Source organism: Corvus hawaiiensis, chromosome 8 (assembly GCF_020740725.1).
Source record: "Corvus hawaiiensis isolate bCorHaw1 chromosome 8, bCorHaw1.pri.cur, whole genome shotgun sequence".
Classification (NCBI taxonomy): domain Eukaryota; kingdom Metazoa; phylum Chordata; class Aves; order Passeriformes; family Corvidae; genus Corvus; species Corvus hawaiiensis.
Window position 1 is genome coordinate 35693991 of NC_063220.1, and position 72089 is coordinate 35766079.

Consider the following 72089-nt stretch of genomic DNA (forward strand, 5'->3'; position numbering starts at 1 on the left):
CATTTCAAACAGCATTTACCACTTTGTTTGCATGCTTCGTTTTACTGCTAGTTGGGATGAGGAGCTGCATTCAGCCCCCAAAAGCAAACTCCTGTTTGTGGCTTGATGGTTTGTACTGCGAAGGGAGCAGAGGAGAACTAATCCTTCAATGTTCCAGTGACAACTGAGGCAACAAGGCCTCTGGAAGAGTAATTGTCCTTTCTCTGTCACTAGATAGGTCTAAAATTCTCTTTTCCCTTCTTTTTCTGGTCTGCTCCCTCCAACAAGCACGTCTCAGCTCTCCTCCCCAGAATCTGTATGCTAAGCATGCCCTGAAAGCACTCTGAGCTCTGCTCAGCACTTCCCTGCTGCTCTGGAAGGCTGGAGTGCTAACTTTTTATTTTTTATTAAGGAGAAGACAACACAGAAAATATATTTAAGCTCTCTCATGTCAAAGTACAGGACTGTGGTCCTGGCAGAAGGTGGAAATGCTCTTGCAGCAGGTGGCCATTCAAAGGAAAATGGCACAGAAATCACACATGCAAAAGTGAGCAGAGTGACACAAAAACAGTCAATACCAGGCACTATTGCTACTCACTCTTAATGAAGCTTGTGGCTGGTTGTTATTTGTAGACTGTGGATGTTTTTAAGTTGGCAATTTAACCACCGTTCACAGCAAATGGCTGCATGGTCTGATTGCTACTATCAGGGAATTTCCCAAACTTTCTCAGTTCTTGGAGCACTCCATGGCCTGCCATTTTCTTTAGCCATGTTTGAAAGAATAATTCTGATAAAACTGCCCCTAATATTGTCTTCAGTATCACAGTATTTCTGTCTGACTCCTGGTCTTGTGGGACTAACCACTAATTCCTGAAATATATTTAAAATTAGTGAAGCTGTCAAATATGCACCATTCCCTTCCACTAAATTGCTCATGTTCTTTGGCTGCCAGCTCTTCAGGATCTATATGTGTGTATTTATACATACAGTAATTCTGAATAAAGCTTGACGTTTATTCAGACGGATGAAAAATTCATTCAGAAGGATGAAAATGTGGTTGTTCAACTCACTTATTTAAACATTGATCCTGCTCACTGACGCAGTTGGAAATCTGCACCTTCTCTGTTCTCCAGCAGTGCTGTAAGTCTGTGCAGTCTCAGTGGGATGGCACTGGATATATGGTTATAATCTATAGGTACTGCTCTCTGAATAAGATTACCCATAAAGCTCTTGCTTTTGTGCTGTGCTCTGATGGGTTTTGCCAAAACACATATTTTTTAAATATGAAGCCCCCAAATAGCAGCTAAGATAGAAGGTGTCTTGGGGTGACTTTATGATGTGTATCCCATATCACTGCCTATGCCCAGAAATTAATTTCTGTGCCTTTCTATGCCTCTAAACTGACCCTGAGAGGGAGAAGGAAAAAACTGAGCAAAACTTTTTCAAAGCAGTTTGCAGCTTGTGCAAGGTCACACACAGATGGCAATTTGTTTCCCAGCTGTGGCAGGGGAGGGAGGAAGTACCCAGCTGGCTGCTTCCAGGACAGGTTTTTTTTGGCCAGTGGTTCAGCTGCTTTGCTCTCTGGAGAGAGGCTGAGAGTTGAATTTTTTCCTTCCCTGGAATTTCAGATTTTCTCCCTTTGCTACTGGACTGCTTGATTGCTTTAACATCAGAGCACATCGGGAAGACTTTCCACCGGGCACAGAGGGCCTGGCCCTGGGCCAAGCCCCAGCTCCGAGGAGACCAGAGGGAGGACTCTAACACTTTTCCCAGGTTTTTCCTCCACAGCAAAAGATTTTATTATTTAGCATTATTTTCCTTTCCCGTGTGTTTGTTAAATAAATAGTTCTATCTCCTTCACTTTCCTTCGAGGAAAATTTATTTTTCCCGAACCTGGTGGGGGAGGGGTGGTTGTGCCTTCTCTCAGAGGATATATTTCTAAATTTGGCCAAATCGGAACAGAAGGCTTGGTAACTGCTGACTTCAAATTAAGTATTCCAGAGTTTCCATGCTTGAGCTGTCATGCTTGATAGTTTCTATTAAAGCAGCCAAGATATACTGCTAAATACGTGAGAAAACACAAATATTTGGATTTCCATAGCAAAGTGCAGCAGAGAGAGGGCAGAGAGTGCACCAGGTTTATTACTCAGGGAGCCCTATGATTGACTAAAACACATGGTGTGGTGGGGAAGGAGAGGAAAGTGACAGTGCCTCTGAGATGGAATTGAAGCAGAAATACCTGTGTGAGAGGCAGGACACAGCGCAAGCCTTTTGGGCTTTGTGAGCAGGTGCTGAGCATGGACACACCTGTCTATTATTTATGTGTCTCAGCAAGGGATTAATTGTCTCCAGTTACAATAGTTTGTTGCTTGGGTTTTCTTAAGCTTTTTTTAAAATTCTGTCTTTTTAACTGTGTTCTTGTAGTTGACACAGCCAAGCCTGCATAGGCAAGAATTTAAGTGTATTGGTACCTCCCTTTTGGCGCAGGCTAACATACTGATCCAGAAGAGCCTCAACCTCAAGAACCAAACATGATATTGCAATAACTAGTCAGACTCAAACCTTTATTTCCCATCAACCTCCATGGAGTGTTCTTGTGGGCAGACAGCCTAGGCAGCCATTCCAAGCATCCTCTAAGAAATGAGGAGATCACACTGTGATGGTATAGAAGTGCCTTTTGGAAAAAGTCTTATGGGCTGATCAGCAGAGATCTAAAGGGTGTGCTGACTGTGAGAGTCAAATCTGTGTCTCCCCACTTGGGGCGAAAGGCAAAGCTTTGCCAGCTCTGCTTTCCAGGGTTGACCCTATAACAACAATGTCTGGGCTACTGCAGGAGTTTTATGGACCTACTGTGGCACCTAAAAAAAGCAGTAACTGTTCCCTATAGAAAATGTTCCCTACAGAGATAGAGGAGATTGACTTACCTGTTGCATCTCTATGAAAATATTTCAATCCTACATATAAACTGCACCAGAGTAGGGAAAGATGGGAAGCCTGCAAAAAAAACTCCAGGGCAGGTGGACTCTGGTCATTTTGTTCAGTGTAGTAGTATAAATGCTATTTACAGTATTCCTCCATGCAGCAAATACTGTAAGTGCTATAAATCCAAGGAAAAAATGCTATGACTTTTTTCTGTTTGGAAATCTGTCTGGAACTGTTATTCTTTAGCATATTGCATAGGAAATTCTGTGGAATACTGTTGAAAAAGTTCGAGGACTGCGGCGGGGGGAGACATTGCAGACCAGCCAATATGGTTGAGAAAAGCAAGCTCCCTTTTTGTTCTCAGGCTTGGTTCTCACACAGGCACTTCTCATGGAGGGTTTTTCTCATGCAGGCCTTTTGCTTGCAGGCTTTTGCTTGTACAGTTCTTTTATTGATCCCATAATTCTATCAATGACCCATGCCCCTGATCCTCTAATCATTTTGCAACAGAATACTTCTCTGAGTCTCTTGAGAAGAGAACGCTAAGCTATACTTCAGTAAAGAATTAGCTCAGGTGCAGAAAGAAGTGTTTAGCTATGATTTTCTAACCTTCTGTGCTATCACAAATAATTTTGGGCAGAAACAGTTTACCTGGTTTTCTCAAGGTACGTATCCACGGGGACTCTGAGTTCTGCCTCTTTAACCACAGCAGAAATGCAGAAGTAACTGTCATTTGTGTTTCTGAAGCACCAAAAGCCCTTGGGTTCACACATGCACATATTCAGGGGCAGGATGTCCTTCCCTAAATGGACTAATATGGGAAGGAAACCACATTTTTTCGGCCTGCTCAAGTATAATTCTATCAGTAATGAATATGAAACACTGAATTTCTTAACACCAGAAAATAAAATGCAAGACTAGAAACAGGTGCACTGTGCTGCATCGCAGGGTGAATACACAAGAAAGAAAGGGGCCCATTTTGCTTTATTTTCTATGTAAGGCAGAGGGAAAAATTGCAGATAAAGAGAGTAGCAGAAGCTGATCTGTGTTTGGAACGCAGAATTTGGCTGTGTAGCATTTTGCTAATATGCTAGACCTATTAAAAATCAATTTACAAGTATGTGATTGTCTCATTTTCCAGCTTGCAGTGTACAAAATGCCTTTTCAGGAGATACTCTACCATTTGCTTGAGGTGTTGCAAAGAGTTTTGCTGTGCCGGGCCCCAGCTGTTGTGTGAAATGTTTGTGCCTCCTGGATGTGGCAGCCTTGCAAAACTGCCTTTTTTTGCTGCTGACTGGCAAGCATTAATCAGCTTTAATTATCACTACTGGATATACTAACAGCTTACAAAAGTTGCCCTCTCCATTCTGCTGTAAATGGAGCCTCAAACAGTTGCAGTTGCCTATGGCTGTGTGCTGGAAAACCTGTTTTGTTCTGTGGCTCACGCTCTCACCCTTTAATCAGAACTTGTTCTGAAAATGGCAGTGCCATGTCTCTGAAGGTGATCTCATTTTTGAGGGTAGTAGCCAAGGGGGATATTGTCATCTGTTTCAACCTGCTCAGAGAATGAGACTGTGAAAAACACACTTCAAACTTCAAGAAAAGGCATTATTCTGGTTTTCAGGCAGTTCATCTGGGAGTCTGAACAGAGAAGTTCTGGGTTTTGCTGATGCTGTTCTGCTTCTCAGGGATGTGTCAGGACCTCTCTCCTCACTGACTCTAGGGATTCACCCCAGGGAAGACCACAGATGTCACAATAAGTGCCTGCTTGGGAGTCAAGCGTCTCAGCTGCCATTAGAGAGAGCAGATCCATAAAGCAGGTGGGCTCATCCTAAAACAGGTGCTGAAGGGGGGATTTGGTTGTGTCAGCACAGCTGTCTGGTGCTGTCTGGGACGCCCTGCAGGATCCACAATGTCTGCACACACCTGGCAGGTGTGGGGCATTCAGGGAGGATCTGTGTCTTTTTAGACCTTCAGCTGAAGGCCACTCTGACAGACTTGTCATATTTATATGGTCTCTGACCAGACTGACTGGGGGTTACAGCAAGACTCTAAAGACACAGGGTGCACGTGAACACCTAAGTTCAAGTGTCTTTACCTGAAACTAAGCCTTAGGCCCAGTCTGACTTCATAAGGCTCTGTAACTTGTTAGAGTTTAAATTAGTTTTGTACTTAAGAGCAGAGACAGATCATATTGAGTGCATGTACTGGAAGAGTAAATTATGTATCTAAAAATCATAACCACAAAGTAAAAGTGCAATGATACCATTCTGCCATATTTTCAGTTAACTTACAGAGTTTAGCTGTGTTGTGATGAGGAGAAGGGAGGGAGGGAGGGGAACAGTGTGTTGTCACTGGAGAGGGACTGCACTTCAGTTGCTTACCTATATTCCCTCCCAGTAAATACGCACCAGGTAAAAAAGTCTGTGTATTCATGATATTCAGAATCAATTTGAGCCTTGAATGCACATATGATTGTGGCATTTATTTATCAGAAGCAGTCCTAGAATCAGTCAGCTCTGTATACCTTTTACTAGATTTTTGATCAGTGTTATTTCCCAGTGTGCTGGGAAAATTTTTCTATCATTACAAGACTTAAAATATAAATGTGGTTTTTATTTACTTTTATTGCCCTTGCAAATTGACCCTAACTATGTTTTTTATCCATTTTGAAGATAATTAAAATGTCATCAAAGAACATATATTGTTTTATTTGAACTCCAAGGTGGAATGCTAAGTCAGTTTGAATCAGCAAGGTTCAAAAAATGTATTGTTTTTGGTAAATGCTTCAAGTATATTCACTGTCTAGGAGCTTTTATTTGATACAGTGCATATTCGGTAGTAAATATCACTTTGGATAGGCAGCACTGAGATGCTTCCCAAAATGCATTGAGTTTACTTTGATAAATCTGATACAAGACATAATCTCTTCCCATTAGCGTATGGATTTCATTATGTAGGGAAATACTGCATTCCATTTTGATTTAGTTTGCGTTTGACAGAAGCCGACCACTTTAATTCACAGTGAGCTTTATTATATCTTTTTGCAGGCAGAATTGCATCACATTCTAAATGTCAAGGCGCTGTCAGCCAGCCTGGTGAGAGGCACTGCAGGCACGAGGAAGGTGCAAAGGAAAGTGTGGCACTTCCTAGCACACCCAGAGCTGCAGGTGTGGTGCTGTGCTCACTGGGAAAGCTGTCTGAGAGGAAACATAGTGCTGCAGGGCATGGGGAGCTGCTGCCAGTGCCTGCCCACAGACAGAATAATGGCATTAAATGCCATGGACTGGAGTGGCAGCATTGCAGTGCAGGTACTGAGGGCTGCGCGGGACTGGAACTGGCTGATGAGAAAGGAAGAGGAGAAACTGTCCATCAGGGTGAAGGTCAGATGGTCAGGACATGTGGCCAAAGCCAACAGTTATTTTCAGGCACAAATCACCGGGGCATCATCAAAGTCCTAATTAAATATGCAAATAAAACTGCTGAATTAATCTTGTTTTGTTGAATACTGGCAAATATTTATGAACTGCTCAATTCAAAGAGGGGTTTGGCAGTAGTTTGGACACATGCTGACAACAGTAGAAATCCTGTGATAGGAAGTCTCACTGGAGTAGCCCTTCCTATATTGGCAAACTTCTATTTAGAGCAAAATATTTTACCTGGGGCTGCAGCACTGCCCATTTCAATTGGGAGTTACCCATTTGTATATGAAAATGTAGCTGCATTTCACCCAAAAATGAGTGGCACAGATCGTTCTTCTGTGCAGCTGGGATTTCTTGTTGTGTTGAAGGTTTATAGGATGAAATCTATAACATAAATATAACAATACTATTACTTCCCACACTAAAAAGGTATGGCAAAACATCTTTACCTGCCTTTGGTTCAGCCATGCCTGGGTGCAGCAAGGGGTGCTGAAGGCCAGTCCCAGAGAGGGGTGGAGCCGAGCAGGAAAGCTGAAAACCATGCTGCCACTGGAATTCTTCATTTTGCCACCCTGATGCTGAAATAGCTCCCTTTCAACAAAAACAAGAAAACAAATTTTCAAAGAAAAATGAGAGGTCCATGTCAGAAACGACCATTTTCCTGAAAATGCTGGAAAAAGGGATTTTAGCTGATACCTTGTGGCATTCTTGAGGCTGGGCTGATAATACAATCTCTCAGCCAGGAACTACTGTTCTCCTATTTTTGTTGTGCATCTAAGTGTGTATTGATGAACACTGCTTTCATCAATCGCTCTCAGGTCTGGAGTCTTTTCTTCATCCTCCTCCCTCCCATGGAATTTACGTGAAAGTGACTGTTGTCACCTCTCATTTCGTTGCTAAAATCACTCAAAAACTCCTTCAAACCAACGTAGCATTAAGAAGCAGACATTCTTTGTTACAGTGCTGGATGAACAAGGGGATACCTCCACCAAAATTGTGCATCATGAGTACAGGAAAGCTCGTCTCGATTTCTGGAGGCAAAATTTTTGGAGGAAGCGCTCTGGAATGAGGCCTCCCCTTTTCCTCCGCCAATGAGACAAATTGGTAACAGCAAGTGAAAGTGGGAAAAAACCCAAACTGTTTATTAACACAAAACAGGGTAGAACAGGAAAAAAAACCAAAACTCAAAATACAACAAATGCCCGGAGAGGGAACAGACACACTGCTCAGACCAGCCGGGGCCACCCTGCGGGCCCGCTGGGGCCACCCCACAGGCTCCCCGGACTGGAGGGAAGGGACGCAATGAGGCAAGGGGGAGGCAAGGGAAAAAACCAAAAAAAAAAACCCAACACAACCTTTTTCCAGCTAGCTGGAATAAAAAAAAACAAAGAGTAACCCAGCACTCCCAGCGCACTCCCTGCCGAACAGTGCCGAGACCCTTGGAACCCCGAGCTGTTGGGCCTTGCCGTTCAACCAACCTGCACCCGGGTCCTGTGGCTCCGGCCCCAGCCCCCGGGTCCATCTCAAAGACACAGCCTCTCTGGGGATTAAGCAGATGGTTAAGGAATAAACAAACCCAAAAACCTTATAGCGTTATCCCAGGACACTCCTGCTTGTATACTGTACATATTCCTTGATTTCCCTGGAGTAAACATTTGTATGATAATCCTTTCCCTGAATCATTAACACAGGTTCCTTCCCCTTTGCACATTCTTCTGTTCCAGGGGTCCCTCTGGTACTCCTAGATTCCAGAGCTGCCACTGGATTAACTGGTGTTACCTCCCAAATACAGAGAAGAGTTAGCACACCCAGGCTGGGTCATGATTTTGTGCATCTTCCTGGTTAATATTTAATGATCCTAGAGAATAAGCTTTGTGGGGTTCCACAGACCAGTGTTTCTGCAAGATAACAATTGTATTTCCCCATCAGCTGGGCAAATAGTTTTTCATCTGGCAATAATATCAGCCCAGACCTACAACTGGTCTGTGATGAACAGGAGGAATTAGCCCTCCTTTTAGCAGACCATTTATTAATATCAAATATTATGGCCTTAATCAGAGCTTTACCAGGAGGGATCTGCTGTGCCCTGAGGCCCTTCTCTCAGGTTCCCAATAATAATTCACAGGTGTCTTGTGGAGCATGGAGTTTAAAAATTAGGAACCTAAAAGCTATTGAATCCTGCCAGTTAAATTTCATCTTGTCTTGGGGTGACTTTATGATGTGTATCCCCTATCGCCACTCTATGCCCAGAACTTAATTTTTTGCCTTTTCTGTGCCTTTAAACTGAGCCTGAGGGGGAGAAGAGGAAAAAAACTGAGTAAAACTTTTCAAACTCCTGCGTTCTTCTGCTGCAGCGAGAGAGCGGAGAAGCAGCCTGCTTGCTTTTTTTTTTCAGCCAGTTTTTCAGTTTTCTTTCCCTCTGGAGAGTTAAACTTTGTTTTCCTGGGACTCCGATTTTTCCCTTCTTCTTTTCTGGACTGTTTCAACATCAGAAAACATTGGGAGGATTTTTTTCATCAAGGCCCCAGAGGACTGCCCACCCTGTCCCAGCTCCGAGGAGGAGGGGAGAGGCTACCTACAGAAGAACTCTGAAATTTTCCCAGGTTTTCTCTCCACAGCGAGAGGTTTTATTATTTAAAATTATTATCCTTTTCCCGTGTGTTTGTTAAATAAATAGTTTTTATCTCTTTCACTTTCCTCCAAGGAAAAATTCTCTTTTCCCTGAACCTGGTGAGGGAGGAGTGGTTGTAACCTGCCTTCTATCAGAGGATATTTTTCCTCCAAATTTGTCCAAACCAGCACACATCTCATGTAAGGATTGGCATTTAATGCCACCACTAAAGAAGTGCTCCCTTCTTTCAGGAATTTTGAAGTAGGTTTTCTTCCCTGTTCACAGCTTTGTCTGCTAGAAATGACTCACTATAAAGTTGCAATATTCCTCTCCCCTTTGATATAAAAACCTATTGTATCATATAAAATACAGAGTTTTAATTTGAGACATTTTTAAGTCTGTGGAAGAGCTGTCATTAGAAGAACAACATTACCCTTTCCAGCATCCCAGGCCAAGATAGTCACAGGTGGAAGAGAGTTAGTGTCTGTTATAAGGAATAAAAAGTTGTGGCAGTGGTCATTATCAGAGCTTTCCACTTATATTTGTATCATATCTGCGCTTCGCTGTGCTTCACATCAGCCGTTTCTTCTGTTAGTGGGAACCTCATTTGCTGCAGTGTGTCATCAGCTGTGGTATTTTTGTACCAGGCTGAGTTTTGGTGTCCCTGGTTTGGTTACTCCAGCCTTCCTCTGTTTGCACTCATTTCTCTGAGAGCACAAAGGTGAGAAATCCATCTAGAAAAAGAAGGAAGTTGTAATTCTTAGGAAAACCAGATAAATGGCATTTTTCAGATAATCTCCATCACAGATTAACTACAGTTTAAGTCAGAAGGGATCACAGCAGCAGTAGAATCTCTCACCAGTGTTGTTTCTTGAGCCAAGAAGATTCTCTTTTGTCTTAAAAGAGGAGATATGAGCCAGAGGGAGTTAACAGCTCCTACCCTGGTGCCCGTGTGTGCATGTGTGTCATAATATTTTGGTACAAAAGACTTTGAAACCAACTATATTCATAGGGAAGATGATGATGATGATGATGATGATGATGATGACTTCACCTCTCTTTAAAGTGGATCTGAGAAGATCCAGTTTTCTGCTGTTGCTCAAAAGAAAGGCAGTGATATCTTTATGGGTGTCACTTTGATATTTCAAAAATTCAATTGCTTAATCCATTCAATCTGCCTGCAATGAGCAGGGTTGCCTCATTTTGCAGCACAGAAGTGATTATTGGCTTCTGATAGGGCAGCTGGGGTTAGGAATGGGCAGACAGGACCTACCCCAAAAGCCTCCAGTAGTACAGGTGTGGATTTTCTTTTTCTCTAATCCCACTTTCTCTCTTTGCACACACTTGAAGACAATGTGTATGACTGACTTAGTATTAGTTTCAATAGTTGAGGCTGGGATCTTGTTGTTGGAAAAAGGCAGAAAGTTAGGAAAGGAGAGAAACTGCCCTGACAAATGTTCCAGGGGAAGTGCGATGTCTCCCATCTGTTCCCTCCTCAGTTCTTGGGGTCGGGTGCCATGTAACAGTATTTAGCTTTCAGACACGTAATTTTTATTGCCACTGGTGGTGTCCCTTAATTCAAGATACTTCAGTTCTTATACTCTGGCATCCCATTAGTAATGTACCACCTGCTTGAAGGGTTTTTGCTTCTCTTGATCCTTCCTGGAAGAGATCCCTCTGAAGGAGTGTGCAGAGCCAACAGAGAAGTCAGAACCCTTCTGCTCATCCTTGACCTCCAGGCCCATCTCCTGCCCTAGGTTCCTGGCAGCCCAGGAACACTGCTGTGCTGGAGGGTGTGTCCACATCAGCCATGGCCCAGCATTCAGTGCCAACTGCCCTGGTCAAGGATGGCAGCACATGCAGTGTCCTTTTGTCGTATTCCTGTTGGATTCCTGCAAGGGAGGGATGTTGCTGCAGGAAAGGAATGAAGTGTGAGCATCAACCAGAAGGAAACATTTAGTTAGAAAGAATCTTTTAAAAGGACTACATGGATTGCTCAATTTTCATAATGTTTTTAATTTTTGGGTGTTGCTCTGTTCCTTATCTTCATCTCAGTAACAAGAACGATCACTGTTTCTTGTCCTGGGAAGGATAAAATGGGGCTCTTGCTGCTGGAGACATATTCACTGGTGTGCACCTCACTGTACAGCCAGAAGTGTTCTGGACATGTGCAATGCACAAGAAGTCTGTGCAGAAATACAAAGTTAAAAGCAGCACCGATAAAGTCAGCCAAGGCTTTTTCCAATGAGTTTTCTTTGAGTGCTTGGAAGAAACATGTGAGAGAACTTCATGGCCTGGATACCTCGGTGACATCTTTCTTTAGGCTCTATATTTCTGTGTCCTGAGGCAGGAGAGAGTGGAAAACAGCTTATTCAACATTATACTTATCACCATTTTCTCTGGCATTGTCATTAGTTTTTATCAATTCTCTTTTTATCTGTTACCTATGTGAGAAATTTTCACTTCTAAAAGCTTTTTGCTCTTTTTTGTGAGACAGTTTAAGCAACTGTGATTCAAAATGACTGTAATGCACCAGTAACAGGAGTTTTTTGTGAAGTGTGCTTTTGATTTCCGAAAGAGAGTTAACTCTTGGCCTTGAGTTTGCTGATATATGTGCCAGGCATTAGAAAGCATTTTTACTAGTTGGAACAACACAACTTGCTTGGGAAAAGAGAGCTTCATGCCAGGGGAAGTGCCATGGAAGGATTTGGGGCTTGAGAATGGGTTGAAAAATCCAATGGATTTGTGCATTAAATTACTGGACACAATGTGCACCTGTGCTCTGGGCCCTGATAGAGACTGGGCTGTCAGGCTGTGGTTGTTCATTGATGTCACATTTGCCTTTCTCCTGTGCTGGCCTGGTTTAGATCTGTCTGTGGTGTTTGGCGACACAGAATCACACACAGAATGAACTTGGCTGGAAAAGACCTTTGAGATCAAGTCCAACCTATGACCTAACACTTCCTCATCAATTAAACCATGGCACTGAGTGCCACGTCCAGTCTTTTTTTAAACACGTCCACGGATGGTGACTCCACCACCTCCCTGGGCAGATTCCAGTGCCCAATCACTCTTTCAGTGAAAAATTTTTTCCTGATGTCCAACCTAAACTTCCCCTGGAGCAGCTTAAGGCTGTGTCCTCTCATTCTGTCAGTCATTACCTGGGAGAAGAGCCCAATCCCCACCTGGCTACAACCTCCTTTCAGGCAGTTGTAGAGAGTGACAAGGTCTTCCCTGAACCTCCTTTTTTCCAGGCTAAACAACCCCAGCTCCCTCAGTTGTTCCTCACAGGACTTGTGTTCCATGCCCTTCACCAGCCCTCTTGCCTTCCTCTGGACGCGTTCAGGCATCTCCACATCCTTCCTGAGCTGAGGGGCCCAGAAATGGACACAGCACTCGAGGTGTGGCCTCACCAGTGCTGAGTACAGGGGAAGAGTGACTTCCCTGGTCCTGCTGGCCACGCTGTTCCTGATACAGGCCAGGTGCCATTGGCCTTCTGGGCCACTTGGGCACACTGCTGGCTCATGTTCAGTCGGCTGTCGACCAGCACCCCCAGATCCCTTTCTGCCTGGCCACTGTCCAGCCACTCTGTCCCCAGCCTGTAGCACTGCAGGGGTTGTTGTGGCCAAAGTGCAGGACTTGGCACTTGGACTTGTTAAACTTCATGTTGTTGGACTTGGCCCCTGGATCCAGCTGCTCCAGGTCCCTCTGCAGAGCCCTCCTACCCTCCAGAAGATTGACATATGCTCCCAGCCTGGTATCATCTGTAAATTTACTGATGGTGGACTCAATCCCCTCATCCAGATCATCAATGAAGATATTAAACAGGACTGGCTCCAGCACTGATCCCTAGGGGACACCACTAGTGACCACTGGAGGTTGCAGCCACTGCAGCTCCTGAGCCCACCCTGATATCCATGGGCACAGTGAGGTGCTGCCACAGCTGCTCCAGTGCTGGACTGACCACTTGCAAAAAGATGCTCTGTAAAGCTCCCTTACTTCTGCAATTCTTGTCGGATTCTGAGGCAGCCAGTCAACTGTATGTCTGATAATGTCCTTCCTGAAGGCTGCACCAATTGCCATTGGCTGCACCCATAGCCATCCTTTGCTCCTTCCTCTCTGCTTTTCTAGTCTTTGGCTGTGCCAGAGAAGTTGTGGAAAGGAGTTGCTGGGTTTTGCCTATACATATTTCTGTTTGAAAATCTGGGTAGTCTGGAAATAAATTTGGTATATATTCAACTTTGTAGCAAATGAGGGCACGGACACTCTTGCTTCTTCTTGCAAAGAGAATTGTTTATTACCATCATGCAAGGCCTTATATACTGTACGACTATGCTAGGCTTTTACACTGTGCTAAAAATACTCTGGCTAAAATTATACTTGTTAGCATTCTTGTTAACTAAACAAATACAGACTGGCTGCATGCCATATCTTCTGTGTTGCTGTCCATGTGCTCCTTTGACCAATTAGCACTTTGATCAGGCATTGCCCACACGAACCTTACGTAACTTGTTCTTGTCTTCATGTCGGCTATACATTTCCCAAAGTACTTTTTGTGAATCAGTGAACAAAAGTGAACAAAGACCCTTTATTTATTCTAAAAGACTTTTCTCGTCTCCCACACAACTTGGATTTATTCATCCAGGTCTCTGCCACTGCAGTGGAGCAATATCGGTCTGAGGAAGGAGCAGTGGGATATATGACAGCTAAGTGCCATATGACATGGCCATAATCCATGCTGAAATATGGGTCATTTCTTAAGAAACAGAGAATTGAGTGCAATTAGTTATGGTGTTAGTGAAGCCAAATATATTGAGTTCATCCATTCATTCTGATTTAAATTTTAACTTGCTTGTAAAAGTCTTCAAAGTGGTACATGACTTTTGGTGGCAACATGATGTCACTCTGTTTGCAGCCTTTCCTTCATTGTGAAGAAAGGTACATACCCAGCACAGGCTGCTGTGAAACTGCTGCAGCTCCAGCTTTGTACGGAGAAGAAGAACAGGGAGCAGAAGCTATACCTGAGTTGTCAGCAATATAAAGCAAAGTCAAAATTCTGTCTGTGTCCCAGGTTGCCATGACCCTAGTGTGTCTAGCTGATATGAATAAACATGTTCAGATTCTCTACTGGTCGTGGATCAGAATTAAAAGCATCCCCAAATGACCTTAATAATGAAACCTCTAGTAAATATCTGTAATCTCACCTGGGAAATTGTGTGCAAATAGATGTGGAGGCACACACCATTTTACTGACCTGCTGCACCAAAACACCTCTGTCTCCAGTGTGATTAAACAGGTCAGTGAATTCACCTTGCAGCAGATGCTGGGCCTTCTCCAGCTTCAATGACTTTAGCAAAGCTTTCAGAAAGAAAAGGAGAAAATATGTTTTGTGTGTCTGGCTGCACTGGGAAGTGCTAAAAGATGATGAGTAGTCTCTTTGTATGAGTGTGCATTTGTATGACTGTTAAGCTGAGAAGTGTCTAATGTAATAGTCATGAAGATGAGGAATGTGTGATGGTGTTCTGGGCATGGCTGAGTGTGAGGACTTTGTGTGTAGATCTCAATTCATAGTCCAATATGTATGTGTGTAAGTGCTTTCCCAGACACACTCTGTCTTTATTGCTCTTTCTCGTGAGGACAGGCAAAGGTGAAGAGTAGACTACATAATATGGGAAGTATGTGTTGTTTCTTCCCTGGTGCATCAGCCTGATGAAATTGTTCAGCCATGTTTGTGGCGTTATCCCTTTTTCTGCTGTGTCGATTTGGGCTGTTCTGTCTTCAGGGATGGAACAGCCCAAGGGCTTCCAGCAGATACTGCCAGATAAAAGATCCTGAGGCCATTTCAGCCTTCACTAGGATATTGAATGGGCATCAAATGCTGCAGGAAGAGGACATGCAAGTTAGCTTGGTGTAGTGGGTTGCCCCTGGCTGGATGCCAGGCACCCACCAAAGCCTCTCTGTCTTTCCCCTCCACAGCTGGACTGGGGAAACAAAATACAGCAAAGGGTTCATGCGTTAAGGACTGGGAGAGATCACTCAGCAAATACAATATGGGCAAAACAGGCTGGAATTAGAGATATTAATTGAATTTATTACCAGCAAAATCAGAGCAGGATAGTGAGAAGTAAAATAAGACCTTAAAAACACCTTCCCCCTACCCCTCCCTCCTTTCCAGCTCCACCTCCTACCCCAGTGTTGCAGGGAGTTATGGTCAGTTCATCACGTTATTTCAACTGCTGCTCAGGGAGGAGAGTTGGAGTCGTTCCCCTGCTCCAGCTTGTGGTCCCTCCCACAGGAGACAGTCCTCCATGAACTTCTCCAGCCTGAGTCCAACCATGAACTGCTGCAGCATGGGTCACTCTTTCACAGGGTCAGTCCTTCAGGCACAGGATGCTCCGGCCTGGGTCACAAGTCTTTCCAGTAAACCTGCTCCAGGGTGGGGTCCTCTCTCCATGGGTCCACAGGGACCGGACCCTGTTCCAGTGTGGGTCTCCCAAGGGGTCACAGCCCCCTTTGGGCACCGCCTCACTCTGGCATGGGCTCCTCCAGGGGCTGCAGATGGATCTCTGCACTCCCGTGCCCTCCATGGGCTGCAGGGGCACAGCTGCCTCACCATGGCAGCTAAACATGGGCTTGCCCATGGAATCTCAGGGCAATCCCAGCTCTGGCACCTGGAGCAGCTCCCGCCCTTCCTCCTGCCCTGCACTGGGTATCTGCAGAGCTGTTCTCTCATATATCCTCACCCTGCTCTGCCTTGGACCCAATTACAACTGTGCAATAACTTTTTTTCTTCTTAAATCTGTTATCCCTGAGGTGTCACCACCATTCCTGATTGGCCCAGCCTTGGCCAGCGACAGCTCCATCCTGGCTTTACTGGACATGGAGGAAGCAGAAGCCACCCCTGTAGCCCCCCCATACCAAAGCCTGGCCACACAAACCCAATACACTTGAAGAGCAGTGTTTCTCTACAACTTTCACCAAGACTGCTGGTTTCATGTTGTTCTTCTAATGTGCAACAACAGCAGGGTTTTCATGCTTCTGCCTGAGTATCTCAACACCTGAGAGTATGGATTGATGTCTGGAACATATTCATAGCACTTGTCTGTCATGGAAGGAACAGGCAACTCCCCAACCCGCAGTTGCACGTATGGCAAATATACTTAATTATGTTTTTGAGTGATCATTTACTGGTTCAATCTAAGTTGGAACAGTTGCTATTCACTGGGCCATACTGAGCATCAGCAAACACTAACTCTTCCTTCTCTCTTTTTCAAATGCTGCATCAGAATTAAAGAGATGATAGTAAACTCCATAAATGTATGGTATGAAGTACTGCTATGGCTAGTTGGAGTTAGGCCTTCACAGCCACAGAAGTTTAGTTTAGTTAGCAGACGCTGAACAGCAATAGCCCTCACAACTTGGTAATTGATCCCTTATCACTAAAGTGCAGCTGTTGATTCAGTCCTTGTTGCTCTGTTTTCCAGCAGTAATTTAGTATGTCAAGATATGGGAAAACCCTGATAAAGAAGTAAAAGCCATGATAAACATTTTTGCACAGTAAATGTTGTTTGTGAATCAATAAAACTGAGTTAGAGTTTGGATGTTCTTCATCTTTACAATTGTTCTTTGGGAGCCAATGAGCTGCTCCAACACACACCAGAAATGGTGTAAAGGCTCCCACTGATTTCCAAACAGACTTTGGATCAACTCCAGATGCCTGTTTTGAACTCCTACAGAGAGGATCCTGATCCAAAATCAAAATGGAAGCAGATGTTTGTTCCTAGTGCCATCCTGGCTCTGAAATGCTGCAGAAGGAGAATACTTTATTTTTTTTTTAAGGAAAAATATTTTCTTTAATTCTCCCTGGTCTGTCACATCTGGTAGGGCTAGAACTGTTACACTTTGGGTTGTTTTTGTCATATTAAGACTGAATTTTCTTCACCTCCAGTATCCATGCACCAAAATCATTCCATGTATCAGAGAAGTTTAAGTGAAAAGGTAGGTGTTGTGTAGTAGAAGCAAGAGCAGCAGTGAAATCAAATGTGCATTCCTAAATTTCCCAGAAAGCAGCAGGATTCATGTGATATTGCCTGGAACAACGTTGCTGATGTTCATGTTTGGGGTTGAAACATGAGCCAGTAGGTTAATGTCATGCAAACATTTAGTAAGGGTCCCAACAAATAATATGGATGTGCAGCCATCATTTCTAAGATGACTTTTAAAGAAAGAGATAAAAGTGACGAGTCTGTGGCATTCAGAATTTGCACACTGTTGCAGAAGACAATTCAGAGCTAGGGAAGGCTCTGGAAAAGGAGCTCCAGCAGCCAGTGGAGCACAATGCCTTTCTAAGGAAGATGTTACCTCCTGACAGTGTCCCTATAGGCATGACCTTCCCTACTGCAAACAAGCATCCTACAGGCAGGGACCAGCTCACACCTGCAGCAGGGAGGGGCCTGTTACTCCCTGAGATGGATACAAAGCACATTTAAGCTCCAGCAGGAACATAGCAGCCGCGGAGCTCAAACACAACCCAGCTGTTGGTATGGGTGGGTTGTTAGGAGAAGGTGCTTTGTAAAACGGGATAAAAGTGTTGATGTAAGAGCCATGTCTCAGTCATGCCATCTTTCATGGTTGCTGCCCAAAATAGCATTCCTTCATCTCTCTGCCTACTCCTTTTGCCCTGAGAAACCCAAGTGAGCACCCAGCAGGGCTGATCACCTGGGCAGCCCCATGGAGGATGAGCAGATCCTGATCCAACAGTTTGAGACTTGCTTCCTGACAGCACCAAGGGCTTAGCTGACACGTGCCTGTTCCAGGCAATGCAGATTGCACACTGCACCCTTTACTCATGCCGTTTGCATCATGGCTGGTTTTATTTGTGCTTAAAATACTTGAAAGAAATAATCCCCATCATGGGCTAAATGCTGTGTGACATTTGAAAGCTTCAGCTGACGGCACTGATTAGAAAGGGAGGCACTAAGAGAGCATTTCAGCCTGCAAAAGTGGAAGGTATGGAGAAATAAACTGATTTAAGCTAGATTTAATTTTGCTGCAGGATATAGCTTTGTGCTGTAAGTTTAATGATGAAGTACATTATTACTCATTTGACAAACTTTTGGGAAATGGGACCATGAGCCATTGATACCTTGAATATAAACTTCTGATGTAATAGATTCCAATAACTTCCACCTAATAATGAGAGGTCTGTTTGGTCTTTCTTTTCTTATACCATTACAACTGATTCTAGCTTCAAAAAAGGCAGAAAGTCTAGTTTTTATCAGCAATTAGTTGTCACTGTAACTAGTACAGCTACTAGTAACTACATTTACAAGCAGTAACTATAAAAGCAATTTTTTTCCTACTAATTTCTACTCTCTACTGTAGGAGAGGCTAAAACTATCGTCCCAGCCAGCAGCAGTATGGCAGTGAGTAAAGATGTTGGAGTAAAAAGAACAAACAAGTCTGTGAGGCAGCAGTAAGGCTTTTTCTGTGTTTCTGTACAACTTAGCATAGTAAGGGCTTGCTCCTCATTGGAGTTTCTAGGCACTCCAGAAACGTATTTTAAAAAAGTGCTGCTTGTATAGTCTGCTCATGCTCTAACAGCAGTGGTGCCATTTTTGAACTCTTCTTCCATTTATACACAACTCTTAGTTGGAAGGAGGAAAATAATATATATGAATGAGTCAGAATTTGTGGAGCAGAGAAAATAGAACATAGCCACTTGAAAAGTTTGAATAACCTTATTTTGCAGAATAATTAAGAGTCTTCCTGGGGCTTTTTGGGTGCTTATTTTGAGCCAGTCCAATTAGAAGGCACATCTAGAAAATGTGAGCACACCTGAGCTGTGGCTCAGGTAACTTCACTCATGTAAAAGCAAAAGAGAAAATAATTAGTAAAGCTGGCTGGGATGGTTTAGGGCTCTTGGATTTCTCTGCAAACACTGTGTGGAGCTTGTGCTGGAGATGATTGATAGCTCTAACCTGGAGGAGGCTGCCGGGCTTTTTACCAGCTCAGGAGTATTTTATCCTCATGGCCAAGCGTGGAAGGGTGCTGGGAGCTACTGCCTGTCATTCTGACCTCCCTGCATGTTCACAGGACAAGCACAAGGAGCTGGGGTTTTTTCTGGGCCTCATCACTTTAGTTGCACAAAATTCCATCCTTGAGATGATATATTTTCCTGCAGCCTTCACCCGGGTGTGGGCAGATTGTTGGAGCTGTGCTGGATCTGAGCACTCCCTCAAAAACAAGGGGTTTAATTATGTTGACGTGTAGGAAAGGAGGAAAAATACAACAGTGGGAAAAGCTGTGAACTCTTGTACCTCTCTGCCTTTCAAGATGAGAGTGTGAGGCAATAACCGTGCATTAAGAACTAACCTGAAACCATGAATATATGGATCAAATTAGCTTAAGGATTTCTTATATGAAAGGGAGCTGGTGTGACATTCATAGCTGTCCCCCTGCTACCAGCCCTTGGAATATGTCATGAGGCTCCTACAGAAAATCTTAGAAAATGAAGGTGAATTTCTGTGCTTTTCCAAACAATGAGCAAGCAAATTACCCAGACTCCTATCTGGAGGAGCAGGAGCGCCCAGTGCTCTCCCATGCATATGATATTGTAAAAGGAACAAACCAGATCCCTGTGCTCCTGATGATTAAAAGAAAAACTTGCAATGCAGTGTTAGGGAGATGATGCAGTAATGGCTTTGCACATGGGAACACACACCGGAATCACAGCAGTAATATAGCTTGATTGCAGCACTGGAACTTGATTGGATTTGTCACCATGGGGTCCTTTTGGAGGCAAAAAAAAAAGAAAAAAAGGTTGAAAACATACAGCTACAAAACAAGAAAGCACAAAAAGTGAAGCTGTAACATGTTCTGATGTAAATTCAGTGCAGTGTTTCAAAGTGAATTAACAAAAAACCCTCTGAGTCTGGGAATAAAATTGAAGTGATATCAGGTTGTCCTGAGGGAAACTAAAGTGAAAAAAAGAAAGAGAGGAGTCTTGGGGACTCTGCTACTGCAATGCACACTGGGGTGACTGGCCAGGAGGATTTAATGTCAGATCAAATTAGAGCTGTGAGTTTCTACACCATTTTTCTGTTTTTCCTGTTCCTGTGGCCATCAGAGGAAAGTGTGCTGTCCTGCTCTGTGTGTGAGAAAACTGCAGTGGGAGCTCCAGGGCCAGAAAAGGGGTGAGCAAGAAAACTGCAGTGGGAGCTCCAGGGCCAGAAAAGGGGTGAGCAAGAATAAGTCTGCTTTCATGGATTGCTGCTGAATACTCACATGGATGCTTCAGTGAAAATCGAAGTCCTAATTCCCAGGGAACAGCTGTGTGTTTTGCATGAAAATCACTGTGTAAGGTGCATTTGGATGTCCACTTCTTCCATCCCTGCTAGAGAAAAGCTGGGATTTAATTACTGGCTGTCAAATACAGCAGTGCAGAAGCCACTGAAGTGACTTTCAGGAGTTGAAATAGAATTTTATAATAGCAGACTTGGAGTTCAGGGTCAAACACCAGAATAAAGGGCTGAGACTTCAGACACATCTTTCCTTCATGTTTTCTGTTGCTTGGTGCAGTTCTGAATCATGGCTAGTGTGCTGGCTCTAGCAATTATTAGAAGATTATAAGAAATATAAATGTTAAAATCAGCACTTGGATTGTGAGGCCCATTCCTGGGGGCTCAAAATAAAGTGGACCAAACCTAAGGAGCCCCTTTGTAATTCTGGGTCTTCTCCTCTTTCTACCCCAAAGCCACAGCAGGGTGGTGGTTAGTTTGAAGTGGGAATGATTTTTTTAAAGAAAAAAAGTTTTGGTTTTTCTTGTGGAACAGAAGATCCAGCAGCCACCTTTTGAATTGAATGTGTATCTCTGTTACTGCCTACCCAGAAAACCTTCTGCGGATGCTCTCAGATGCCCAGTGATCTAGAAAGTCTGTACTGATTCTCATGAAACTGAAATTTTTGGGATCCTTTTCTTGCAGAAACATGAAAGGAGGATGGAGGAGGAGGTATCTTTTGTCTCAGCATTGATTTGAAGTGGGATGCTTCAAAATTCTTTTATTTCCCCATGGATAGGGAGTTCCATTTTTTCCTCTATTCTAGGCAATGAGATTTTCCAAAGCTTTTAGATTTGCTAGGAAGACAAAGGCATTGAAAGCTTTGAAATGCTTGAATATTACAGCAGCAAGGTCTTAGAAACCTCAGAAGACTTTATATGGTATATGGGATAGCAGCTATTCTCTCACTACTAAAAAAAAATGCAACTAACTCAGTGATAAATGTCTGTGCTTGAAACGAATGTTTCCATAATCACCTTGTGATTCCATTAGTGGGTTTTGTGATTGTTGTTCATTTATTTGAGTACAGGGACCTGACATAAATTTTGTGATATGTGATCATCCCTTCAAATCAGAATGCAATTAGCCCACCAAAATAGTTGTTGGGGTTTTAGTTTAGTCTTAGTTTTTTCCTGTTAAAGGAATTTTCTCCCATATGCATGTTGCTAAGGGACAAATAGCTGTACTTAAGAAAGACAAAAAGGGGAGTGGGGCGGGCCTGGCTACTCCTTTGTCTACACCTGGGTGTGGGGTCAGTTCGCTCTGAGCGTCCGGAGAGAGGAGCTGCAGAGAAAGGAGCTGCTGCTTCTTTCTTTTTGGCCGTTCTTTCTTCCTGCTGGAAACAACGCCGGGACCCCAAAAGCCGCTTTCCCTGCCCTGCTGGAGACCGAGCTGTGGCTGCCCTGCTCCGCTGCTGTTTCGAGCTTTCGCTACTCTGTAGCCCTGCCCGCCCTGCCTGCCTGGGCCTCCGTGGGTTTTTCCCATCTGGATACATTTCGTCTGCCACCCGGGATTTGCGTTCGTCCCTGCCGCTCCAGCCTGCCGTTCTAGCCTGCCGTTCTAGCCTGCCGTTCCAGCCTGCTGTTCCTGAGAGTCCGGGATCAGCTGCCCAGGGGTTTGTGAAGCCTTTGTTCCATCCCTTCCCGGGATCCCCGGAGCACCGGTGCCGCGTGTTTCCCGAGCTCGCTCCGGAGCGCCCCCTGCAGCCGCGGGGGAACCATCGCACCTGCCCTGCTCACCGGGAGCCACCAGCGCCCCTGCCGGCTGCGAGCGGAACTGCACCCGAGGGGAAAGGGCCCGACAGCTGAGAAGGCTGGCACTGGGTTTGTGATTGCTGTTACTGCCAGAGTTGTTGTTGTTTTGTTTGACTGGTTATATACATATATATAGAGAGAGAGTAAAGAACTGTTATTCCTATTTCCCACACCTTTGCCTAAAGGCCCTTGATTTCAAAATATAATAACTTGGAGGGAAAAGGGGTTATATCTGCCACTTCAAGGGGGGCCTCTGCCTTCTTTAGCAGACACCTGTCTTTCAAAACCGAGACAATAGTTTAAATTTTATCTAATAATAAACTGTATCAAACTAGATGAATTTGAAAACCTACTGTTCCCCTTGTAACACCCCTCCCTCTTTCCCTATACCAGCCTCCTCCTCCTCCTCCTCCTCCTCCTCCTCCTCCTCCTCCTCCATAAAAACGTGCAGTTTAATTTACATTCTGTTTCAGCTTTAGGGAGAATTCTTCTGGGAACATAATAATCCTTGGTGCTGGTTTGTGAGAGAGCCGTGGATATTTTATTACAAGATAAGGGATTTTGTTATGGGGTGGAACACCTACCACTTTAAGACTAAATAATTATGGCTGAAGACTTTGTAGACTTTCGGCAAGGTACAACTTGATGCTGGTGTGGGAGGAATCACTTGTTGTTTTGGTGTTGTGCTAGTTTCTCAGGAGCAGTGGAGACCCCACAGCCAGCTGGCCCTGGCTGTGTCCTGCAGGATCTCATCCCCAGGATCTCCTCCCCAGGATCTCATCCGCAGGCTGCTGCCAGGCTTCTCCCCCTGAGCAAACCAAGGCTGTAGTGAAGGCCAGTGTGTCACACAGTGTCCCCAAGACTCAGGACTGATGGGCAACCAGGCAGCAAAGCAGAGCTGTGAGTGCAAGGAACTAAAGCTGCTGCAGTGGCGACAACGTTCCAAAGCCAAGAATGGACTCTCAGTCCATGATTTTGTATTTTATTGCTGTCTTTGTCCTTTGCCCCTGAATGAAGAGGTGCACCACCACAACTTAGGAAAAACAGTCCTGCCCTAAAGGCATTGAGTTGAGAGTTGATAAGTGGCTGTGGAGCTGCTGTTAGAGTATGGTGCTTACATGTAAAAAAGCAATTGTAATTCTGACATTCAGATCCTCAGCTCTGAAGACCTAGCTACTTTAAAACTTGACTTACAAACTCAATTATCTGTTAAATGAAAATCACTCATGTTCAAAAGTTGAATGCTGCTTCCTTACCCAGAAAATCCAAATTTGCCTTTAAATTATGATGATCCTTATGTTTTAAAGACAATACAGTACTTAAAATTCTGTTTATGACTGAAGCATTTTGAGGATAAATAGAAAACATAGAAAAAACATCAGTATGTTTTGTTTACCACTTTGTTTGTTGTTCAGTGTGCAGGTTTTTTTCTTTTTTAAATCTTTGCAGTAAGAACAGGATTTGTTCTGCTTCTCTAAAGAGGCATCTTTATTGCAGTTTTTCCCCTGTAGCACTTGTTTATGTGGCAGAGAGAACAATGGCAAATGAGCGAGAAAGAGAAATTTCTTTTCTTTAGAGATAGATTGGAATAGGGAAGGCATTTTCTACTTGAAGTGTATATTTTCTAGGATGTTTACTAACAGCAATAACTGTTCTGCAGAGCTCTCCAGAGATCTGGGCATCCATCGGACTGGCAGCAGCAGTGTTTTTTCATGGTGATATCTTGCATCTACTGGGAGAACAGAAAAAACTGAGACATGAGTGATAGGGAAGCAGTTGGGATCGATCTCTGGGAGATTACATTGTCGCTTGAGATCTGCTCCCAGGTGGTGATCAGGCAATGTGGGCACGGAAGATTCACCAGGGTTTCTCTCTGGAGCTTGGCCTCTAACTGAGATTTACTGGCATAGGGAAGTTGCGTAAATAAGGCCTACAAATCTTCAGAGGATTCTGGTCTAAGAGTTTCCCTTAGGATTTGTCTCAGGCTGTTTTCTCTGACTGTCAGCAGTGTTAAATGTATTTGGCCCTGTACTGAGCTTGGATGGGCACAAAATGCGTAGACAGGACTTTCAAAAATAAGAAAGCAGAGAGTGGTTTAAAAAGTAATTATTAGTTTATTATTACTAAACTCATTACTTACTGCTTCTCATTTTCAGTTCCAGGACAATTGAGAAGTAGCACTTATAAACTTCTCCAACCAGAGGCTCAGCAAGTATTTTTGTCACCAAAACGTTTCTTCAGCATAATAGAAGAGCAATGACTATTGCTGAAGAGTGTCCTACACATGGCATAGTGTTTGTATAAGGATTAACTTCCAATTGATTCAGGTTCTGGGATGAAAGAGTATGGCTATGGCTTTTGGTGGGGAAATGCGATCTTGTCATGTTTGGCTCCACTTGAGTGTTTTAGGCTCATAGTAGTGACCTGTATTTTCTTCCTACATACACTTTGATTGTATTTACTTGCTTTCTCTTTGACATTTTCTCTTTTTCACTGTAAGAATAGTACTGGTGAGTTTTGTCTTTAACAGATAATTTAAAAACTGATTATGTGCCTTTTCCAAGGAAAGCATCCCTGTGGCTCCACTGGCACTGGTGTCCCCTGGGCCGAAGGGACAGAGGGCAGGACCATGGTTTCACTTCCCAGCCTGCAGCATCAGGGGAACATCCTACATCCCTGTGCTCATGTTCTGTCATGCCCCCACCTACTGGACACTCGTGGCCACCAATTGTTTTTTTCTCAGTTGAATAGTATACTGCAAATAATGGAGATTGCATCTTGGTCTATGCTGCTCGTTTGGTCATGGAATTATCAACTGTTTTAGAGGATTTATAAATATATATTAATTGATAGTTAATTAAAAATAGTATTTAACACTTTTCAGCAAAGAAAGTCATGCTGAATTATTCAAGGTTTCATTTTGCATTCTGAACTAGTGAGTGCTCATGTATTAACAATACTTTATAAGTATTGCTGAATTTCCAGTTGCCTCACAGTTTGTATGCAGCCCCACAGTGAGCAGGAATGGGAGGCCATTAAAGCAGAAGGGCAGCTGTGTCTTCATGATAGTGCCCTGTTACCAAGTGAGATATGTCTCATTAAATATTCACAGGAGAGACCTGATCCCCAAGCGACTAAGGAGTACCATGAAGAACAGAGGCTGGCTGAGCATCTCTGAACTCAGCAGAGAGCTTTGCCTCTCAGCAGTGGTCAGTACTGGGCGAGGGGCTTGGACTGAAAAGGGTGCAGGATGCCTGCTTGTCCTTCCCAGGAGCTAGTAATGGCTTTTTGGAAACGGACCAAAAGTTTTCACTTTGTGAAATGCAGTCACAAACATTTCCATTTTTTATGCTTGCTGGGAAAACTGATTATGTTAGCAGTCAAAATCTCTGTGAGGAGTAGAGGTGGCTGGGGGGAAATAAAGCCTTAGATCTGCTGCTCAGACTTCTCTCCGGTGAGGCTCTCCAAGACACAGGTAACTCCTTGTAGCATTTAAATATTGGCATGTTCTTGGCTTTCCCTTGCACATCTGTCTAATGGGCAGATGGCCATGGATTTGTGTCCTTTCCCAAGCAATCCCTGTGGGTTTTCTGCAGGAGAAGTCAGCAGCAAGACAGCATGTAGTAATCCCTTCAGCCAGTTTGAGCAGGAAGATTTCTCTTATTGCCATGACAGGTTCACTGAGTGATCACTTGAGAACTCCTTTAAAAATTAAAAACCACTATTGAAATCTTTTAGGCTGCTGTAAGACTGAGTGTATGTAGCCCTCATGTGCTGAAATAGAACTTAGTGCTGGTCTAAGTAACAGAAAGAAAAATGTCATCTTTAAATACTTGTTCACCAGACCCAAGTGTGTAAGTTAGTTCAATACATTGTGTGTAAATGTAACAAGTACAATGGCAGAACATGGGAGAGAATATTTTCCAGATGCTCAGTGGTTCAGCTTGAAAACTTACTGGGTGGAAAGCACCTCATTTTTCCCTAGGAAATGATCAACAGTCTTGTACTTTCCATATGGAGAATATATGCCTTTTATCTCATGGAGATGTAACACACAGTTTGTGGGTTGGACCTATATCCAACTCTGATTTTTTAGATTATTTGGTATAAGAGAAAGCGTGAGCAGTAACATTGGATGTGCACAGAAGTCGCAGTCCTTCTTCACAAAGTCCCAGCGACAGGAATTTTTCTTACTTTCTTAGGGGCTGTGTTGGCCCCTGGTTTATTTCTGTGTGTGGCACTATGCAGTGATGTTGAGTTATGGTTCTCTATGTGACCAGAGATTTGGTTTAAGCACTTTCCCTCCCACCTGTACTTGCCATGATTTATGGCTGGGATCAGAGAAGGCTGTTGTGCTGCCACTCTGGGCTGAGCTAGCGCTGGCCGTTTCAGGCCTCTCTGGCAAAGGACTGAAGGTTTTGCTAATAGAGTTGGCAGTGCTCCAGCTTGTAGGCCTCTGGAATATATTCTGCAAGGAGTTTTCTTAATGAGGAAAATTAGTGTGGACTGAAGGGAAAGAAAGAAATCTAACCAGAATTGTAGAGGAGACACATTGGGCTTTGTGTTTGAGCAGAATCACCAGTGAAGCCATGAAACTCTGTAAATTAGTTACTTTTCAGCAAGTTCAGATATGCCTGTGTCACTGTGCCCTGGAAAGGCCTGCAGCACTATCTAAATTAAACAGCTCTGTGGTTTTTCAGCTTTGTGGTCTTTTGGAGAATTAGCTAGAGATGCTGTCCTTTCCAAGGAAATTTCTCCTGAGGCTTGGTGTCTGCCTACACATGCACCCCCACATGTCCGCATACACACAAACCCTGGTTTTGCCTTTTCTGTTCCTGGATGAATACAGCTCAGGAACCAAGGTGATATATTATGGGATAAATGCACAGCCACAAACTGCAGAACTCAAGATACCAAATGTCTTCAATTAGGACCTGAATGTAGAGGTAGATGACCTGTGATTCATAACTCACATGGAGTTTGCAAGCAATTAAAATCAGTCAGTTGTCCACTGTCCAGACTTCTTCTGGACTCCCTGGAGTTCTTCCATGGCATTCACTGGAAGGAGACAAACATAATGCTGATGAATGATACAAACAGAAGTAGGAGAGCCCAAAAGAGCCTCCAGCCACCCTCTTTGTGAGGAAGAAGATGTGTGACATCAGCTGCCATGGACTGATATCCTGTGTGTGAACTCTTCCTCCCTGCCTTGTGAGACACATCTCCTCTTCCCAAGATATCCTGTGGGAAGAGATCCTGTCCAGGAAACACCATTGGCCTGTAGATGTGTGGGAACTCACTCATGTCTGAAGCTGGGTTTCTGGATGGAGAAAAGCTTTGGCCTGACATTGGTTGTGGAAATGGTGAGAGTAATAGGTGTGAGAGGGTCAAAAAGTTTGGGCATTGTTTAAGAGAGGCCCAAACAAACTCTTAAACTGCTGACTCTGGACTTCATTTCATATATGCATATATGAATATATATATACATATGCCTGCCTACATATATATATGCATTTGTGTCTACACACATGTGCATGCACTGACTAGAAAAAAAAAGACTGAGGAAAGAGCAACCTCCAAAAACTCCAAGGGACTGATAAGAAGTGGTACTGCTTCTAACGAAAATGAAAGCACTGGATGTCTGTGGAAGCCAGTACTAGGACAAGGCTACCTAACTCCACTGTTAGTGAGCACATCATACAGAATAGCACCAAAAAAATAGAAGGCCAAATTTGAAAAGAGACACTTTTCAGTGTCTTAAGCAGTGCATAGTCCTCTAAACTTTGAGTAGGACTTCTGGGCTACAGAACTACTGTCTTTTGTTTTTCATAGGAACATGGTTAATTTTTCTATTATAATTAAGGATGGTCCCCACCATGGCTGTGTCATGCATATTTTAGGCTGTTAAATTTATTAATTCCAAGATTAATTGTTATATACTAACTTGAAGTGTTTAGATCTTGCTGACATCTTCATTTGGACAGAAAAAAAAATCATGCATCTAAATTGTATGTTGACATTTCTTTAAGAAGGGTAGTTATCTAGCTATTGGTACCCTGCAGAGTGAAGACTTGTCAAAAATAATCACTTCCAGTTTTCATTTGTTGAAGTTAAATAGCCTGAACAGGGGAAAACTTGTTCACACTCTTTAATACTCATATTATTGCAGTGTGGAAAGTCAACATATAAATATGAGGAAACAGAAAATAAATCAATAGCATAACATATTAGAAAACTAAGGAATGATTTCTGGAGAAGATGACATAACCTTCCAAGAGCAGGTTAACTACTCTAACAAACTCTTTACTTGTAAATAAATAAAATAAAATCTCGTATGTTCTGAAAGTATGTTCTGGGCATTGTGATTCAACAAGATTGTGGAACTTCTCTATTTCTACAGATGGTCTATGGGGACAGTCTAAAATTTGGCATAACCAGAAAGTGAACAAATTTGTGATGGAAGATGTTTGATCTTTATTGGTATTTTGATTCAGCCAGCCCTTGTGATGAGCATGATACCTTTCATTTTCCTGTCCCTTGTCATCACTTCCCAAAAATCTTCTGCCTTGCCTTTTGTTGCTTTTTATTTATTGCACTGTGTTAATTTTCCTCGTATTTTAAAATCAAACTCCTCTTTATTAGACTGTCATTAACATTCCTGACAAACAGCTCTCCCCTGGCAGCACAGACTCATTCCAAGCAGGAATGACCAAGGCAAAACACAAGGGAAGGTAATTTGAGTAGGTTTCAGTAGGCTTTATATATAACTGATTTTCCACAGAGATGGAAAATTAATAACTTTGTCTCTAAGAGGTATAAATTACCCATTTAAGTTAAAGGTAATTATTATACTACACATCTGAGCCACCATAAGTCCCACAGGAAAAACTAAATGCCATTATAGTATGCTAATCATGACTGGTAGCTGGTGGCTATGGACTTCCTATAGTGAGCTGAACACTTCAGGCACAACATAATTGGAAAATGACTCCTTTGTTTCCCACTCTGGATGGTAGCAAAATCCCCCGAGCCTGTTGTGGTGTGTGGGAGAGGCTTCAGATAATGCTGAAGAGTTTGTAAACTGGGTTCTAGTCAGTACTCGGTATCTCGGGTTTTTTTCCAAACCCATTGTTTTTCTCTGAATAGGAATTCCTTTCCATTGGTTATCTTTTGAACACATGGCATGAGGAACTAGGAACTTGCGTTTAGAAATAGTAGTTTTGGTGGCAGTTCTTGAAGACACTTGAAAGAGCAAGCTGCCCATGTGGCAATGAATGTTAATAAACAGATGGGCTCCCAATTGTCTCAGACTCTATAGAAATAGATAATAATAATCCTCTCTGTAGAAAAGAATATCTCTATAATCCCTTTTGCATAAAGACCACCACACTGGTATTCAGCTTGCAATGATACGGGTGACCCTCAAATGCCTGGGGAAATATGTGGAGTTTCTGGGTCATTTGTCTGGATTAACCAGACTTTCAGCCTTTTAATAGGTTCTTGACATTTCATGGTATGAAAGATCATTTAAAGGTACTATAGAACTGTGCTTTTTAAACATAGACTGGTTTTTGCATCTAAATATCAGAGAAATTTTCTACAGAGCTGCAAGCTCAAGTTCTCCTTCCTTTTCAGACAAACCAAAATCCTTCCAACTAGTAACTGTTCCTGTTGGGTGCTGAGAGCTGCAGGTGCAGGGAGGGCCCTTTGTCACTTTTACATCAGCATGTGAGGTCAGGCATCGCTCTTCTATTCCCTCTCTCAGTACCTTGTGAGAACCGAGCAACCTACTCACCTTGAGCATTGAACATGAGGGAGATGTCAGTAATAAGGAATTTCTTACATATTGGAAATGCTGTGAGAATTAAGGAGATACTCCAGCAGGAATGGCATTGGAAGGCATGGCAGGAATAGGGAAAGCTTTCTCCTTGCCTGTTTTTTCGTCTGAGAATTTATTTTTGAAATCTCATCCTTGGTCAGTATCTGCTAGCTCACTCAAGATTTTACCTCTTACACCAGACAGCCTGGATCTTGTCCCTGAATGTCACAGTCCCCAACTGAAGGACTAAATCCAAATGTCTTTGAGTATTTCCCAGGGTTTCAGGAATGGGCAGCTCTTCTCTAAACTGCCTGTCTGCTTTTGTGATGTTTGGTTTTTAAAAAAAAAAGTTGTCTATGTCAACATTTTTGCTAACCAAAATAATCTGTATACAGTATGAAGACAACCTTAGCACCGAGCCAAAGGGATCTGCCACAGACTTTATTTAACATATACCTGGATTCCAAGTACTACATTAGGAATGTGTTATAAATACTTTGCCAACTAGCTGGTTAAGATAATTGTAGTGTCTTTGCTGTGTAAGAAGTACAAAGGATTTACATAAATAATAGAGAGCCTGTCAGCCTTTACAAGAGTCCTGTGGTGCCTGGCTGTAAAGTCTTTCTGGGAGTGCTGAGTGAACGTGTTATTCTCTCTCTTAAGTTCCTCCCTCTCACTAAGGGAAAATCTCACTGTAAAGTGACCTTCTGTCCAGGTGGATAAATGTTCATTGAAACGGGTTTTCAGGCTATTTATCCTCTAGTTAGAAGCTCTCAGGAAGGTCAGAAAGTCTTTCTGTGGCTGAAATCTGGGTGGAAGTAGTAGGGAAAGGAAGACCCTTCTTTTTTCTGTTCAGTGAAACTTTTGGCACCTTGTCACAAGCTGACACATCCTACAATAAGATTTTCAGAAGCATCCTTGTATCATTCAAATGTCTTGTCAGGTCTAGCTGACACTTTTTTAAAAAAAGCTGTTTTAGGAGCAGAAAGCATATCCATTCACTTCCCTGACACTGAAGCCTCTCTCTGAAGGCAGGCTGGAGTAGCAGTTCCTGCTTGGGCTAGGAGAAATGCCTTTTGCTGCTGATCTGTACTTCAAGGTTTTCCATTCAAGTGAGAAACTTCACTGAAACACACTTTTTACTAGGAAAGTGAAGAAAATCTTACTGCTTAGGCAGCATCATCCTGTGCCTTTAGAAATATGCTGTTGGCAAGCTGTTTGAGGCAAAAGGGCAACTTTACTTACGACATTGCTATTGTGAAATGTCTCACCGATCATCACCAGTAACTGAATCATAGAATCACAGAATATGCTGAGTTGGAAGGGTCCCACCAGGATTATCAAGTCCAACTCCTGGCCTGCACAGACAACCCAGCAATCCTACCCCTTGCCTGAGAGCATTGGCCAAACACTCCTGGAGCTCTAGCTGCCTTGTGGTCGTGACCATTCCCTGGGGAGCCTGTTCAGTACCCCACCACCCTCTGGGGGAGAAACCTTTTGCTGATATCCAACCTAAACCTCCCCAACACAGTTTCAGTCATTACCTCAAGTCCTATTACTGGTCAGGAGAGTGAAGCGTTAGGTACCTGCCCTGCCACTGCCCCTCAGGAGGATGTTGAAGACCTCAATGAGGTCTGACCTCAGTCTTCTCTTCTAAACTCATGACGAGTTTGTGTGGAGCAATGTCATATCCTCTCAGCACCAGCTTTCCTTTCCTTGATCAGCCCTGGAGCCTCCTCCTCTTCCAGTGTAATTCCTCTTGCTCAAAGATGGCTGACCAGAACTGAGCTCAGAAGCTCTCAATACATCTTTACAGGATGTTTTCATCATTCTGAGATTGAGATCTTTTGCCTTTTCCTTCTCTCCCATTTGGCAAATTTCTTTTCCATGCTTCTGTTCTATTAGCTATCCTGCTTTAACCCATGATAACCTTCTTACCATTCCCAATAGTTAAACAAGGGATCTGTGCAGTATTTGAGCCAGGGTTAGATTATCTTTATTCTCAGCTCAGTCTGCATCATCAGTGCTCCTGTTTCACCTTTTTTTCGTATGACATGGCCTATTTGTTATAAACTGAGAAGAAGCCCTTTGCCTTGGCAGAAAACATGATGGCCCTTTTATCTTAGGGGAAAGGGCAGGGATGGTAGCGATGCGGTTTTGGCACGGTTTCCATCCCTCGCTTTCTGACTTGGTGAGAATAATATGAATGGTGCAGCATTAGACCTACCCCTCACCACTTGTCACAAGGAACCGGAGTGAATACTTAAGACTGGCTGGATAATATGTAGTTACATCTTTGCAAAGTGGAAGCAATTCACCTTTGGTGCTCTATTTTCCTAGGTGTGAAAGTCTCAAAGGATCAGAGACAGCAGGGAATTGCATTCACTATTTGTAGCTTTAAAAACACTTTACTACTACAATCATTCTCTGCTCTTTTATTTTTTGGGGAGATTATCCTGGAAATGGTGACTTCTTTTTTTTCCTTTGACTGCCACTTCATGTCTCTTCTTTATTTGTCCAAATAAATACTTCAGTATCCTGAAGTAATGCCAATATTTTAAAAAGAGAGATCTTCCTCTCATCTGCTGTTCAGTGAAACACAAAAAACATTCCTTATTGCTAGAACCTCTCCTCACTGAGGGGAAAAAATTGAGAACACTCACAGGCAGTCAGAAGTAATAAAAAACATCCTAAACATTTGCTATGTAAATCATAATTAATTTATAGTCATCCAGCTGAAATTGTCACCATAGTTCTGATAAAGAAATGTATTCTTGTCTCACTTTATCTAGCTGAAGTACTGTGTATTTGGATGGATTTAAATAGCTTTCATTGCATCTTATGAGCATCTACTTTTTAATAAGGCAGATAAAATCATTGAGAAGAACATTTTTACTTTTTGTTTATGCCATTTTTAGTGTCATAATGGGAAATAATATTGCAGAGATATTTCTATTCTAAAAATGTTAATTTTGCAGGGATAATGTTACTTGAACACTGTGTCTGATAACTACACTGCCAGTGATGTTAATAGTAAGTCAGGAAAAAGCCTCATTTTACGACATTAAGAGCTGAAAAATGTTTTCTCTCCTGTTTGTTTCCCTACTTTGTGAATTCCCAATAAAAACCGATATTTCTTGTATGATGCCAGTGCTTGGTTAATGGTTGGACTCGATCTTAGAGGTCTTTTCCAGCCTTACTGATTCCATTCTTTTCATGGCCATTTTGCGGATTAGCTTTTCTACAGTAAAGGTTGCATTAATGTTAAGTGTAATTGCTCTTTTATTTTTTACTCTTTACTGACTGACATGGTTACATTTTTTCCCCAAAAATTAATTGTGGAGATGCCTATGTATTTCTCTTTGTTTACCTACTTCTTTCCTGTCATTTATTATCACTGAAAAAATAGTTAAATCATTCATAGAAGGCCAATAAAGTAGTTTAATGAAACTTCAAAGGGTTGAACACACACGAATTAAATTGTCAGGAAATTCATTATAGGTTTTAAGTGAGAGGCTGGGATAAAACAGCTTACATTGCTGAGCTTATGGAGAGGAAAAGACTCTGATCTGATTTGTCCCTGTGGTTTTAAATGAGGGTCAGGAGTCACCTGCAATCTCTGTGTGGAATAGGGAATGAAGGTTTTGTACCTTGCTTTTGTCAAACTTCTATTCTGCTTACGTGGCTGTGGGCAGGTCAGAGCAGCAAGCCTTTCCCAATGATCCAGACCTCCAGAAAGGAGCATGGTCCAGTTGGGCACAAAGCTTTCCTCATTGATCCACTCCGCTTTTAAGACTATTAAGTCACTGAATCTACAATAAAACTGTGTAGACATTTTACATGCTGAACAGCGGTATTCTGCATCTTACAAAACCTGTTTCTGCAAACTGCTGTGACCTGAGGTCTCATTGACTTGAATGGGGCATTAAGGGTAGGAGTAATGATGTAGAAATCATTTAGTAAATCCGAGGTGTAATTCTTACAGTCTGTTAGGAATTTCTGGTATCCTAACTTTGTTGGAGAGAACTACAGTTCTTGCTTGTATTTTGTGAGAAGTTTTATGTTTTGTACCAGCTTGCTATTAAGGCATGGGTTGTATCAGCTGTGGAAAAGCATGCCATGACGGGGTTAATACAGAGACTAAAAAGTAATCTTTAGGAACAAAGGGTAGATTGACTGACAGAGATATGAAATTGCAGAAGTCAGGTTCAGGATGATACTAACCGAAGGGACAAGTATGAGGTACTTCTCATTATGACTTTCCTAGTATTGTCTTGGGTATGTAATTTCTTGGATCTTGTACCTGCGTATAAGCATTATTTGTCCACCTTCCCATCTCCCCCAGAACCCCCTGGTGAAAAGACAATTCCTACCTTCCAGCAGAATGAACTCAATGAAGCTGCCGGGTACATACGCTCTGCTGAAAGGCCTCGTGGCACTGGGATCCAAAGCCAGTGCTCCTCTGGATGACAAGAAACAGTGGAATGGGAGCAACAATCCAGATAAAAAGTCAGTTTAAAATAGGATGGGACAAGCTGCAGTCTTAATTGTATCTTGGGGTGATTTTATGATGACACTCTACTCCCTACTCGCCTGCCTTATGCCCAGAAATGGCTGCTGTCGCTTTAGGGTGAGTCCGGAGCAGGGGCAGGAGCCCTGGGGGCTCCTGCGCGGGCTTTGTTCAAAGCCTCACTCCCGGCGTGCTCGGTGTGGTGCAGATCAGCGGCTGCTTTGTTGCTTAACTAGCTTGTTTGTTTGCTAGCTTATGCAAGAAGTTTCTTTTTTCCCCTTTCCCTGGCCTGGAGAGGCTTTTGTCCTTCAGCAGCTTTTGCTTTTTCTTGAACCGTTCGGCTTGGTTTTGGTCCGAGATCAGACAATCGCTGGGAGACGGGGACCTGCGGGGAGCCGCGGTAACCACTCCGCCCGGCCCCAGAGCTTGGGAAAAGCCGAACCAACAAGAGAAAGGACACCAAAACCCACCAGCTTCATCTGCTGTGAGGAGGAGACCGCCGCCAGAGGTTCAGCAGGTTCCCATCGGTTTTGCCCGAGCTCCTGCGTGAACGATTTTTTCCTTCCTGAGACAACAAGCCGGTCCCCTTTTGTTCCCCCTGCCATGCGGCCAGCCGGTTTGTTCCTTCCCCTGCTATTTTGGGTTTCTTTGTTCTGCCGTGAGTGGGGGTATGTGTGGGGGGTAATGTTCTGACGGTTCAGTATCTAGCATTCATTCATTTTTTTCCTGTGCCGTGCCAAAATAGTTGGTTTTGGGGTTTTTTTTCACTTTCACACACTGGTATTCATTTTTACATTGGAAGAAAAGGGATTGCTGAAGCCCTTTTTCTTTAAAGGAAACACTCATTCCAGAGTATTTTCTTCTAAACTTGTCTCTAAACAGAGACAAATTGTTTTCACTAACAGGAGAAAATACAAAATGAAAGTCAAAGTAAGAGGAAAAATGGAGAGAAACTGCACTGCTGCTGTCCTGAACTACAAAGGCATGTTGGCAAAATATTTAAAAAACTGTTAGAGGGGCTTGCTCTTTAAAAGGGAGTCCTTTAAAATGGGTGTATAATTTAAAATGGAAATGCACTGGAGAGAATCCTGAGAAGGGCATATAAGCCCTATTTCATGACCTGTAATTGTGCTCTTCAGCAATAAATTGGTATTTACCATACTCTTAATGCAAAGTAAAAATAAACTAAGAGAAAAGCATGTGGGAATTTGATTCTGCAAATCACAAGAAAAATCCATGTCCAGGAATACTTCTAACTCTGCTTGAGCCACTGCCTGTCCCTATTTTCATCATTTCCTCTCTGCTTTTGGTGTAGGGTTGATCCTCAACCTCTCCTTCCCACCCAAACTAGTTTTCAGTCTCTTGCCTGGAGTGTGAAATACAGCATTTCTCACGTGGGACTAGTGGGTGTCTCTCACCTCCTTACTCCCATCCCATTCAGGTGTCTGGAGGTCACCTGGATCTTGCAGATGTGTCTTTGCTGCTCCTCTCACTGGTTGCTGAAGTGTGTTTGCAGCTTCTTTACGACCCAGTTGCTATCATGCTCCAGAAGCAGTCAGGAGAAGACTGGTGTTCCTTTTCTCCACTCCTTACTCTTTTTTTTTTGGTGCCCTCCGGATACACTGAGCAGAGTATTGCTGTGTGCTGCAGTCAGGTAGCTGGTTACTTTCCTAGACCTACATCCCCATTACCTTGTGCCATGTTCCCTTTCCCTTAATACCTGCACAGGTATCTTCCCTTTACACATGTGACATGTGGGGGTATTTTTCTTCCATTTGTTATACCCCATTCAAGAATAAGATAGATTGTTTGGGGTTTTGGCAATATTTTTGATGTGGACTGAGTGGTGGCTTTTACTATACACAGTAGCATTGGATGATATGTCAAAAAAGACTGTTTATTTGCCCTGACAAATATGCATGAGCTGTGATAGACCAATAAATACTGATGAAATAAATGAATAAATAGTCAGTTAATGTTTTCGTACAGATGGACAGAGTGCTTGTTCTAGCATAGTTCAAGGGAGTGCTGGCCATGCTCATGATTGTAGCTGTAGAGAAATTTATAGCATCCTCAGCAGCTCACAGCAGCTCATGTAAGGATTGTTCTCTTGGTCTTTTGGGGGGTTTTGATGATCAACTGATATTATATGCTGCTTGACATCAAAGGAGTTTTTGCTCAGTGTACAACTTGCTATTTTTACTTTTTGATTAGTTGTGTGTCTCTCACCCACACAGACCTCAGTACGGCATGTTCCGTACCCTCTGAACAACTACTTACTGTGTTCTCTGTGCCATTCTCAGGGGTGAGTTTAAATGTGTGGCTGCAGCTCTGACAGCCTCCTTTTAGCAGTGTGTGGGGTCTTGCTGTGCAAGACAGGAATGCTGCATGTGTGTGGCAGAGCCGCGCACCTCTGAGAAAACGGCCCAGAAGAAACAAAACCTCACAAGATCAATTGCAGCAGTTTCTGCACCCATCACATGATGCAAAACAGCTACAGCAGATTAAAACCATGAGCTGGATATTGGACAGTTGCAAATTCACTTTGCAAGTGGAGGAGGAGGGCTCAGAGGACTGCCCTTATCAGCAGCAGTCCTTATGGCACATGCCTTATAGTACATCGGCACGAGGACAGGCTGCAGCACTGCGCAATCTCAGGGATGCTGCTGCCAAAAGCAAGAGATGTGTCCCTACCTGGCAGCTGCTTCATGGAAATTACCAGACAGAAATGCTCCTGCCCTATAACAAAACAGACAGCTTACCCCATTTCCATGGAATCGCTGGAATAACCTCAGAATTACTCTTTATAGCTCAGTGATAACAAAGTGCACCCCAGTGCCTAGTAAATGATACCTGCTCCTTTATAATCAAAGTCAGCTGTTGGTGTATTCTCACCCTGTGTCCCTTCTACTAGGGACATGGGTACCACAGGGAAGCTCACACCACCTTCTGCTATACTGAAAAAGATTCAGTAACTCCTTGTCTTTGCACTCCGTAATACACTGTTCTGGGATCACTCTTGAATTTTAAATGCCTGGATGGGAAAAATTAAATTTACTTGGATTCTGGTAAATGTTAGAGAAGAAATAATGTAAGAGAAGACTATAAGGGAAGAAGTAATGTTTTTGCCCTCTGTGAGCTGGCTGGCCAGTGCCTCCAGCAGCTCTTGCTGCACAGGCTGAGCCCCTGCATGGAGGGAGATGTACCCTTGCAGCTGCCCTGGTGAGCACTGACTCCTGCATCAGCAGCACTCTCAGCAGTGCTACCCTGCCTGCCTCTGCTGGCTGCCAAGACAGCATTTGCAATTTAGCATTTACTTTCAGCCCCAAACTGTCTGCTGGCCTTGCAAGAAACAAATTTCTTAATCCAACAAGTGTTTGTTGGCCCACAGTTTATTTAATCCCATTATGGAATGCGTTTCTGTTACCCATTTACCTCTATTTCTGGCAACCTCATGGTGGCTCCAAAATGACTTTAAAGAGCTGAAGCTGTTTAGCTTGGCTGACTTGTTCAGCCCTGTAGGACTGCTAAAACATGTTATCCTGCATGAAGTGTTTCACATCTATGCATGCACTAAAAGGAAACAGCAAGCACCATTCCATCACTGCTAAGGACATGCTGCTGGGAATGCCAATGCAAGGTCAAGGGGTCAAGGCTGCCTGCCACTAATCACACTGAACAAGTCATATAGATAAAGTGTTGAGAAAAAGGCTTTGGATGAGTACAGCATCTTAAAGACATTTGTAGTATTGGGGGTGAACATGTATTTGTTATTGTTTGTTTCAGAATAATTCAATTTTGCTCACCTGAAGAAGATTATGGAGTATTTTATGTCTCCTACTATTCTTACTGTTCCATAATTGGGAGTAAATAGTCAAGTTTGTGGCAAAGGATTTGCTCTGAAATAACCGTTAACTTTAACAGGGAATGTGGGGCTGTTTCTTTTAGACATCTTCCATATAAAAATCTCAAAATATGTCATAAATAAAATTTATGAGAGAATCTCAGTAATTTCTTTGCTATTATCCTTCTCCCCCACAAAAAAGAAAAAAAAAAAAGAAAATGAGGGCACTTTGAGTGATTTGCATCAAGAAATGGCAACCCATTTGCTAATGTTTTTTCCTGTGGATTTTAAAATACAGAATAATCCCATTGTGAGAAGAGACATATCTACAGAAAATATGCAGGCACATGTGCACACACTGCTGATATGATAAGCAGCTTTCCTTATAATGTGCACTCGCACATGTTGCATTATCTGTAGCATTTTTCTTGTGCAAGTGGTGCTGGTAAGCTGAAATTAAAACCTTTATTTTTTCTTAGGGGATTTTACATTTTACAAGCTCATTCTTCTTCAAGGAAAATTGCTAAAGGACTGGCATGCAGAACCTTTTATAACATGAATATTGAATAATTAAAGGTTAAAAGCAGGAAACACATCAACAGGTGATTGACAAAAATGTTCTTCAACATGTTACACACAGGTTGTAACCCTGAGTAGCTCAAAAACAAATGCACTGTCTGGAAGTAAATGGGAAGAATGTGCCCTTTCATACCCTACAGGGATGGTGTGACTAACAAAGCCATTCGGAGTCACTGGGCATTTCAAACATTTCTACTAAAGGGAGTTACAGCATTACCATCCTTCCTTCCAGGAACTAATAAAACTGACTGCATTTTAAATCCTTGAACAACTCCTGTGCTCTCAGGAGGAGAACAAAACCATGCTGCTGTCAGGTTTATAAAGGCGGATGGGTTGTTATGTGCTGGATAACTCAGGCTCTTTCTGACCTTGCTTACACTGAGGGGCAATATCTTTGCAAGGCTGAACTACTTCTAAATGCTTTCTCCACTGAGTTAAATACACACACAATTTCCCAGGCAGGCTTCCTAAATAAATACTTTATTACATATACTTAATTTCTCAGTGGAAAACCCCATGCTGCAGTCATGGTCCTGTATTTCTTCATGTTATAAAGAGGAATTTCTGTCGTGAGAGACTTGGTGCCCAACCTTTGCTGAAGTCTGTCTGTCAGATGGTGCTTCTTCAAATCCCACAGCAAAAACTGGTGACTTTTTTTAGTGCCACTGCCTTTCTGGGGATTGAGGCTGAAGTTTCCTTTTGGCATATAAAGCTGCAGAAATGAACATTTATTTTACTATAACACACTGACTGGGTAGCAAAGCCTTCTCAGACAGGAATCATGTCAAGTTCATGGCAAGAAGGGAATGCATTGACATTGTAGGACCGTTTTGAGAAGCTCAAACCATGAAATCCCACAAACTTTCCTTATCTTTTTCACCTGAATACAGCCAGATATAAGTGATGTGTCCTGGTGCTATCTTTCCATTTTCCCTGAGCTCTGATTTTTTTCTCACAGATACTCCAAAGTCAGCTCATAGTTTCTTTCCTCTCTATATCTTTACATGCAGTCTCCACTGTCCATGTGTATCTGCCTCTCATCTCACTTTCAACCTTCTGCATCTCCCTCTTGGCCTTCCTTCCAGCTCCCACTGCCACTGCTTGTTTGAGAACATACCTAATACACTCTGGGCTGGTTTGGTGTTTTTTCCCCTCAGTTGCTTCTATGCCGTAATCTCCCCTTTTCCATCCTTGTTTCCACTTGACTGGTATGGCTTTTTTAATCTTGCTCTTCTCACCAGTGTGAACATTTCACCTTTGTCTATACTGAAAATACACGCAGTTGTAATGCTGCTTTGATATTTAAGCAGAGCTCTAAATATAGGTGAGTGTGATTGTGTAGTATGTTCCCTTGTATTTATATGGTATAATGTAATGCACTAAGGCCACTGTACTATCAAGTAACTAGGAGATGAGTTCTCATACCATGTAGAGAAATGTTTCTTCTAGTTTCAGAAAGTGCAGAGAAGTCAGTATCTTGTAGGCCAGGGCTTCTGTGTGATCACCTGGTTCCTTCTCCAGCAAAACAAGAAAGAAGCAGGGTCACTGTCAGCTCTTTAAACCCCTAAGCCCCTGTAACAGGTCATGTTAATGTGCCGACCGTTAGGGGAATCACAGCACAGGCATAATTCTGCAATAGAAAAGTATGTGGATGAAGAAGAAACATCTCTATGGATGTATCACAGAATGAAAATGATGTTGTTTTGTCATGACAAAAATACTGGTGATCAGGCTTTAGTCATAGTTAAGGGATTGCCATATTCAATAAAGATGTGAAAGCATTTTGGCTGAACTCCAAGGAGAATACTTTATGTTTAATGTAGAAGTACACTGCAGGGTCCAGCAATGTTTAACTGAGGCTTAGCTGCTCAGAACACAGAAGGCCTCTGTGGCTATCAATCTGAAAATGCACAGCAGTTTCCCAGTGGGAAATACACAATAGGAAATAAAAAAGCTCTACTCAAATACATGGCTTCTCAGTAAGAAAGTATGTCACCAGCTAGGAAGTACAAATACTCTGATTTGCCATCACCCTACCAAATCACTTCTTCGTGCCTCCAGCTTGCACTGTTATGTGGAATTTATTACTGATTTCCCTCGAGACCTAATTAGATGACAGTGATAAGTATTCTTTTCCTGCCCTTGTCTGAAGGTGCTGACTCTTTCCTCTTACCACCTTCTCTTCTCTCACTTGGGAATACCTTCTTCCCTTTCCTACCTATTTGCAATTATTCAGCTCTGCAGTGAAGTGTTGACAACTCCCAAAATACTGTTTTCACTTGTTAGTGGAACCTGTGATAACCTAAAGAAGTCTTTTTTTTTGTGCTGATAATGTGTTGTTTGGAAAGTTTTGCTTTTTCGCTTTAAGCCCTTTATGTGTGCTGAAAAGAAAGCCCATGAAAATGTAAACTTCATAGAGTCAAACACTGGGTAGCATGAATTCAGAAACTAACTGCTCTCTCACCTGAGGCTCAGAATGATGTGGTTTCTCAAGTTGAGTGCTTGGGACAGTTATCACAGAACAAGTGAAGTCCTGATGGAGGGGATGCACGTGAGGTTTCTCTGGCCAACACAAATCAAGCAGCCCTTCCTCTTCTCAACTTGTGTGAGTGCCAGCATTAGTGAGATGTATCCCTGACCTTTGGGTCTCTCATCAGCAAAGTCTCTGCTTATTCCCTTTCCCTTGGTAGGTAAATGGTAGATAAGAGATGCTTCATACCTTGCCTAAAATCTAGTACCCTAGCTTGTCCCAGGTTTCCCAGCAGTTGGTAGTAGTTCTTTCCTGAAGCGATACAGGCAATTAAATATAAAATGGGGATCATTCATATGTGATTAGCTCAGATATTTTGGTGGTTTTTCTTTTTCCCCCAGCCCTATGAGCACACCCTGTGTGGAAGGAAGCCTGTCCTTGTATCAGGGAGGGTATTTCCAGGCTTTCTGCAACGGCCAGTTTTCTTTCATCCACAGGGTTACTGAGGAAAAGCATGGAAAAGGGAGTGCTAGCGTGAGCCTTTGGTAGGCTTATCCTCCACCTGACTATGACTCTCTTTAATTAGCTCAGCCTCCCTTCTATGGAGGGCGGATGATCAGGAATGTGGCATGTATTGCAAGTAGTTTAGCCTTGAAGTTCTGGCCTGGGCTCAAGATCATGAGAGATGTTTCCCTGGATCCCCTGGGAAACAGCCTGCTCTTGGAAAGGTGGATGTTGGAAGATGAGGGCCTGCAAAATTAAGGAGATAAAAAAAGCTGGAACAGACTATAAGACTGGTAAGAACTGAATACTAAGAGTCTGCAAGGTAAGTGGAAGGTCTAGATGGAAAATACTTCTGGACATGAATACCAAATTTTTCCAGCAAAAGAACTTAGTATGTGAGTAGTAGCTGGTGTCTCCTGCCTCTGAGAAGCATTATTTTCCGCTCCTCTTCTGTCTGTGAAGAAGCCAGTGAAGATACATAAAAGCTGAGACTGCTTGAAGTCCAAGGAATACCTGTCTCTTATGAGCATGTAAGTAAAAGTATTTAAACAGAGACAGGTGAGCACTACTTACAGGATGCTGTTTAGCTCACAGCTCTGCTGATCCTCTCCAGACAGGAATGAAGGGAGGGCTTTTACTTTATGTTTTTCTTTCAGTTTATAAACTTTGTATGTGCAAGTGATGATAACCAGGAAGAAAAGCAAAGTACATGTTTAGGAGTTTTCACAACAGTGGCTCTTTCAACTGGGAAGCACAAACACATATGTAAAACCAAATTAAGGTGACTGAATCCCAGAATGGAAAAGCTGTCTTTTAGCTTCTTAACTGGCTGCATGAATAAAATAAAGTAATTTTAACATGTACTGGAATGGACCAATAAGATTCATGCTGACTTCACAAGACTCTGGCTGTTAATCATCCAGAGGAGGGTCTGTACTGAGGATAATAGTCTTTGTGAAACTGCTGTGGGAGCTGAACTATTACAGGTGCCTTTAGTGTTATGATGGTGTCACATGTATTTGTAAATGAACATACTCGGTAGTTTTCTTTGCACTTGACCTTGTTTCCCCCAACTTCAAACTAATGGGATTTTTTTCTAGTTGAAAGGAGGTAAAATGCTAATAAATGTGTCTGTTTGCAGTTTTAAATTTAAGTAAGTAAAAGTGGAAAGTAACCTGTCTTCAAGTGAGAGCAAGATTCAGTAGTGTCTAAATCAGAAAAAAGCTACAACCCTAAATCATACTTTTTCCCTTCTTCTGAGCTTCCTGGTAAAAGAGGAATCTCTGGATTTATACAAGATATATGGATAAAACTGCCCATTGGGTATGTTATGGAGGAGTCAGGTATTTCTCTAAGAAGTATCTTTATCATATACTTCTTGGTTATACCTGACTGGAGATGGTAAAGGAAGATTATGCAATTTCATTTAAAAAAGCTTATCAAATGTTTGTGGAGAGTAGAGATTTGGGTAGTACTCATCTCTTTAGTTGAGGAGGTTCTCTCCTCAGTCTGGGACAGTTTGGCTTGTGAAGAGCAGTATTAGGTGACTTTAAAAACAGCCACACAACTGTAACAAATGGAAATCCAGAACTGCATGTTAAAAGACCAAGTGGTACTATATGAGATCCAAGAAAATCCCATGTCTTGAGGATTTGGCATGGCAGCATATACGCCCTTTCAGAAGCTAAAGACATCCATTTGCTTGTCTGATTTCCTTTGATATTTTGATAAATATTTCAAGTTCCTATTATTTTTAATAAAGAATAGACATGCAAGGGACAACTTTGCCATAATTTACATGTGAAACCTTGTAATTTAGTGAGGGAGCTGTCACAATTTCAAGTATCATTCTAAATTATTAATATGAAATTTTATGGAGGAGAGTAACCCTCATGGACTTAATTACTTTGTTCTAATGCTTTGCTGTAGTGGAATAGTGGAAATGCTGTATTTTCCTGGAGAACTGGCACACAGAGCATGGTAAAGGGTGGCACAGACAAGGAGGAAGAGGAAGGTGGAGGAAGGCGGATCGCTGCCCCCAGCTGGGGCTTGTCTCTCCAGGGGCCGGAGCAGCACACAGAGTGGCCCCTGCCCAATGGCGGCCCTGGCACATCCCAAGAAGCTGGAGATTGTTTCTCTAGCTGTGAGAAGAGGCGAGCTTGGCCTGGCCTTGGTTTGTGGGCAGGAGGCAGAGGGACGAGGGAAGATGGTGTCATGCAAAAAGATGGCAGCGGTGTCTGAGGGAGGGTGGTGGTCACTGCCGGCAGCTTTCCTGTTGAGGTGGCTCTGATCAGCAGAGTAACCTCGAGGTACTGCATCATTGCTCATCCAGCAGTGAGAAAAGCACCGCTGTACTTATTTTCTTCTCTTTTTTCTCTGCAGGTACTCCTGGATTGTTGTGACACTCTGGGAAGCTAAGACAGGCGACCAGCCCCCTCAGCCAAAGGCCCGCCAGCAGAGGTAGGGGACCTCGGCCATTAAAATAGGACACACCACGCTGTGTTTTAGGGTGCGCCAGATCTCTGGCACACTTGGAAGGTCACGCCATGTTCTAGCTGTCTTGCACTCTGTGAGGGTCATGCTGTGTTTTGGCTCTCTGGCACACTGGGGAAGTCATGCTGTATTTTGGCTGTACGTTCCCTGTGTGGGCTCAGGACTGTGCTGGTGGCTGCTGCCAGTCCCCCGCCAGCCAGGTCTGGGGGCCATGGCAGCCCCACTGCACATGGGTGAAGAAGGTGCCTCCCCCACGGTACTGTGTGGTGTCAGATGTCCTCCGTGCTCGGGGATCTGGAGCGTGGTGCCAGGAAGACACCCACAGGCGTATCCACATGGGCGGCTGCTGGCACCTTGGGGAGCTGTGATGCACCCCTAGAGCTGCTTGTCCTTATGGTGGGTGCTGTTGCCTGTCCCTATGGTGGGTGCTTCTGCCCAGCAATCTGCCCAATCAGATCTGTTCTCATCCCCAAATCTCTGTCTGAGGGGAGAGGGTGTGTATCCTGATGAGGTATTGACGCATTTCTTGATTTTCTCTGAAGGACCTTCATCAGTAACCTGTTTCTTGCAAGCATTATAGAAACAAACCTATGGGTTTCCAAAAAGATTTCTTAACTAAAAAGATGTGCAAAAAGTAAAAGCATCTATAGTACATTTACTGAACATTAGGGAAAATAGATCCTCAGATACCACTATTGTGGTTTTTGTATATATAAAACAAATAACATTTTTTATTTTTAGGTAGCCTTCCTAGCATTTAAAGCACATATGTCATAGGCATAACTCAAACTTCTGTAAATCAAAATCTAGTGGAGAGTTGCTACTTTAAGTAAAGTTTCAGTGTATGTTAAAACAAGAGTATTGATGAGATTTTTTTCAAGGAGTCTAAAAGAAATAGACAAGAACTCTGTAAAACTTCAGGGGCTTGGGGCTCTTGCAGTCTCTCAGGACTCTTTGACAGCCCATTCTTGGTTTCTCCTTATTGTACTGTTGGCACAATAAAAGCCAGCAAAATTCAAGTTCTCTGTTGGTTTGTCACTGAAGATAATAGAAGGGGAGGATGAACTTGTGTAATTGTGATGGAGTAGTGAACTGCTTATTTTGTATAGTAATGAGATACAGCTGAAAAGAATTTATGTTCCAAATTAGCATGCAGGAAGGAATAGAATGCAAAGCAGCTCTGGTAAAATAAGTGATTTAAAGAGCCTGACAGCAAATAGTTATTAACTGTTGTGCTCAATAACACAGTAACAATGCTGCTTTAGAAACTTTCTTATCTTTGTGACATAGGTAGTTGCAGTTCTGAAAGTAGCTGGCAGATCACAGCCAGGAAAGTACAGCTTCCAGAACAGAGACACGTGAAAGTGGGGGATCAGTATAGACTTTGAAAAGCTTTATCCTAGTGTACTTTTTTAGCCATGGTAAACAGATCTGAGGCCAGATAGTCCGTGAATAATCAGGGAGACAGCTAAAGAGATTTAAATATGCTTTATTTTCAGCTTGAATCTTCAGATGTGGATGAAATTCCTGCAAGCTCTGGAAGCTGTAGGATGTTCCAGCAGTTTCCTGAGGCTTGTGCTTTCCATTCATTGCTGCATAGAGCTCTTTGGATTCTTTTGTCCAGGTAATTTAATATAAGGAAGGTTTGGGCCATTAACTGACAAGAACTGTAGAATTTGGAAAGTGGTGGTTACAGTGTACCTGCAGTGGAGGAACAAAGAATTTTGGTGTAACTAATGCAGAATTGATGTCTCGAAGGAAAGAGACTATTTGAAGAAACAGTTGTTTTCCTGTGTATGGTCTATATTGGCTTTTAAAGTAACACTATTGAAAACTGAAACAGCACCTACTAAACCAGGGACTGCGTGAGTGACTGGCAGTTGCCAAGCAATAATTACAAGGGGAAAAAAATCATTATCCACCAGGACTTTGTGCCTGTGTGAGTCTTCATTTATTTCAAATTTTTGGTCAAGTTTCGCATCTGTTCTTCACTGCCATCCTACCTCCCTCATTTGCATTCTCCTCCCTATTGTAGAGTCCTATGTTGCCATTTGGCAGCTCTAATTTTAGCAAGGATCTTTTTGTCAGATGCCTGGAAATTGTTAATGAAATGTACTCTGTTCAAGCATTGAGTATTTTTGTAAACTGAAATGGTATAAAATGCATCTTTGCAGTTACTTCATTCTTTTCAGTAAACTGTGAAGATACATCTAAGCTGTGGAGTGTAGAACAAAGACAAGGCTTTGATCACTGCATGTCTCGGGAGCATTGGAGTGCTTGTTAACTCTAGCTTGTCTCCTGTGTGTAGTTGTAATATTTCCTGTCTTCTTGGGTATAGATTTGTAGTCTGTGCATCTGTGAAGTCAGGTGCTTAGGCATCTGTGACTTTGTGTCTCTGTAGATTTGATTATCTTTATTTTTTCTGATTCAATGCAGGAAGTGCGGGTGATTGCTGGGGTGGCTCAGCCTGCTCTCGGGCTGAAACCATCAAATGTCAGTCAAACCAGGGCCATCCACTGGGTGGATTTCGCCACCCAGGACAGTGGATCGGAAGGCAGACCAGACGAGTTCACTGAGATCTAGGTTACCTCTCCCTGGGTGGCTCCCAATCTTAAGTTACCTCCCCCTGTTCCAGAAAGTTCTCCCTTTCTTAGTTATTAATTGGTTCCCTGTTGTGACTCCTGCCTCCCTGTTTTCCCCATTTGTTCTGAAAAATTGTATCCTCCCCTCTGCTTGTACCCCATTGGTTGTTTTCTCTTTCCCCGCCTTGCTCCACCCCCCCATAAAAGGGTGTGCCCGCTTCTTCTCGAGGCTTTTCTCTGGTCCCTGGACCCTCCCGCAAATAAACCTGTTGGAACCCACACCAGAAGCCCCTCCCGCCTTCTTTGCTTTCCGGACTAACGCCAGCCTAATCCATCAGCTGCCCGACGTGCTTCCTCTGAGGAGGAGCCAGCGCACGCATCTATCTCAGACCTATTCCACTGAGCCGTCCAGCGAGGACGCTGTGGAGGCTAACGCTGCATCCCCTCTGCCTGAGGGCACGCTGAGGCTTGTGATTACAAGCCCCCGGTTGCGTTAGGTTGGCGCCCGAACAGGGACTACACACACGTGAGTTCCTGCATTGTCCTCGCTGCCAGGGGGCTGCGAGGGTCAGCGATTTGGAGCCGCCAATGCCTCTCGTGGCAGCGCGCTCTGTTTTAAAATTTGCGCTCCAAGAGGAGGTTGCCAACTCCTGCCAGGAGAACAGCCTGACCCGGAGGACCCACCGTGCCTTTTTGTTTCCAGGACCGGACGCCTGTGTCTTCTTCTTGCATGTGTAAGTATTTTTGTGATTCCCGGCCCCTGGGAAATTGCCTTTAGTTTCTCCTTTTTGCCGGTGGTGGGTGAAGTTGAGGCTGAGATTAAAGATGGGAGCTAAGCTTTCCCAGCCTCAGGGGGAGGTTTATCTCCAAGTTGGGGAGTCCCTGAAGAGTTGTGGGTTACAGTTATCAAAGGGGTTTTTGAAAAGGTTTGTTGAGTGGCTCTTCTTTTATTCTCCCCAGATGTCCCCTGCTAATTTGAAGTCAGCCACGTTTTGGCAATTTGTGGGGGACAAAATATTGGAATTAAACCAACGGGGAAATCCCTCTGGAGAGAGGTTTCTCTACATGGTCTGGGCTTTGAGAGATATACACAAAGCTAATCGGAAAATAAAAGAAAAGCCCTGAGTTCTCCCCAGTTCTTCCCAAGTCCCTCCTTCCCCCCCTCGTGTTCCTCATTCCACTACCCCTTCGCTGAGAAGATCGGGAGGTGTAAACTGCGCAGAGGCACGGGGTTGCCACCGTCTCCCTGACCCTCCTCGACCCTCTCAGCCACCCCGCCGAAGTAGCCCTGGCCAAGCTGTTTCAGCTTCTACCCAAACCCGCTCTCCTATGCCGTCTTCCTTGGTTGTTCGCCCAAAAAGCGGTTCCCAGTTTTACTGCCCTCAAAATGACGGCGAAGGCTTTTCTTTGTCTTCCATTTTGCCTCCTTTCCCTGCTGTTCCTGCACTCTCCCAAAATGGAGGAGACCACATGGCACAGCCAGCCTTTTTTCCTTCTTCTTCCCACAACCCTCTTCTCCTCCCTCCTCCTCACCCTTTCCTGGCCCCGCCCCCTCCTAACGTGACGACTGTGAGCTCCTCCTTCACATCGGGTACCACCCCCTGCGTCGGGAGTCCCCGCCTTTCCCATGGCCACTCCTCTTTGTCCTCAGCCCCCGCCTACCGGGAGGAGCCTTCTGGTTCCCACGCCTCGTCTTCCGGTTCCCACGCTGTGGAAACCGGAACCGACGCCATCTTGAACCCGGAACCGGGAGCCTCCTCCGGTCCCTTTGCCGCTCCGGTTACTTATAGCCGAGCTGGCGGCAACCCCACTTGGAAACCCTTTGACACTGCTGGGCTCAAAGAACTCTGTAAAGCCCAGAAGGAGTTTGGGAGGGAGAGTCCCTATTTCCGGAATCTCCTGCGGGCCACCCTCACTAATACAGTGTTGGTCCCGGCAGACCTCCAAAGCATTTTTTCTTGCTTGCTTTCTCCAGCCGAATTCGAGATGTGGGATGACAGGTGGAGAAAGCAATTAAGAGAGGTCCTCCCAATCCTGTTGCAAGACCCTAATAACGCAGGGGTTTCCATGGACCACCTTACTGGTGAGGGGTTGCTTGCCAAGCCACAAGACCAGGCCCGAAACACCCCAGAGCCGGTCTTAAATGCTGTAAAGCATGCGGCGGAGCAAGCATTTTTAATGATGCCCCCTAAATTGGCGCCTCAACTAAATTTTACTGAAATTCGGCAACTTCCAAATGAGCCATTTATTGACTTTATTGACAAATTAAAATTAGTGGTGGAGAAGCAAGTGGAAGATACAAGAATTAGAGAAAGCATAATCACTCAAATAGCAAAAGCTAATGCAAATGAACCTTGTAAGAGAGTGATTATGAGCCTTCCACTTGATCCTCCACCAACGCTAAAGCAAGTGATTCGACACTGCACAACCTTAGTTCCAATTGACCAACCAAATTTAAAAACGAGGGGGAATGTGGTAGGAGCTGCGGGTGCCGCTGAGGCAACGGCACCTCAGGACAAGAGGATGACAAACAGAACCTGGACTTGTCATAGATGTGGCAAACCAGGACATATGGCCCGGAACTGCAGAGCTCCAGCCCCAATTAATCAAAGTTCCCGAGCTGTTTCCCCAGGGCAAGTAGCATCGCCCACTCCCATGGAGGTACAGCTGGGAAACTGAGGACCCAGCGCGGATCTGCAGCCCCGTGTGATGACATAAATAAAGAAGCCGTGACCAGAAAAACTGTGACTACCGCTACTGCAACCACGATGGGCTCCATCACACCCCAACGGGTCCCCGTCAGTTGCGAAGGACTGAAAGACTGCTGCTTGTTTATTATAGGAGACACCACGCGTACACCACCAGAGATCTCAATAACACCAGAGATCGTCCAAGTAGGGTCACAAGGACTCTTTACAGTTAACATACAGTGTATTAATCCACCTTTCTTCCTTGCAGCTGGCCAGGTTCTTGCCCAGGCCATCCTCATGCCCAGAAGTTCACCAGAAAACTACAACCCATCTGTCTTCTGGGCTGAGGTGGTAGGGGAAGAGAAGCCGATGCTAAGCTGCAAGATTTCATGCCAGGGCTCGGACATCAGCCTAGCAAGGATGATGGACATGGGGACAGATGTGACGGTCATCGCCTCCAACAACTGGCCATCACATTGGGGGTTGCAACTGGCGGAAGGTATTGTTACAGGTGTGGGAGGATCCGTGGCTGCCCAGAGAAGCAGGACGCATGTCCAGATTGAGGGTCCAGAGGGGCGGATTGCAACAGTCCGTCCATTTGTTATTGACTCTGGGTTTACATTGCGGGGCAGGGATCTCATGTCTCAGTGGGGAGCCCGGGTTGAGATCCCATCTCAACCCCGGGATTTTTAGTAGGGGCCACTGTGGAGCACCCCACTCAGAAATTGAATTGGCTCACAGATAAAAAGGTCTGGGTGGACCAGTGGGCTTTAAAAAGACACCAATTGAGAGCGCTCACTGCACTCGTTGGAGGAGCAGCTGGGGAAGGGGAACATCGAGCCTTCCAACAGCACTTGGAACTCCCCGGTCTTTGTGATCCAGAAGCCGGGGACAGACAAGTGGAGACTCCTTCACGACCTGCGGAAAATTAATGAGGTCATTGAGGACATGGGAACCCTGCAGCCCGGAATGCCATCACCCTCTATGCTCCCTAGGCAGTGGAAGCTAGCAGTCATAGACATCAAGGACTGCTTCTTCCATATCCCCCTGCATTCGGACGATGCACCCCGGTTTGCCTTCTTGGTGCCTTCCCTCAACCGAGAGGCTCCCATGCAGCGCTACCACTGGCGAGTTCTGCTGCAAGGCATGAAAAACTCGCCCACCATCTGCCAGTGGTATGTCACTCGCATTCTGTCCCCTGTCCGGAAAAGAGCAGCTAGAGCTGTGATCCTACATTACATGGACGATGTTTTGGTGTGTGCGCCCACACAGCAGTATCTGGACTGGACTCTGGGGGAGGTAATCAGGGCTTTAGAGGCCGATGGATTCGAAATCCATCCCGAGAAGGTCCAGAAGACCTCACCTTTTAAATATTTAGGACTAAAAATAGAGGAGCAGATGGTGGTGCCCCAACTGTTAAAGATCAATGATAACCCCAAGACTCTGCAGGAACTCCATCAACTCTGCAGATCCATCAACTGGGTGAGGCAGCTCCTGGGACTGACGACTGAGGACCTTGCCCCTCTGTTCAACCTGCTTCATGGGAACGAGGATCTCAAATCCCCGAGGCGGTTGACAGAAGAGGCAAGAAACTCCCTCATCAAGGTCCAAAAGGTGCTGTCATCTCGCCAAGCCCATTGTTATGCCCAGGTCTGCCCTTTCAGTTTATAGTGTTGGGGAAAATGCCATACCTCCATGGGCTGGTTTTCCAGTGGGACAAAGTGCAGAGGGATCCCCTTCTGATTATTGAGTGGGTTTTCTTGTCACACCAGCCGTCCAAAAGTATTACCACGCCACAGGAGCTCATGGCTCATTTGGTGATAAAGGCCAGGTCTCGCCCTCATACCCTTGCAGGGTATGATTTCACATGTGTTTACCTGCCACTAACCACCAATGCACTGGACCATATCCTTCAAACAACAATCATCTCCAGTTTGCCTTTGATAGTTATAAGGGGCAAATATCGGCTCACAACCCAAAACACAAATTGTTCAATTCGGCCGTTAAATTAATTCCAAAAGAAATTCAGAGTCGTGAACCCCTCAATGCCCTGACAATCTTTACGGATGGTTCTGGGGCATCTCACAAGTCTGTCATCGCTTGGAGGAATCCTTGCACTCAGAAGTGGGAGTCTGATGTGCAGGTGGTCAAAGGATCACCGGAGGTTGCAGAGCTTGCCGCAGTGGTCAGAGCATTTGAGCGGTTCAACGAACCTTTTAATTTGGTAACAGATTCCGCATATGTAGCAGGAGTGGTGTCCAGAGCAGAAAGAGCATCGCTCAGAGAGGTGGAGAATCCAAAAATCTATAACTTGCTTTCGAAGCTAATCCAAATTGTCTCCCACCAAAAGCAACCCTTTTACGTAATGCATGTGAGGTCACACACTGACCTGCCAGGATTTATTGCCAAAGGGAACAGGAGAGCAGATGCCCTAGCGATGCAGATCGAGTTAGCAAATCTGCCTAACAGATTCCAGCAAGCCCGGCTGAGCCATGCAATGTTCCATCAAAATGCTCCAGCTCTCATTCGAATGTTCCACCTCACCAGAGACCAGGCGAAAGCCATTGTGGCGACATGCCCCAACTGCCAAAAACATCAGCTTCCATCATTAGGTCAGGGGGTTAACCCCCGAGGCCTGGGCAGTTGTGAGGTGTGGCAAACAGATGTCACCCACTTCCCTCAATTTGGCCGCCAGAAATATATTAATGTTTCAGTGGATACCTTTTCTGGTGCAACCTTTGCCTCAGCTCACTGTGGGGAGAGGGCCAAAGATGTCATCAACCACCTAGTCCAGGCCTTCGCTGTGTTGGGGACACCAAATAAATTAAAAACTGACAATGGCCCTGCATACACCTCTGCGGAGTTAAACAGATTAATGAGTGAGTGGGGTGTGGATCACATCACTGGCATCCCTCACTCGCCCACAGGCCAAGCCATCATAGAGAGGAAACATCAAACACTAAAAAGACTGCTAGAACAACAAAAGGGTGGCAATGAGATCGCTGCCCCCATCATAAGACTGTCCAAAGCATTGTTCACTTTGAACTTTTTAAACTGTTCCTATGAGGAACCTGATCCTCCCATCCTGAGACACTTCACAAACTCTGCCAAACATAAACTGACTGAGAGACCTGAGGTCCTAATAAAAGACCCTGATACTTTACAAATACATGGCCCGTACCCCCTAGTCACCCAGGGTAGAGGCTATGGGTGTGTTTCCACCCCAGCGGGTCCAAGACGGATCCCTGGAAAGTGGATCAAACCTTTTTTAACAAAGACTTCAAAACCAAAGCAGCCTGAAAACGCGGTAGCAACTGCCTGGAAAAGGAGGAGAAACAAGACCTCCTGAATAAACAAGATATTCTCCCAGGCTGCAAAGACAAACATTCCCTTTCCCACCTTCCCTAATGTGTTTCCCTCCCCTAAGTGGCCCTTTGTTTTATTTGAAAGAGGGGGAGTCTAAGGGAACCATAACTTAATGATTGTTCTGTTTATGTTCATCTCATTTATATGTTGTTCTGCTTTTCTTTAGTTAAAGCCCTTACAATATGGTGAACCCTGTGTTGCTTTACTATCTACTGCTGCCACTTCTCCCAGGTCAACACCAGCAAAGCAAAGCGTGGATCATCCCGCAGCCACAACACAATGTGTGGGTGACTCTAGCAAAAGCCCTCAATCAGTCTGGGCTGTGTCTAGGCATGGGCGGGGCGAAGGATCCGATGTTGACCTGCCTTATTGGCATTCCCTTGCATGCTGAGGAGTTTGTTGCTTACACCCACGATACACATATCCTCCAGCCTCACCGTTGGGACCGATGGATGTGGAAACTCCTGACAGACATCCCAATGCCCCGAGAGTTACATCTGCAGGGGTCTGCTGGAGCAGCTTACTGCTTCGATTCCCTTTACAGCGAGCCAAGGCATCAGTTCCAGGTTAGCCCTTACAATAAAATCTATAAAAAGGGCTGGTGCCAAAAAATGGCCCTGTCGGTTTCCAGATCCATTGGCCACAACAAGGTGTTGCTGGATGGATTGTTTTTGATCTGTGGGGACCGAGTGTGGAACGGAATCCCGCCCTACCTTACCAGGGGACCCTGCACTTTGGGGCGACTGACCACCCTTACCCCTGACAGGGCTCAGCTCCTCAAATGGCATCAATCTGTTAATCAGGCACGAACCAAACGATCCATCCAAAAAATGTCAGATGATTGTGATGATTCGGTTGTTAATTGGCCTCACTCCAAATGGGTTGTGGTCTCAATTTTCCTGCCATGGGTGGCGTCAGCCAAAGCCCTTGGGGAGCTTGAGCAAATTTCTTGTTGGCTTGGAAAAAATGCCCAAGCCACGTCCTCCGCCCTCAGCAAATTTTTATCTGAGGAGGAGAAAACAAGGCAGGCGACGCTGCAAAACCGAGCAGGGATTGATTTCCTTCTTCTCACCCATGGTCATGGCTGCGAGGAATTTGAGGGACTCTGTTGTATGGACCTGTCCGCCAAAGGCAATTCCATCCAAGCCAAGATACATGAAATACAACAGCAAGTACAAAATCTACAAGTGGAAGACAAGGACTGGTTCAGCAATTTATTTTCTGCTTCCACCTCCCCTTCATCCACGTGGAGCTTCAGCAGCTGGGTCCCATCAGTGATAAAGGACATTTTATGGATTTTGTTCACAATTTTTCTGATTTTATTAGCCCTTCCTGTTTTTAAGTATTTGATTTTAAAAACCCTTAAACCCTCCCTTCCTTTTCAATGTAATAAAAAAGGGGGAGATGTTGGCGTGGCTCAGCCTGCTCTCGGGCTGAAACCATCAAATGTCAGTCAAACCAGGGCCATCCACTGGGTGGATTTCGCCACCCAGGACAGTGGATCGGAAGGCAGACCAGACGAGTTCACTGAGATCTAGGTTACCTCTCCCTGGGTGGCTCCCAATCTTAAGTTACCTCCCCCTGTTCCAGAAAGTTCTCCCTTTCTTAGTTATTAATTGGTTCCCTGTTGTGACTCCTGCCTCCCTGTTTTCCCCATTTGTTCTGAAAAATTGTATCCTCCCCTCTGCTTGTACCCCATTGGTTGTTTTCTCTTTCCCCGCCTTGCTCCACCCCCCCCATAAAAGGGTGTGCCCGCTTCTTCTCGAGGCTTTTCTCTGGTCCCTGGACCCTCCCGCAAATAAACCTGTTGGAACCCACACCAGAAGCCCCTCCCGCCTTCTTTGCTTTCCGGACTAACGCCAGCCTAATCCATCAGCTGCCCGACGTGCTTCCTCTGAGGAGGAGCCAGCGCACGCATCTATCTCAGACCTATTCCACTGAGCCGTCCAGCGAGGACGTTGTGGAGGCTAACGCTGTGTCCCCTCTGCCCGAGGGCACGCCGAGGCTTGTGATTACAAGCCCCCAGTTGCGTTAGGTGATATCTGTTCCAAACATCGGCGTGCCTTCCATCAGCATTCCTGGGAATGCTGGCTGCTGGAAGTAGAAGTAGAGGTAGCTAAGAAAGGAAGTCCTTTGCTCAGCTGTTCTGAGCTTGTATCCTTATGTTCAAGTCCTAGAACTGATGCTACCAAATCATCATATTTCTCAATAAATTCAGTCACAAATGGATGTCAGAGGAACAGGCATGTATTTGGCTGTTAATGCTGAAGTTAGTGTCATGGGTTAGCTAGCATAGTCTCGGAAGTAATGTTCTTGCAAGGGAGTGCTTACAGCTTTCCCCATAACCTGACAGAACCTATCAGCTGGCCAGTTTGAATATGGACAATTCTTTGAGCCACTTAAAATTGTGACCACCTCTGTGATACACACTTAAGAATAGACAAACCCCCCCCTCCCCCCAGCTTCTCTCTCTCGTTTCCGGTGCTGGGACAGGTGGCTGCGGGCCCTGTGCGAGGGGCCAGTGGGCCCGGCCCAGGCCCTGTTTGGGCCAGGCTGGGCTGGGTCACGGCCATCCTGGAGCCAATGGGCCCTGTTCCACCTGCGGAAACGGCCCGCCCCCCCCCCCCCCCCCCCCCCCCCCAGCAGGGCTGTGGGCAGCCAGAGCGGCTCGGCTTCCCCCCTCCTCCACTGCGGCCAAGGCCAAGATTTCAGCTAAAGCTGAACTGCTGTCTGGCAGAGGTCATGTGACCCACAATGATAAGTCACATTCCATCTGCAAGGCCGAGGTGAGATTAACCCTTTTATTACTGTGAAGAGCTAAAAACCTGAGGGAAGAGAAAGAGGAGATGCTTAAAGCTGAAAGTCTGTTGTGAAGCTGATATATCAGAGTATCCCATTGTAATTTCATGAAGATATGGGGGTGGAGTGTTCAACTTGTAAGCAAAAGCACCTGCACTGAGATAGGCAGATGCTGATGCAGCTGTAATTTCATGAGAAGTTTGGACAGGGAGAGATGGAAGCGATGAAGACTTTGGCTCCAAATGGGAAAGGAGAAAACCTCAGTTCCTAGAGATGCTCCCAGAGATAGTCCTAGAGATGAAGATGAGGAGGACCCTTTGCTCCCAGGGAAGGAGAAGGGCCTCTGTTCTTAGAGATGAAATGCTCCCAGAGATGGGTGAAGAGAACTTTTTTTTCTGAACAGCTCAACCTTAAAATTGTACCCCAAAAACCTTCAAGAGTAGACCCTCGAAGGCAGTTGTGGGAAAACCTGCAAGTCGGGGCGGAAGGGACTCACATGAGAGCAGAGAGACTCCTCCTCTTCCTAAATGGACTGAACAAAGTTATTTGGAAGTAGGTGGCTGTCTCGTTATAATACTGTTTTCATAGCATAAGCAAGAGAGACTCTTCTTCCTAAATGGACTGAACAAGGTGATTATGGAAGTGGTAAACAGACTGAACATCTTAAGGGTTGTCTTTTTACATTGTCAGTGGGAGAAGGGAGGGAGGTGGGGGGAGGAGAAGAGTTCTGAAGGTGTAGTATAATTTTTTTCTTCTTCTTTTAAGTCTATTAATAAACTTCTTTATATTCATTCAAGTTTGGTGCCTGCTTTGCATTTCTCCTAATTCTTATCTCACAGAAGGTAAGCAGTAATGAGTATTTTAGACCAAACCACTACACTAAATTTGTGTTTCCACCCGGTTCAAACGGAACCCGCTACAGTTAGTGTTCTGCATTTTATCTGATTCAGATTCCTACACATGTAGGAAAAAAATAGGCATAATAAGGTGTGTAGAAAAAAAGAAGAAATGATGTTTCAAAGCTGCTGTAGTCTGCAATCAGTTGGAATGCATTTAAATACAGCAGCTAAAGAGAGGTGTTAAGAAAACATTTTTGCCCCCTCTGCCTTGACAGCCTTGATCATAAATGCTTTGTGCTCATGCTTAATAGTTCTGGGAGCAGGATGCTCTCTAAGATATGCTTTGTCTGCTGCAGTAATGGGAAACATGTGTTCCCTTAGCATCTCTGCCAGATGTTGGCAAGCACTCAGGGACCATAACCTTGTCCCTACTGCTTGGGCATGCTGCCACTCCTGCATGCTACCAACTTGTACAGTTTTCAGGCTGACTGAGAATAGTACGTAGGTTTTGAATATTTTTAGTTTGCTCCCGGTTTCACTTGACCAAGGCTGCCTAAACAAGTGTCATCACACCAGGACAGATGGTCTTAGCTTGATGGTACTGCTTGCATGGTAGAACTTCTTTTCCCTTAGACCTTCTTAAACTGATGCTGAAATAGCTAAGTGTTCATCTGACAGTTTCCCTGAAGCAGCAACTCTATGTGAGATACCATTCTGCTCAGACCTTCCTGCAAGGATTTGTGGGCTAATGAGACTTTGAGGAAGCTCCAGGCTGCATTCCTATTATTATCTTCAAGCCAGTATAGTGAGTTCATTTGTTTCTACTTCCTAACAACTTAGTTGGAAGGATAAAAGTTTGGCTTCTTTCATTGTTCTCCTCCCCACAGGCTTATGTTGGAGATGCAAGCCTCCTGCTGCCATCCTCCCTCTCCTCCTTTACCTTGCCACTTTTTTCATAATGACTGAATATGCTTATTCCATGTCTTTCATCTCCCAGAAGTTCCCTTGAAATGCTCCTTGAGTCTTGTGAATGAATGGAGAAGGTAGGGAACTGAATTCCAGATTTGTTACCTGTAATTGGAACTAACGAGAACTAAGTATCACAGGAGAGATGATGACAGTCTTTGTGTGTATCAGTTATAAGCCTGACCTTTTCTGAGGGCTTTTGTAAAGCAGTTATTAGTTTTCTTTGTGTATAGCACCAATAGCTGTAACTCAGTCATGCAGAAAAGCGTGAGCTGAAAAAAATCTTTCTCCCTCAGAGAAATTTCTTTTTCAATACACCAGCATTTAGGTTTTCTTCTAGATAGTAAGGTTTGTAACATACATAATAAGTTTTCAATTGCACCTCAGCCACCTGTGTTGATTTATCGGCAGGGAGAAAGGGAAAGCTGCTCTGTGAATTCTAGCATTCGTTTCATGCAGCTAAATACTTAATTTGGGATGTATGCCTATTCTCACAATATATTTATACTTTGATAAGACATTATGAAATGCAAAAGAACATCTCTTTAAAGAAATGCATTTCAAATCAGACTTCCTTATATGATAATCCACAGTTGATATCTTAATTTTACGACTAACTCTGAAATTAAGCTTCTGTGTAGTACAGTGAAATCATGGTCTTTCTAGGATTGTTTCAAAGCATCCAGCTGGATTTTAGGGAAAATCAAACATGGCTTTTATTTTCTGCTCATTAGGTAAAATCACTTGCTCTTGTCTATGATTACTGGCAAATTGCTAATCATAAGGGTTTTATACTTTGAGGGTGGGGGAATGACTGAAGATAAAAAAGAGGGAGGTAACTCAAAATATTTGGTTTTGTCTTTGTGAAGAAAGCATATTTCTCTGCTGTAAGACTTTTGAGTTTGGTTGCTCTCCTACAAGAGTACTTGCTGCTTCTTGATTTAAGAGCTCTTAGGGCTACTTAGTGATACAAGTGAATTCCAGATGATTTTTAAAAAGATGAACATGATATTTGCATGTAATAAAAGCTAACTGATAGTAATTAAACAGTCTTTCATCTTGATGAGGGGGTACAAGGTTTTGAGGTAAATATTGACAGTTATGTGACTCCATACCTCAAGGCTGGTTGGATGTTCGTGTGGATGAACTTAAACCGGTACTTTGCACCTTAGTTTGGCCTTGAGGATGTAATTATTTTCCCTCTCAGGACAGGCATTGCTGTCATTCTCCATGTTTTACACCCTCATAACTTGATTATTGCTTGTGGCTGTATCTTAAATCAATCTAGAAACTTTGCCTGGTGCAGAATGCTTAGTAGTGTACTGAATAATGAAGCTGGAGCACAGCAGAATTTAATGTTCTTGGTTCTATTCTAAGTGAATTGCATGATATTTCTACAAGGTACCAGATGAGTATTACTGGTGACAAATGATTCTGTTGTCACATGCCATGGATGGTAACACAGCAGGCTTCCCTACACAGCCCTGCAGTCTGATTTACAGAGATCCTATGGGTGGGCAAGATACTCTTGTAGTTGTGCATGAACCCCTTGTCTTTCCTGTGCTGGTAAAACTTATCAGCAGAGGCAGGAAATGGGCTGAGCATGTGTATCTCATAGACCCTGGACTAAAGTTCTTTAATGTCTACAGGCTTCACTCTTTATGGTCTAGGTGAAAATTCCACATTGGCAAACAGCAGGCGATGCAATTTCTCCACTTTAAAGATGAAAGATTGGTTTGTGCCTGGCTTCAGTTTGAAGTTAAAAATCCAGGGAGACTAAATATTTGAAACCTTAGTCTTCGCCCTGCTAATCCATTCCCTACAGTAATACTGGAAAGCTCTACTCTACCTTATTTTTTCTTCCTTTCCCTAGAAGATGGGTCTGTGCAACAGTACTTCCTTTTCAGCATATATCCTGGGAATACTGTCTTCCAAATGGAAAGCAAGAGAGTTTGCGTGTCTTGGTTTGAGACAATTTAAAGAGGTGGGCACTCCAAAATGAGTAACCTCCCCCTTGATTCCAAGCAATCCCTTTCCACCAATAAGGAACACGGTGCAAGTAGATTTAAGTGAAAAAAATAACAGTTTATTAACAAACAGAATGCCAACAGGCAGAGACGAAAAAGTAAATAACTGGTAGATACCAAAGTGCTAAATCTCAACCCTGCAGGAACACGGGATGGGGATGAGACTGGTCTGTTTGCACTGGCATGGGGTGCCCTGTCCCCAGGACCTTGCTTGCTTTTTTTTTGCTGCTGGAAGGGTTTGCAAAGTTCACTTTGAAAGAATTTCTAATTAAGAAATGCAGTTTCTATGAATGGCTACAGGTGCAAACCCAAAGCTGCCACCAAAGAAAGAGAACTTTGCTCCCATCTTCTCTCCTAGAGCGGGGCCGATAGGTCCGGGCTGGCTCGCTGGTGCATGGCTGCCTGCGGTGACCTGCAGGCACCCATGCAACTCGCCCCAAGGCAGCTCAAGCCCGCTGACTGCAGCCTCTTGAAGCAAGGAGAAAACCCCAAAAACAAAAAGAGGACCCAAAAAAGGAAAGAAAAGAAGAACCTTTGCCTGAGCAAAGACCAAACAGCCCACAAAGCAAACACCATTCGGTGAAAAGCAGGAAGCTGTCTGGGTGGAGTGATTTTAAAAATGCCTATGGTAGCATCCCCCCACACAAGGTCCCCACTTCAGGGTCTGAAAGAGACAGGAGCAATTTTTGGGTGCAATAGCTGTGGAATACAATATAACATTCTGGATCACTCCAGGACACATGCACAGAGACTCGTATCCTGTCCTAAGAAATCTGCTGGGTAGAACTAGTCAGGTAGAACTAGTCAGGTTTTATTTTTTTTTCCCTTTGTTACAAATTTATCATCACGTGGGCCTAGGATATGGGACAATGAAACTCATGCATGTGATTTGGAGCAATCACTTGAATTTGGGTCTCGTACTGGGTAACGGCTAGTTTGCAATAAACATCCTTTTTTCATGACTGTTTCAAAAAAGTGGAGATTGGATTTCATGCTTCAAACATTTCAGTGTCCTTCTAGGAATAGATTTGTTGTATTTCCAAGAGCCATGGCTTCTTATTTTAAGGGTTATTTATTAGGATGATGCCGTGGTGATTTTTTGCCTTTTCTTTTATACCCCTGTTATACCTTTTTACATCTTCTGTATTCTTAGTGCTTTTTGCCTACATTCTTGGACTTGTTTGTTCAGCTAGGAGACTCAACATTTTAGAAGCTTCGTAGCTAGGGATCAGTGCGCCCCAGACCCCAAGGTCCTCTCCAGAACACATTCTGTAAACTAAGATAGAACCATCCAGAGGAAGGCTCCTTGGGGAGGGGGGCTCATTCAAGCCTCTCATTGGGTAATTTTTGATAAATATGCTAATTAGTAAGACCTATAATGTTATACCAGATCTTTTGGAGTGAGCATTGTGGTGTGCATTTTGGTGCATTCGACCTAGACGTAGTGCACCTAAGGATCTTTAAAATAAATTCCAAGGTAAAATCCCTTTTTCCCTTCTAACCATGTTTGAGTCTTGATTTTAAGACCAGGAAAAGGCATCAAGGATGGAAGGAATGCAGAGAATTGGAGCAGGTATCTTAGCTCAGTGGAGAAGAGCTGTGAGATCTCTGGGATGTGCAGGAGATTTGAGTTTAGATTTCACTTTTTTCCCCCATCATCTTTTATGTCAACAGACTGTCTGACATGATGCTGCAAGTGCCTGTGCCTCCATGGTTGCAGAAAAATGGTTTGTTACCACCTATTGAACAATAGGTCTGCGTTTGTACTAACTAATTTTAGTCGGCTGGACTCCCATCAATGTCCTTATGTGAGGTTAAGGTATCTAATTAACAAGGTGCAAGGAGACTGTAGTTATGAGTTGAGTACCTGAAGGCAAGGAGAAATAGAGAACTTAGTTATGAAGTATAAATTGTATGTGGGACTTAAAAGATGTGGCCAAGCTGACTCAGTACTTGCAGATTCCATGCTGGAGCTGGCTGCACAACAGATACACAGAATAAGCAGAGTGGGCAGAACAGAGTTTGAGTTAGGAAGGTATTTTGCACAGTGTGTGTTCACTGCTTAGGTTACCTCTCAGTTGCTGTTGTAAAATTTGTTGAAGCTGCTTTGAATGCCTTAGAAGGATTTGTTTGTACAGAAGTGTCAGCTGGTATAATGGCTCTTGAGACATTTAGCAGCATATGTCCCCAGGTTTCTGTAGGTTATATTCTTTCTAGGACTGTTTGTTTTCTCATGTTTTTTGGTGATCAGAAAGTCTCATTCACTGTGTCCCTACAGTAAAACCTCTGCCCAAAGGGAGCTCAGGTTGTTTGAGGTTCTGAGGGTGGTGGCAGGCACTCTTCTGGCTGAAGATGTTGCTGCTGTAGGCTTAGAAACAAACAGAACTTAACATTTACTGTATGCTAAAACTACAGATCCTATTTTTTAAAAGAGGGAGAGAAAACAATATCTGATAAAAAACTTCCTATGTTTTTTGAAAACAGTCTATCTTGGGTTGCAGTGTATTCTATCACCATCCTCATGAGCTGTTGAAATCAGGTGGGGCAGTGTTTCCTTGCCTCCTCCCCCCAGACTATCTTTCTGTTAATGGCCCATCATTGTCCTGCCGCATGACTCAGAGATAACTCCCTGTCATAGGTTAGCAAGCATAGTCCCGGAAGGGATGTCCTTGCTAAGGGGTGCTTACAGCTTCCTCTGGGACCTAACAGAACCCATCAGCTGGCCAGTTTGAATATGGACAATTCTTTAAGCCACTTCAAGTTGTGACCGCCTCTGTGATACACACTTAAGAATAGACAACCCCCCACAGCTCTCTCTCTCGTTTCCGGTGCTGGGACAGGTGGCTACGGGCCCCGTGCAGGGGCCAGTGGGCCCAGCCAGGCCCTGCTCGGGCCAGGCCGGGCCAGGCCACAACCATCCTGAAGCCATGGGCCTGTTCCATCCGTGAAACACCCCCCCCCCCCCCCCCAGCCTTGCTGTGGGCAGCCGGAGCGGCTCGGCTTCTCCCCTCTCCACTGTGATAAGCCGAATTCCAGCTGCAAGGCTGAGGTGAGATTAACCCTTTTATTGCTGAGAAGAGCTGAAAACCTGAGGGAAGAGAAAGAGGAGATGCTTAAAGCTGAAAGTCTGTTGTGAAGCTATGCTATATCAGAGTATCCTGTTGTAATTTCATGAAGATATGGGGGGTGGAGTGTTCAGCTCGTAAGCAAAAGCACCTGTGCTGAGATAGGCAGATGCTGATGCAGCTGTAATTTCATGAGAAGTTTGGACAGGGAGAGATGGACCAGATGAGGACTTTGGCTCCAAATGGGAAAGGAGAAAACCTCAGTTCCTAGAGATGCTCCCAGAGATAGTCCTAATGATGAAGATGAGGAAGACCCTTTGCTCCCAGGGAAGGAGAAGGGCCTCTGTTTTTGTTTCTGAACGGCTCAACCTTAAAATTGTACCCCAAAAAACTTCAAGAGTGGACCCTCAAAAGCAGTTGCAGGAAAAGCTGCAAGTCGGGGGAAGGGACTCACATGTGATCAGAGAGACTCCTCTTCCTAAATGGACTGAACAGAGTTATTTGGAAGTGGGCGGCTGTCTCGTTGTGATAATGTTTTCATAGCAGGAGCAAGAAGAGACTTCTCTTTCTAAATGGACTGAACAAGGTTATTATGGAAGTGATAAACAGACTGAACATCTTAAGGGTTGTCTTTGAACATTGTCAGTGGGAGAAGGGAGGAAGGTGGGGGGAGGAGGAGAGTTCTGAAGGTGGTATAATTTTTTTTTCCTTCTTTTAGGTCTGTTAATAAACTTCTCTATATTCTTTCAAGTTTGGTGCCTGCTTTGCATTTCTCCTAATTCTTATCTCGCAGAAGATAAACAGTAATGAGTATTTTGGGCCAAACCACTACACTTCCTCTGGACTATCTTCTGTTAATCAGCCTAATCAACACTTGGCCTCGTGACTCATTACCCCATTGTGAGATGCTCCACCCAGAGGGAGGAACCAAGCATCCCATCGTGGATATAATCTGGGACTCTGAACACCAGAGACAACCCTTTCCACTGGATTTCCAGAGGACAGGAGCTACACAGCCACCACTGGACTTTCTGAGGAAGCGCAGACCCCTTTACTACAGGATCACCGCTTCAGAGGACTGCACCATTCTACCAGACTGGGACTCAGGTTGTATCTTGACTCTGTCAGTTTGAACCAGTGTTTTCTTTTACTTTTTTTCCTTTTCTTTAATTTCCATTAAATTGTTATTCTGACTTGGTGCCTCCCACTGGTTTGTTTTCAAACTAGTACATAATTTTGCGCCCAATGTGGGGCTTGCTCTGAGAAAAAGTCAGAATTACAATTTTGTATAAACAGAAACCTATTCACCATGGTGCTCAACTTGTCTACATGGGTACTGTATCTTGCTCTCTATATTTTTCCTCACATGGGGAACTACCTGCCTGTTGTGTTACTCCTGTTAAAACCAGGGAATGGTATGAGAATTGCTTTATTGGTTTATTATGTCTGTAGCATAATAACCTGCGAGGCAATTAATACCGTTCGGAATATATACTCAATTTTGTTTGGCTGTCCTAGTCTGGGATCTCTTCAACAATCGCACCCAGCCGCTGGTGGGAGGAGTAGAGAGTGGTTTCTTCCAGCCTTTCAGGCCAGGCACAGCAGTTTTTGAAAAAATTGAGTTCCCTCTGGATGTTAAGGATGGTATAATCTTCTTGTCAGTTCTCTTCTCTTTTTTCTCTATGGCCTGCATTGTGTACACCATGCTTAGAAACAAAACACTACTTAGTGTGGAGCAACGTCTGCTTGAGGAGGAGGTAAAAAGGAGCAAAGCAGCAAATACTATGTCTACACAGACTGTCACACAGAAAGGAACCAAAAGCAAAGCAACCGCATCCATCTCTACGCAGACTGTCACAGAGGAGAAAGAAACCAAACGCAAAGCAACAGTGTCCATCTCTACGCAGACTGACGCAGGAGAAATGCCGACTTTCGGGTGGGGGAAGCAATGCAGACAATCAATATGATGGATAAGCAAGCTTCGTTTATTGGCAATACAGAGGCACTTATATAGTATCAGTATATACGCTTCTCAGCTCTTGATTGGTTTAAGCTTACAAAAGCACATTCTTACTTCTACATAACTGGGTTAGATAAAAGACGACATTTGGCAAGCTTTATGTTTTGCTTTTGAGAGATCAAAAATCTTCCTCCCTTCTCATGGTCAGTATATCTTATCAGCACAGGACTGTACCTCCTTAAAACTCCCTTTTTGTTTCTCAGGCCTGTTTCTCACACAGGCACTTTCTCATGGAGGTTTTTTCTCATGCAGGCCTTTGCTTGCAGGCCTTTGCCTGCACAGCTCTTCTATTGATTTGGTTTTATCAATAATCCATGTCTCCGATCCTCTAATCATTTTGCAACAGAGAAAGAAACCAAATGCAAAGCAACAGTGTCCATCTCTACACAGACTGTCACAGAGGAGAAAGGAACCAAATACAAAACGACAGCGTCCATGTCTATGCAGATTGACTCAGAGGAGAAAGGGACCAAAAGCACTGTCAGCATCTCCACACAAACTGTCACTGAACCAGAACAGCCTAAACCGATTGCAGTTTCCCCCATGCAGAAGAAGAAATCAAAAGCCAAATCAGTCCTCATAGTGACTGACGAGGATGCAGCAGGACCTTCGCATCCAGCAGAAGAGGCAGAGCCAGAGATCATCACTCGGTCGCTATCCCTGGGTGAGCTGCGAGACCTGCGGAGAGAATTCACCCGCCAGACGAACAAGTCCATCCTGACCTGGCTGCTCCACATCTGGGACGCTGCAGCTAATGACACCATTCTGGACAGAAGTGAGGCCAGGCAACTGGGATCTCTGTCCCGGGATGTGGTCATTGACCAGGGGATCGGGAGAACCCAAGAAACTCTCAGCCTCTGGTGGCGACTTCTGACAAGTGTAAGGGACAGGTACCTTTGTAAAGAAGACCTCCAGGTGCACCAAGGAAAATGGAGCACAATGGAACAAGGTATCCGGTGCCTGAGGGAATTGGCTGTGCTGGAAATAGTTTTCTCAGAAGACAAGAGATTTCCTAACAGCCCAGATGGTGTCCAGTGCACGTCACAGATGTGGTTGAGGTTTGCACGCCTTGGACCAGAGATGTACTCCTGTTACCTGGCAACGCTGCAATGGAGGGAAGGCGAGGACAGGGTGGGCGTCTTGGTGAACAAACTGAGAATTTACAAGGACACTGTCACAGCCCCGTTTTGCACCATGTAGAAACAAGGCTGGCTGAGCAAGTCCGGAGAATGATTGAAGAGGGCCATCAGAAACTGAAAAAGGAACTTAAGGAAGAGATTTACCAGATCTCACCAGAACCAACAACAGTCTCTGCCATTAGGAGCCGGCGTCCCCCAACCAGGGAGAGAGGATACACCCCACAAGGTAATCTCCGGTTTTTCCTTCAGGAACATGGAGAAGACATGAGTAAGTGGCATGGAAAACCCACCTCCTGCTGAGCAGCCAGGGTATGTGAACTAAAAAGAGGGACAACTACCACAAGAAGCGCATCTAGAGTCAACATTGCACCGGTCTCTCGCACACAGAACTCTAGACGGTATAGGAATGATAATATGACCGATCCTCTTGAAGGGATCTCAGGAACGTATTCACTGGAAGGGAGCAACATGCAACATGACCAGGAATAGAGGGGCCCTGCCTCTAGCCAGGTAGAGGAAAGGGAGAATCGGGTCTTTTGGACTGTGTGGGTCTGATGGCCTGGCACATCTGACCCACAAAAATACACGGCTTGGTTGACACTGGTGCTCAATGTACTCTGATGCCATCAAGGTATGTGGGAGCAGAACCAATTTCTATTTCTGGGGTGACAGGAGGATCCCAGCAGCTGACTGTACTGGAAGCTGAAGTGAGTTTCACTGGGAACGAGTGGCAGAAACACCCCATCGGGACTGGCCCGGAGGCCCCGTGCATTCTCGGCATAGACTATCTCAGAAATGGATATTTCAAGGACCCAAAAGGACATTGTTGGGCTTTTGGGATAGCTGCTGTGGAGACAGAAGATATCAGACAACTGAGTACATTGCCTGGCCTCTCAGATGACCCCTCTGCCGTGGGACTGCTAAGAGCTGAAGAACAACAGGTGCCAATCGCCACAGCAGCAGTGCACCGTCGGCAATACCGCACCGACAGAGACTCTGTGGTTCCCATCCATGAGATGATTCGTAAACTGGAGAGCCAAGGGGTGGTCAGCAAGGCCCATTCACCTTTCAACAGCCCTATATGGCCAGTGCGTAAGTCCAGTGGAGAATGGAGACTGATGGTGGATTACCGTGGTCTGAATGAGGTCACGCCACCATTGAGCGCCACTGTGCCGGACATGTTGGAACTTCAGTATGAGCTGGAGTCCAAAGCAGTGAAGTGGTACTCCACTATTGACATTGCCAATGCCTTCTTCTCCATTCCTTTGGCAGCAGAATTCAGGCCCCAGTTTGCTTTCACATGGAAGGGTGTGCAATACACCTGGAACCGACTGCCCCAGGGGTGGAAGCACAGTCCCACCATTTGCCATGGACTGATCCAGGCTGCACTGGAAAAGGGTGAGGCTCCAGAACATCTGCAATGCATCGATGACATCATCGTGTGGGGAAACACAGCAAAGGAAGTATTTGAGAAAGGAGAGAAAATCATCCAGATTCTCCTGGAAGCCGGCTTTGCCATCAAAAGGAGCAAAGTCAAGGGACCTGCCCAAGAGATCCAGTTCCTGGGAGTAAAGTGGCAAGATGGACGACGTCAGATTTTCACCGAGGTCATCAATAAGATCACTGCAATGTCTCCACTGACCAGTAAGAAGGAAACACAAGCTTTCCTAGGCACCATAGGTTTCTGGAGAATGCACATTCCCGAGTACAGCCAGATCGTGAGTCCTCTCTACCTGGTTACCCACAAGAAGAACGATTTCCACTGGGGCCCAGAACAGCAGCAAGCCTTCGCCCAGATCAAGCAGGAAATCGCTCATGCGGTAGCCCTTGGCCCAGTCAGGACAGGACCAGTATTACCGCAGGCCTGGTTCCTACGGTATATCACCGTGTCCCGCAGCCATAGGGAGGAGGAGGAGGAGAAGATCCAGCAGGCAGGAATTGTGCAGCAAGATTGATTGATTTAATTATTTTACAAACTCTTTTATAGACTTTTTTCTTCATAGTCTAATTGGACAAAGGACCAGCCACCCCTTGGGGGTGATTGGCCAAAATCATAAAACATCCATTATCAAAATATTTTCTACTATACCATAAACAAGACTTTCCAAGGTTGCAGGTGGCTTGGTTGTTTACATTCCCTGCTACCTCTTCTGTGAGAGAGAAAAGTCTCTCAAGGACTTAGAAAAATAACAAGAAGATCCTCACTAAGAGCATTTTTGTACCTACAGACCAGAGGTGAAGAATATGTTCTACTCTGCAGCTGGGAACAATGGTCTGTCCTGGAGCCTCTGGCAGAAGGTGCCTGGTGAGACTCGTGGCCGACCACTGGGATTCTGGAGCCAAAGCTACAGAAGGTCTGAAGCCAACTACACTCCCACAGAGAAGGAAATCTTGGCAGCCTATGAAGGAGTCCAAGCTGCCTCAGAGGTAATCGGCACTGAAGCACAGTTGCTTCTGGCACCCCGACTACCGGTGCTGGGTTGGATGTTCAAGGGAAAGGTTCCTTCCACACATTACGCCACTGACACCACATGGAGCAAATGGATTGCCCTCATCAAACAGCGTGCCCATATTGGAACCCCGAATCGCCCTGGGATTCTGGAAATTATAACAAACTGGCCCGAAGCTCAGACTTTTGGATTATCTTCTGAAGAAGAGGAAGAGCAAGTGACTCGTGCTGAGGAAGCCCCACCATGTAATGAGCTACTGGAGACTGAAAGACGTTATGCCCTCTTCACTGATGGTTCCTGCCGAGTTGTAGGCGCTAACCAGAAGTGGAAAGCTGCAGTATGGAGCCCCACACGACGAGTTGCACAAACTACCAAGGGACAAGGTGGATTGAGTTAGGTTGCAGAGCTTAAAGCCGTCCAGCTGGCTTTGGATGTTGCTGAACAAGAGAAGTGGCCAAGGCTCTATCTCTACACCGACTCGTGGATGGTAGCTAATGCTCTGTGGGGATGGCTGGATCGCTGGAGAAAAGCCAACTGGCAGCGCAGAGGGAAACCCATCTGGGCCGCTGAGATTTGGCAGGACATCGCCGCCCGAGTAGAGAAGCTGACCGTGAAGGTTCGACACGTGGATGCGCATGTACCCAAGAGTCGGGCTAACGAAGAGCATCGCAACAACGAGCAGGTGGACCGAGCTGCCAAGGTAAAAGTATCACAGGTGGATGTGGACTGGCAGCACAAGGGAGAATTACTCCTAGCTCGTTGGGCCCATGATGCCTCTGGTCATCAGGGGAGAGATGCAACATACTGATGGGCCAGTGACCGAGGGGTGGACCTAACCATGGACAGCATCTCACAGGTCATTCACAGTTGTGAGACCTGTGCTGCAATCAAACAGGCCAAGCGGGTGAAGCCTCTGTGGTACGGTGGACGATGGTCAAAGTACAGGTATGGGGAAGCCTGGCAAGTTGACTACATCACCCTTTCCCAAACCCGCCAAGGCAAGCGCTACGTGTTGACCATGGTTGAAGCAACCGCTGGATGGCTGGAGACCTACCCTGTGCCTCATGCTACAGCCTGGAACACCATCTTAGGCCTGTAAAAGCAAGTCCTGTGGAGACATGGCACCCCTGACAGGATGGAGTCAGAAAACGGGACTCATTTCAAGAATAGCCTCATCAACACCTGGGCCAGAGAACACGGTATCGAATAGATATATCATATTCCTTATCATGCACCAGCTGCTGGAAAAGTTGAATGCTGCAATGGACTACTTAAAACCACCCTAAAGGCACTTGGTGGGGGGACCTTCAAAAATTGGGAAGTGAACTTAGCAAAGGCCACCTGGATGGTCAATACCTGAGGGTCCATCAATCGAGCTGGCCCTGCCGAATCTGAACCCTTGCACACAGTGGATGGAGATAGAGTCCCTGTGGTACACCTGAGAGGTATTTTAGGAAAGACTGTTTGGATTAATCCCACCTCAGGCAAAGACAAACCCATCCGTGGGATTGTCTTTGCTCAAGGACCTGGTTGCACTTGGTGGGTAATGCAGAAAGATGGGGAAACCCATTGTGTATCACAAGGAGACCTAATCTTAGGTGAGAACTGTGTGTAGGGTTTCATTGTATACATATATATATATATATATGTATGTGTGTTCAGAGTTAAAGTAGGTATTGATTTGGGATTATGTAGATGGTAATAGAATAAGGGGTGGATAATGTCCTGGGTTGCAGGGTATTCTATCACCATCCTCATGAGCTGTTGAAATCAGGTGGGGCAGCGTTTCCTTGCCTTCTCCCCCCAGACTATCTTTCTGTTAATGGCCCATCATTGTCCTGCCACATGACTCAGAGATAACTCCCTCTGGACTATCTTCTGTTAATCAGCCTAATCAACACTTGGCCTCATGACTCATTACCCCATTGTGAGATGCTCCACCCAGAGGGAGGAACCAAGCATCCCATCGTGGATATAATCTGGGACTCTGAACACCAGAGACAACCCTTTCCACTGGATTTCCAGAGGACAGGAGCTACACAGCCACCACTGGACTTTCTGAGGAAGCGCAGACCCCTTTACTACAGGATCACCGCTTCAGAGGACTGCACCATTCTACCAGACTGCTACCACCACCCTGCCTAACAGGGACTCAGGCTGTATCTTGACTCTGTCAGTTTGAACCAGTGTTTTCTTTTACTTTTTTTCCTTTTCTTTAATTTCCATTAAATTGTTATTCTGACTTGGGGCCTCCCACTGGTTTGTTTTCAAACTAGTACACAGTCTAATGCAGGAAAACTCTTTGGCTGATGATGTGATAACAAGAAATACTGAATTTGCTTTAGATTGTCTGCTAGTTCAAAGCCTGTATTGGCTTCCAGAAAGGTCTTTGCTTAGCCTTTTAACCTTGTCAGAGAACTTGGCATGCCAGGATGTGAGGAATCTTATTTATGGAGCAGCAGCACCAGAGGCTTCCAGGTAGAAATGAAGGTGATGTCCTGGACACTGGTAGCCAGGATCAAAGGTCCAGTGTTCCCCAGAGAATCTGGGCTTTTGAAAAAGTTAGAGCAGGCATCCAGGAATTATTGGACCCAAATGAAATGCTAGGTCTAAGTACACCTTTCAGTACAGATGCTTTGGTAGGATCTTTCCTGAGTAAAATGAATTTGGGGTGGTTCTGAAGCTGCTGGAGTGATTTCTGTGTATGCACTGTCCTTGTTGAGAAAGCAAGGTGCAGATAGAACCATTCAGTGTGAGATAAAAAAGGGAAAAGCCTAGGAGATAGAAAAATGGCAAGTGGCAAAGCTGCAAATGATAAAAAGCTAAACTAAAATGTGTTCCTGAGAAGCACTGGGTAGATTCTTTTTTCACAAGCAAAGCAACTCTTTTTGTGAATAGGGACACAGTTCCAGTCTGTTACTGTGTGCCCCATCTGTGATTTAGTAAGTGTTTTCTGTCTTTTTTCTCTGATCAGAATGAAAATAAGCAGAAAGGATTAAGTGGTGGAAATGCTGTATCTTTTCACAGAAAAAGTATTCATGGTGGGTCACAACCAAGTGACTTCCCTTCTCCTAAGAGCAGGGCAGGGATGACTTAGGTCATAAGCATTCATTATGTTTCAACAGTGTGAGTGTGTCCCAGTGTGAGTGGAATAAATGTTCGCAGTATGAAATCTGTTGACCTTTGTCTGTAGGTTTGAAGTCAACCCTAATGATTGTTGAGTATATATTTTCCCAGAGAGAAATATTTTTGATATAGGATATGGTTTTAAGGTCATTTACCACGTGAAGTCAAACTTTAATAGTTGAGTTTCCACTGGTACTGAAATAAAACTGTTGAAGACCCTGTATCAAATATCATAATAACTCTATGGTCAATTCTTGGGTGAATTTATTGCAGGAAAACATAAAATCACGGACTGGTTTGGGTTGGAAGGGACCTTAGAGACCATCCTGTCCCAGCCTCTACCATAGGCAGGGACACTTCCCACTAGACCAGGTTGTTCCAAGCCCTGACCAACCTGGCCTTGCATACTTCCAGGGATGGGGCAGCCACATCTTCTCTGGGCAACCTGTGCCAGGGCTGCCCCACCCTCATAGGGAAGAATTTCTTCCTAATAGCCAATTTAAACTTAGTCTCTTTCAGTTTAAAGCCATTCCCCCTTGTTCTGTCACTCCATGCTCTTGTGAACAGGTGCTCTCCAGCTCTCTTGGAGCCTCTTTGCTACTGGAAGGCTGCAATTAGCTCACCCCAGAGCCTCCTCTTCTGCAGGCTGAATGTGGGGCTTGCTATTCTTTAGACAGGTTTTCCTGTTATCAGGTGACCTAGGTAGGAGCAACAGCTCTGTTCAAATAGTGATGTGCTACTGATGTGTTTCTGCTGTTGCTTCATCATAAGGCA

The 72089-nt window shown here is 44.4% G+C and overlaps 2 long non-coding RNA genes across 2 annotated transcripts; one reads left to right on the top strand and one right to left on the bottom strand.

Moving 5' to 3' along the window:
- Positions 1 to 15668: 15668 nt before the first annotated feature.
- LOC125329787 lies at positions 15669 to 34301 on the bottom strand. The gene is made up of 3 exons (XR_007205275.1): positions 34220 to 34301; positions 20221 to 20326; positions 15669 to 19725 (listed from the first exon to the last, which is right to left on the bottom strand). It is a non-coding gene; the product is annotated as an uncharacterized LOC125329787 (long non-coding RNA).
- A 585-nt stretch (positions 34302 to 34886) lies between these two features.
- On the top strand, positions 34887 to 46912 carry LOC125329786. The gene is made up of 3 exons (XR_007205274.1): positions 34887 to 34972; positions 44136 to 44213; positions 45746 to 46912. It is a non-coding gene; the product is annotated as an uncharacterized LOC125329786 (long non-coding RNA).
- The last annotated feature ends 25177 nt before the right edge of the window (positions 46913 to 72089 follow it).